The following is a 61,907-nucleotide window of genomic DNA, read 5'->3' as shown; positions in this document are numbered from 1 at the left end:
TAGGACACAGGTGAAGGTGATGATGAGTGGGTGGAGTTACACTCAAGATGGAGCTACAGAAGGCAAAACAAGTGGGGCAGGACGAGGCAGAGACTGAACAGGGAAATGGACAATATTTGATAATTAACAGTATTTAGAGTTTGTGCTTTTAGTAGCTGAGTTAACCCCTGTGTTATTACACTTGTCTATAACCTGAGGACAGCTCAGCCAGTTTGCACTGAAGTTCCTGTAGTTACTGAATAACTACTGAGATTTAAGGGGTTAAAAATGACTACAGTTCAAAATAATAACTCATTTAGATATGTATATTTTTAAATATAGGATTATAGTTTAAATACAGGATTATAGTCATGAAGACAGAATGTCTGATTGTAACTTTAACTTCACCCTCACATCACTGCTATGTATTTTTACCACTGCTACACTAAAACTGCTCTATGTCAGTTATTTTCTATGCTAAGATACCAGATATTATAATAATAAAATATAGTAATAGAATAAAAGGAGTTATGAAGCACAGCTGGAGCCCGATGTTGCAGTTGGTTTTGTGCGTCTTTGCTCTCTGAGCAAACAGTAATAATTTTATGATGAATTCTGAACAGTTAAATGAATTAATGTTTTGAGGCTCTAACAGTTTCACATACTCGTTTACTGATAATCAGCTCCTAATAAATCTAATAAATCCAGAACTCCATCTGCTCTGGCTGTGTGTGGGCCTGGAACACACTGCTTTATCTGTAACCATGGCAACCACACATGATGTCAGAGAAAATCACCCTTAATAGCCGTTCAGATCACATTTATTGGGCTGTTAGTCGTTTAACAGATTTACACTGAAAATGTTTACAGTGAGAAATCAGACACACAGTTACTGACTGTAATAGTTCATTAAGCCGCACTGAACTGTGAATAAGCCAGCGTCGATATGTACTGTAGACCGTATTTACCACCTCCACCCATATACACTTACACATACACATACACACACACATACAGTTCACTCTAAACTAAACACACTGACTCGTTCTTCTCTTTTCTTTTTAAACACATTTATATCCCAGTTCAGCCTCAGCAGTCTCAGATGGATCTCTGATGTCGTGGTTTCAGGAGTGAAGTATGTCATAACTTTACTGACCCATATGGAAAAAATATATATATGTATATATATATATATATATATATATATATATATATATATATATATATATATATACATATTTTTTCCATATGGGTGCTGTTTTCATACTATTTTCAATTGTATTTGATAAAAACATTTACGTACATTTCCTTTTGTCTATGTGTAATATTTCCCCATACATTTTAAAATAAATGTGTTTTAAAATATATTTGGTTAATATGGCAAAATATTGAAATACATTTTAGCATTTAGAATGTATTTCAGCATGGACTGCAGTGTGTTTGAAATGCGTTTCAAATATGTATAAATACATATTCATATATATATATATATATATATATATATATATATATATATATATATATATTCCATATGGGATCATGTTTTTGTTTAATTGTGTTGATTTATTTATGTTTGATGACAACACAGGCTAATGGAGAGCAGCAGGTCAGATGTGACGGAGTGGACGTGAGTGTCTGGGAAGGCTGATGATGTTCCTCAGACTCCACCATACTCGCACCGGGAGGTTCCTCTGGAAGCTCTGCACTACTTCTTCCCGAATCTCTGTGGAACAGCCATGCTCCAGATCTGCCCAGGGACCGTCTCCCAGTCTCGGGACTGTATCCTCTCCTCTGCAGGAGAGTCTCCTCGAGCACCACGACCAAACCTGCAGGACGGCGAGTAGACAGATGTTTACAGAAGATCAGAACCGAGCAGTGGTGGACAAAGTACACAAATCATGTACTTGACTTAAAGTAGAAATACCCAAGGTAAAATATTACTCCAGTAAAAGTAGAAGTCCTCCTTTAGACCTCCACTTGAGTAAAAGTACAAAAGTATTTGCCTTCAGATGTACTTAAGTATCAAAAGTGAAAGTACTAAAGATCAATTATGGCTCTAATGTCCTATTATCATTTTTGTAACAAGACTCTTGCTTTATCAACTAATTTTAGGTGAAAATACTCTAGTGTCACACTCAGAACACCAATATTTTAATAGAATGTCATTAATTAGTCTGACGCTGACATCTATTAAAATTATCATAAACACAAAACACTGAATGCAAACAGTTTCCATTAGGTAGAACCAAGTGGCTATGAAATAACTATTTGCAAACAAGCAAAGTTTCGGTTTAAGATTTATTTGCTACTTAGTTACAAGTTTACATTTAATAAAAACTTGCTTTAAACACAGGTTCACAAATGTGTTTTCCTTTACTATATTGCATCTGTAGGTCTATGTTCATAAACATAAACTAGCCAGAACAAATTTACTATAAAATGAAATAGTGTTTGTATAAATTTAGAAAAAAAGACACATGCCAGTCACAACTGCATACATGTACATATTTCTATATTGTGGTCTATTTACACACAGTTATGTTAGAGACAGGAGTTTGTGTAGGAATAGACACTCCCAAAATTTTACGCTACTGCACTGACGTTGAACCATATGCTTTCACTGGGTAGCTTTGTCCAACAGGTCAAAACAAGCTCAAAACAAAGTGCGCACTGTGCCCTGATTGGTGTTCTTGCTTCGCGCTTCTTTCGTTTTGACGTTATGTTTTTATGCACACATAAACCAAAAGGAACGACAGATTTCGCATTATGTAGTGGAGTGAAAAGTAAGATATTTGACTTGGAAATGTAGTAGGGTGAAAGTAAAAAGTCTCAAAAATGGAAATACTTCAGTAAAGTACAAATACACGAAAAAACTACTTAAGTACAGTAACGAATTACATTTACTTTGTTACTGTCCACCACTTGGACCAAGACATGGTTTCAGATCAGAGTCCTGACTGCACGTTTACATGCATTGGATTATTAATCTGTTAACAATCCAACTAATAGTTTAGTAGATTGAGGCCATTTGGAATACAGTTTCTATCTGATTGAACGAGGTGAGTAATCCTGTAAATAATTCGTTAAATAGAATAATAATAGTCGTGGAAACGCCTGGATCCGATCAATTGTTTGCAATTGTTTATGACTTGATATGGCCGTGTGGTTGGTGAGGCACAGAGAACCTGCTGATGTGATTGTTTTTCCTCCGGTTTTGTATTAGGCTTATTTCATTTATATCGTCTATTCAGTGGATCTTAACTTTATGTAGTAGTTATTTATTTACAATGATGGTTATTGCTTTGTAGGTAAATTATAGCATCCCTTAATCTGTGTAGATATTCATAATTGATTAACGTCAGCACCTTACACAAACCTGAAGTTAGCTTCTTATTTGCCAGCTTCTTCTTCGAATTGTCCCGTCCCACCTTAAATGGTGCAGCTTCAGGCACCAGAAAGTTACTGCTGCACTATTTAAGGTGGAACGGGAAAATTCGAAGAAGCAGCTGGCGAACAGGAAGCATTTAGCTTTGTCCTTCTTACTGTATTTTCTTTTTTCTGGTATTTTATTTTTATATGTATTAAGATTAGAAGTGATTCACACATTGATGGATTTGCTGATGTTTCTACCGGAGCTCGCGCTAAACTCGGTTTTTTATCGTCAGGTGCAGACTAAATACTTTTCTGCTGGTCTGGACAGCTAATTAGCACAATCAGTTATTAAAGAAATAAAAGCTACAGAGAATAGTTTGGTTTAGTTTATAATAGTTTATAAATGCTTAAACATTTTAAATGTAAAAGAATACAATCATTTCCTGAACACAGAACAACATAAAACATTTTAACACCGCTGTTATATTTTTAAGAGCTTTTAAACTCGAGTTATAGGAGTTTAAAAGGGCGCCTCATGTATGTTCATGACATCAGTGAGCGCGAACAGCCAATGAGCTGCTCCGCTCGCCAAACAATCACGCTCTAGCAGTAATGCCCGCCTTCTGCTGCCCAAAACCCGTTTACTGTGGAAAAAATGAAATATATTGGTGAGTTTTCTTTGGCGAGTGATTAGAAACTATTTTATTTTTTCTTTTTTTAGCCGTTGAGCGCCATTTACTCCCATTCATCGAGGACTCACTCGCGGGGGCCCTCTGCTGTTTAGCAGTCCTGTTTTTGATATAACGGGGGGAATAGGGAGTGGCCAGGCTCCTCATAAACCGGCTCTGGTCTTACTCTGACTAAGCTCACGTGATGCTAGTTGTCATGGTAACGTTTACCTTAAGCGGTTCTCTACGCATGCGTGTAATTTTGGATCAGCTTACTTGTAGTGCGCATGTAAACGAGATTTTCAATCAGATTGTTGAGTAGAGACATATGGAAAAAAGCATACATTCCAAACGTGTTTATCAGTTTATCAAATATATTTAAATATATTTTTGCAATGTATGAAAATTGTAAATGAATGTGTTTGTTATGTATACATACACACACATATATATATATATATACACACACATATAAAATGTATTTATTTGTTATTATATATATATATATATATATATATATATATATATATATATATATATATATATATATATACTTGTTATTATATGTGTTCAGCTGTGTGTAGTTGTAATAACTAAACGGTACTGACGTCCGTGATCTGCATTGTTCTTTACATGTACGTAAGCAGTAAGACACTCACACACAATGTATTTCAAATAAGCAAGATATCAAATCATAACTGCATATAAATTCATTTCAAAAGGTATCAAAGAGTAAAGTGCATTAGACAGGATTTTGGCTATTTTCATACATTTTTAAATGGACAGCAGGGTAAGCTATCCTCCATCCACTGTGCTAGCCGTTTTGTCAGCTACCCGCTAAAAAAAACAACAGAGAACATTTATAGTCTCTGCTGGTTTCTCATGGTGTCCTATAGTCTCTAATAGTGTTCTGTGTTTTCAGTGAGTCAGTGCACGCACAGGTACACACATACACATTCACACACTCCCGCGCACGCATGCGAACACACCCGCTAGCCCGCACGTGCACATGCACGCACGCACATACACGTGCAGGCACGCACGCACACATACACAAACCTCTGGGGCTGGTGGAGAACGGAGGGGTTCCTAGTTTGTCTCTGAGAACCCTGGAGCAGAGAACGCAGCACTGTGGTCAGCAGACGATCTTCAAGAACTCGACCCACCTCCTCCTCACTGACCTTCAGCAGACACCACAGATGAGACAGACGTGTTTATTAACGATTCATACAAACATAAACAATATTATAATAGTTATCACTGAGAGGGCGATTTAAAATGAATAAACTCAGTGTTTATGAATTTTAATGTCTGTTAACAAGATAAACAATCCAATTTCTGTGATCCTTAAAATCAGCTTCACTGCAAATGAAGCCAAAATTGTGTTGTTGGTGAAAATTGTCTTAAATTCAGTCTGAAATGAAATGCGTCTCATTATGAGATTGTTGTGAGAATATTTTAGGATGAAATGACTGACTTTAGACTTTTTTTTTTGTTTTAAGTTTGTTTACGTAGAGAAATTATCTGTTTGTTCTGACAGATTTGAATAAAGTTCTTAAAATGTAAATTTATCTGCTGAGAGAATCAGACACTTTCACAAGTTAAAATAACACAGATAAATTAGATCCTATAATATTCTCACAACAATCTTAAAATGAGAAATATTCAGACTAGATTTAAGATCATTTCACTTGTAAATTTGGGGACTGTCCAGGCTGAAGGTCAGTCCAGTGTAGATCTTACCAGGTTCTCAGCTACATTCTCCTCAGAGTCCACAGCCAGGCGCAGGTTGGGCTCTAGAACTTCTCCCTCCTGGATGGAGTGACCCATCCCAGTCACGGCCAGCAGCATGCTGACCAGAACGAACCACATGCTCGCTTCCATTCTGTTCATCACCTTCTACAAGAGACTGACCCTCAGATGGTAAATGGAATAGTACCGGACAGTCTGAGCTGAGGCGTGAGTGCTGTCTGGACAGTGGAGACGTCTGTATTTATACTCCTGCATCCCCCGAGTCCACAGCTCCACAGAAGGTCTACGGTGCTCCAGGGTTTATCTGAGAAGCACTTAGTGTTTGTGAGGAATCTCCTGAGGAACTGGATTACTGACCATACGAAGGGATAAAAGCATAAACACAGAGTTATTAAAGCTGTAAACTCCACTAATGGGCGAGCTGAGTGACTAAAGTCTCTGGAGTTTTGATAAAGTGAGAAGATGAGAAAGAAAAGGATTAGAAATGATTCATTAAACACCTGAATTTTCAGCGTCACTGTGACTCTCAGAAGTTAGCATCCCACCTGGGATCCCCACTCACATCAAACGTATCATTTTGTTTAGAAGAATAAAAAGAATGAATGCTTAATAAAATTTAATAAGAGACTAAATAAACTTGTAAACAAAACAAAGACGACTAAATCACCAGCAGGTTCACTTATATATATTCCAAAAAGAGATGGTGTGAGAAGCAAATAAAAACAGAAAGCAGTGATTGTAAAACTGTGTTTTAACAAAAAACACAACACTAAGATACTGAATGTTTTACCTTATTAACCTTGTAATTGATGGTTAAGGCTCACCACAAAAAAGTATTTGTGAATAATCCAGTAGTTTAAGAACAGCATTTCTCACTGAGTGACTGAACAATTTAGATATTTCACCCTCTACCGTGACTTATATCATCAAAAGATTCAGAGAATCCAGAAAAAATCTCTGTGCATAAAGGAACAAGCCAAAAACCATAACTGTCCTTTGACCCCTCAGACAGCACTGCATTAAAAACGAGTATGTTTCTGTGATGTCACTACGTGGTTTGGGGAAAACTTTAACAAACTGTTGCCAAAAAAAACACAGTTTGTTGCTGCATCCACAAATGCAGGTTAAGACTGTACTCTGTACAGTGGAAGTCACATATCAACAACAACCAGAAACGCTGCCGACTTCTCTGGGCTTGAGCTCATCTGATTTCAACTGATGCTCAATGGAAACGTGTACTGTGGTTTCATGAGTCGACTTTTCAGATTGTTTATGGCAATAATGTATGTTGTGTTCTTCGGACCAAAGGAGAAAAGGACCATCCAGATTATTACCAGCATAAAAATATTGTGTTTTTGTACTGTTTTGGACTTAACACAGGTCAAACTGAATTTACTAATCACTGTTTTTTTTCTGTTTTTTAATAGAGACAGATTTTTAGAGCTAGATAGATAGATAGATAGATAGATAGATCAATTCATAATATAGACACACCGAAAACATCAGCAGAGTGGAGAATACAGTGCCCGATCAGTGAAAGTAGTGAGAGCTGACATGTTTATCTCTCTGTGCTGCAGTGACGTTTATCCACAGGATCAGAATCTCCCGCCTTAACAACACAGTCAACATTCAATTAATCACCACAGCAACCAGTAGCATTAAGGATTTAAAAGCTTAGAACATTTCCAGGAAGAGAATAAATTCAGATACAGACCAGCAGTTCAGCTCAGATGTGTGAGAAGCTCAATAATGTGATTGTGATTAACTCAGTAACTGTAATGTGTTTATAATAATTCACACTCTAATGTGTTTCTTCATTACAGAAAAAGTAATTATGTTACTGTAACACATATAGCATCACTGTCAGCACCTTCAGGGAACACTGAAAATATCTGAGAGCTAGATGTGCTGACATTTACTCTTTTTCTCTTTTATTATAAATCAAAACCTCCAGTGGGGACAGATGAAGATGATCCATAAATCTGCAGCGATGGTGAATCCACACAGTGTAGTCTAACATCTCAGACTGACTTAACAGTAACATTCATGATAAATATATTTACATACATTTATGTTTGTCTGTGTGTAATATTTCCTCATACATTTTAAAATAACTGTATTTAAAACCTATTTGGTTAATTTGGTAATATATTCCCAAGTACATTTAAGTGTTTGGAATGTTTTTTAGCATGGACTGCAATGTGTTTATAATGTATTTCAAATATATATAATATTTGTCCATATAATTTTTTTCCATATGGGTTTTAAGTGAAGTTATGTGAGTTAAATCACAGAAAAAAGAAAGTTATGGAAAATAATTGATTTTCAGCACAACAGTTCATTCATTAAGTTTCTCTTGATGTATCTCACATGATACATCTGTTTATTTATTTACAGTTTACAGTAAAACAGTCAGTCAGTCAGAAATAAATACCTGATTGGTCAAAGAGGGAAAACGACCTACAGCCAGTTCCTTCATGCATCTAATGTCAGATTGTCCAGCAATGTCCATGCACACATCACCAATACATCAGTTTCCTCTGCATCGCCTGCGCAAAGGTTCTCCCAGATTAACATGATACTCACTCAATATTTCATTTCAGTGAATTTCGTTTATCCCCTTCATTCAGTTCAAACACAAATAACACGCATAAGACTGATGCTGTTACTGCGCGTGGATTCTGATAAAGACTTTATATTGTATTTTACAGAATTACATTAAACATGGTTCACAATCTCTCGTTATCATGAAGGACCTCCAGTTCAGACTGTTTGAAGGGGATCAAAAAAGTTCAATAATGTGAAATGAAATAAATCTGCAGTCAATAAAACAGATTTTTAGTGAATTCATCTGTTTTCTTACACTCAACATTAAAATAAGAAAATATCTGAAGGGTTCTGGGTTTGTTTCCAGTGCGAGTGCCGTGCTTCACACTTTTGCTCAGTTCTGAATCGTGCATCGATATCCTGGAGTTCATAACAAAACTGAAACTAACAACAAAAACGTCAGACTATAAAAAACAAACACAAATAAAAACCAGAGTGATGAAGATCAGCAGGTGAACTTTGTGTCTGCACAGTTTGAAAATGCTGATTATCCACCGATCAATAAGATTACAGAACAGCTCTCACTAATTAGTCTGAACTAACATTTTAATAGTTTTTATTTGAATGTTAAAGACTCTCTGAGGTCATTTAATCCCCTACAAACACAGCTAACCATCACAGGAACAATTCACCAAAAATCGAATCTATTATAATAGACATCTGTGTATTAGAATATAAATGTATGGATTATTGTAGAAGTCAATTTTTTATAGAATATAATTGTCTCTGCAAAATATGGCATTTGTCTGCTAATTTCAGTGCACAATTTCTATTTATTTTAAGTTTAATATGTTGGAAAAATAAAACAGAAAATATAAATGCCATAACTTTGCCATAACTTTTGCATATATTTTGTGTTTTATTTTTCTCCAATATTCAGTAAATAAACAGTAATTGTATATTAAAATGTGCAGAAGTGTGTTCACTGTAGAGGATAAGTTATTTATTTACTTTCAGAAAAAAATCAACAACATGCTAATTGACCAGGGGCACACAAACTTTTGCAAATGGCTGTACATCAGCCTCAAAGCACAAAATAGGAAACATTAAACAGCTCTGAGAACATGTGAATTCAATTTTTTGGTAAGCTGTTCCTGTAAGGCTGTAATAAGAATGTTAATGGTAATAATGATGATAATGATGTTGATGATGATGGTGGCGATAATGATGATGATGATGATGATGGGACTGTAGAAACTGTTGAAACAGTTATAAAATAATAAAAGCTTTTTAAACACTGTCACAGTTATCACAGTGTCAGCTCTACATTTACTTGCACGTTTAAAATGCCTTTTACTGGAAGCACTGGTTTCATTGGAGTGCTCACAGCTGGTCTGACAGAACCATTTAACAGGTTCTCTGTAAAACATTTCAGAGGTTCTGTCTGATGCAAAGCTTCTAAGTAATGAGCTTCCTTCAGTTCTGTTTCAGTTCTGTAATGAAGGCACTTCTATCAGAAACTTCAGCTTCAGTCTGTAAAGATGAAGCTGCTGTTCAGTCTTTATAGATTGAAACTGCTGTTCAGTCTTTACAGGTGAAGCTGCTGTTCAGTCTGTATAGAGTGAAGCTGCTGTTCAGTCTATACAGATGAAGCTGCTGTTCAGTCTTTATAGATTGAAGCTGCTGTTCAGTCTTTACAGGTGAGGCTGCTGTTCAGTCTGTATAGAGTGAAGCTGCTGTTCAGTCTGTACAGATGAAGCTGCTGTTCAGTCTGTAAAGCAAAGCTGCTGTTCAGTCTGTACAGAGTAAAGCTGCTGTTCAGTCTGTACAGAGTGAAGCTGCTCTGCGGTCTGTAAATATGAAGCTGCTGTTCAGTCTATAAAGATGAAGCTGCTGTTCAGTTTTTACAGATGAAGTTGCTGTTCAGTCTGTAAAGTAAAGCTGCTGTTCGGTCTTTAAAGATGAAGCTGCTGTTTACTCTGTATAGAATGAAGCTGCTGTTCAGTCTGTACAGATTAAGCTGCTGTTCAGTCTGTAAAGCGAAGCTGCTGTTCCATCTGTAAAGATGAAGCTGTTCTTCAGTCTGTAAAGTAAAGCTGACAGTATGTTCAGCATGTTTTCTTTGGTGAGTCGGTGTTTAAACTCTGTCAGTGTGTTTATGAGCTTATGATGTCATTAATATCTGTACATGTTAGTAATGATACTGAAGGCTATGAAATATGTTCGGCGTTAGTGTGCAGCGTCTCGAAGCTCGGCAGTTCTGTCTGCTCTCGGGACGGTGAGGGAGTCAAGTCTGCTGTGGTCAAAACAAGGGAGGAGAGAAGGAAAGTTCCAGAACATCAAGATGTTCCATCAGTCCAGTGGGTGGCCCACTCCTTCTTGTGTAATATGATGGACTTCTCGTCCTGAAACTGAGAACGTTCTTGCCGTGGGATCTTCACAGCGTGGTACTGAGGAACCTTGTCTTTATACTGAGCCCTCCGGAAGAACCCACACTGAGAGAGAGATGGAGAGAGTGAGAGAGAGAGAGAGAGAGATGCAGGCAGGTTAGATTGTTATGGGTGAAATAAAATGCTGCATATCAGGCTGTTATTGACACTCTGTGTTAAAGATAAGCATTTCAGTCAAATTTCACGTTCGAAAAATGGCTGAACGGTCACTAGGGGGCGGAAACGGCTACAGCTGCAAGCACATCAGACAGAACTGACTAAATGATGCTGATAGTTTTATTCCATTCAGTTTTCACATTCTGTTCAGTCTGTACAGTAGAGAGTGGAATAATGCTGAGTTTGTGTATCTGAGCTTTCCTCTGTGCTGAATCTCAGCTCTGTACATCTACAGCAGTGCAGAGCTTCTCGTCTGGCTGGATTAGTTCCTTTGACCAAAAACATTATACGCAGTCCTGCACTGCCCTCTGGTGGAGGACAGAGTTCAGACAGTTCATGGTTCTTCAATGTGAGGAAGCAAAATGTTAGAGAAAAGATAAATAGCTTTTCAAAAATGATCCCTAGTGAGAGTATTTAAAAATAAAAAATATGATAATCAGTAATTATCATAAGCTAGTATACTTTCTTCATTCAGTCATTTTTCAGAGACATGCTTTCACAATCATGCAGTTTCAGCCTCAGTTCACCGTCACACAGACACAACTGCACACTGTTAGCAGCTCAGACAGCACCACTGAACTCCGGACTGTTTTCTGCGTTCGACACTTTGAGGAAAAAGAGGAAGAAAAAACATTCTCTTAGTTGCACTCTCTGTATTTAAGCCACATCAGTCTGAATAAAACTGACTTAAAATAATTTTTTATCTCTTTTTGATATGACTGATTGAACTGACCGACCACAGTTCTCTCATCTGTAACAGATGAAAAAGATCCGTGTTAGACTGTTCAGAAAAAACTGTTTACACAGACGATTTACAGAAGTATGCAAAAATAAACCATAATCAGTCTCACAGAGAGTCCTTCAGTGTTTTGATTGAGGATAAATATTAATCAGACTGTCAGAGTGGAGTAAACTGTAAACATCTGTTTATGTGAATGTCTCATTAAGTAAACGATGCAAATCACTGCAAACAGAAGCAGATAAAACATCTTTAATATCACAGCAGGTTTTAATAAAAAACACACCAAAAAGTTCATCCTGACTGAAAATTCAGGAACATATTCACACCAACTACACACACACAGATTCATACTAAATACCTATTTCATGCTAAACTAACCCTAAAATGAGCGTATGCAGATTTCGCTGCTGCTCCATTCACCCCTGATTTTAACATATTAACACTCAGGACAGATGTTAATACAGGCGTTACTAACAGCTGTAATCTGGACCTGAGTTTACTTTTGTTTAATGAGTTCATCAAGTTAATCTTTGACCAAACAGAACAATCAAACCGAGTGATACTTTAACCTGAAAATACTTAAAAATTAAAATTAAAACCCGTATATCAATAATAATATCAGTTGTAACAAAAACAGAGAAAATATCAGTGATGATTTACTTAATATTATAATATAATTGCACAAATGAGATTCTTTGAAAAAGAGAAGATCAATTAACTTCAATACAATCAATATACATTATAAATAGTAAAAATGGATCTTCATTAGCTCATTAGTTGACTGAGAATAAATAAACACTTGAGGATCAGGAATGTGATTATGTGGAATTTAACAGAGCTGGAAGATCAACATGCTGAGTATTGCCAACTGGGTGGATTTGGAGAGCAGCCGAAGGCTCACGAGCTGCTGAATGATTTCCTTTTATTGCATCATAAATGCATTAATAGGAGATTTTTAATATTAATCATGCGTATATGAGAGTAAACGGGTAAAATTGCAGATGATACGTAAATGATGGTTCTTGTTGAAGATGTCTCTTTATGATCTTTTATAATCTCTGCAAGGATGAACCTTTGGCCTCATTTATCAAATGTGATCATTAAAGGTGTGAAATATGTTTGATTACATGGATTATAGTAACATCTAATAGTTATATATTCACTTTCTAATCAAATGTTTATGTTGACTGAGCTCACAGATTAAGGAACAGAGAACACAGAGAAAACAAAGAGCACAAAGTGGACAGTGAGGACAGAGAACACAGGGAGGCGTGCTAGACGTTAGGTTCTGTCTCAGTGCTGTTTACTACAGAGAACACAGAGAACACAGATGTTAGATTCTGTGTCTGAGCGCTGGTTACCGCTGTGGGGGGGTAGCAGGTGGTGAGACTCTACTGGAGCTCCTGTTTCTCAGCGTCAGACGGCTGAAGCTGCAGGTGAGCTCTGTAATATTCTGTCTCATACTGAGGACGGCGCTCTGTACGCTTAAAGAACCCACACTGACCCCAGCAGAGGAGAGAGGAGGAACAAACAGCATCAGAACACAGAGAGAGAGAGAGAGAGAGAGAGAGAGAGATACACAGGTAACTAAAAGCCTGTTTACACTTCACCGCTTCGTGCAGATTGTATCTATTGCATGTCCATCATACGTTTTATGGCTGATTCTGATTTACAGCCAAATTGATTGATTATTATTGTCTTCTTTTTTACCCTAAGTCTCTCACTGTGTGAGCTTAATGAACATCTGCTGAACTTTATCAGCCAAAGTCACACTATAAATAATATTGTTTACTCTTTAATGAGCCAAACTGAGGTTTGAGGTGTGAAATCAGTTTGAATGTTTAAATGAGGTGACAGTAATAAAGAGTGGCATGTACAGTCAGAGTCGACGGGCCATATATCACAATGAGGCATGTTTAACTATGCTGCATCATTCAGATCCAGCAGAGTGTGTGATCTTACCTGCCTCGCCTTATTTACCTCACACACACCTGCAGCACTAACCACACACAGTTGTTAGGACCGCCAGTTATAATATTCCTTTCATGAATTCTGTGCTGCCATTTTGCATTGTGTGCAGGTCTGTGATTGGCCACACAGGGGCGCCCTCACATTTAAAAGAGGTCACCAAGCCACCACCTAGCAGACTCTCTGATGTGACTTGGAAGAACACCTGACCAGCCCGGCACTCTAATTCTCATTTCCTGCACAATATGCAAATATGAAACAATGCCAGGCTCCACAGAAACGTTGTTCTTTGCAGTTATCTGCACTACACTGTCCAAAAGTATCTGGACTGAGTGAGTTCAGTTACATCCATTGCTGACACAGCTTGTATAATTTCTATACAAAAGCACTGACCAAATGAATGATCCTAAGGTCTCCATGCCCAATGCCAAGCATGGACTAGAGGGGTATAAAGCCAGAAAGAAAGAAACCAGCTCTGAGAAGCTGTAGGAAACTTAACTGACAGTAACCGGACAGATTTTGAGTGCAGTTTTAGACCAAGATCTTCTCAAAACTATCATAAAACAATGTCTCAGTCATCAGGCAGTGAATTCATGTCCATTTCATGTAATAACTTTCTGTGAGGGAGCTTTTAGAGGTGAACGTCTGGGTTCTTTCACCACCACTGTGAACAGTTCTGACTCAGTAAGTTTCTCTAGAACAGAGTGTTTCACACCAAACCACACTGAACGACTCTCTTAACAACTTAATTATAGAGAAGTTTTGAAAAAATCTAAATTCCACTAAGATTACATAAGCATCATAAATAATCAGATCGTCTCAGATGTCTGTTAATCTTCCTGAGGGGTTGGCTGATCAGATAGTGACCCATCTGCGGTCTCAGCTAACCGATCAGGACGCATGAAGCGGGTCAGTGTAAACAGGGTCAGACAGGCAGAGCAAGAATAAGAAAGACTTTAGAATCTGGAAGAACAGAAATGAGAAGGTGAACGAAAGATGAATAAAAATAAAAACAAGCAGCAGATCTCGCTGGAGTGGAAGGAAAGTTATCAGAGACGTCTGAGGAACCTGTTTGGATTTTTTATCGGATTAGACTATTTAAAATGTTTAACATATTAAAATATCAGAACTGCTGGTTATCAGAAATTAGAGTCGTACCTTCCAGAGGATGCAGACCAGCAGTGCTAAGACCAGAACTCCAGCCAGGATAGCGATGAGGATGATCCACCAGGGGATCCAGTACTGGTCTGAGATCCCGTGTTCAGGGTAGATCATCACTGGAACCTGAGGAGAGACGAGTGAACATACGTCAAAGATGGAGTCTGAGTGTGAGAACGTTTACACCTTAAATTATACGTTTATCAGGTCAAACAGTGAAAGAAAATCTTCTTAAACGAGCATTTTTATCAACTACACACTTAACATAAAGACTGAGATGAATTGTTGATCTTCAAAAACACTTAGGAATCTCCTGCCTTTCTTTCCAAACTTTTAAGAAAACTGTAAGAACATCTGGTTTATGAGAAAAAAATATTTTCTTAATGTTACAACAGTCTCACACTTGTCTTAGATTTTTAAAAAGATGGTTCTTCAAGGGTTCTTTAGTAAAGACAATGGTTCTATATAGAAACATGAACTGCATGCTTAAATGGTTCATTATATGGTGAATGACGGAGAATGTGATGTATATGGTTCTATGTAGCATCAAGAAGGGTTCTGCTATTGCTACAAGCTTGACATCATAACAATAGAAGAACCTTTTTTGTTGATATATAGAACCATTGGGCCTCATTTCTCTTGTCTCAAGAACAAATTTAAGAAGAAACTTAAGAAGGTTTTGGTAAATTGTTTTTTTTATTGAAGAATCTTGAAGAACCATGTTTTTAGGAGAGCAGCCTGTTAGAGCTGCAAGGTAAACCTCTAAGGAGATAAAAATATAACTGTTAAAAATAAACAGAGGAGGACTTTCTAAATCTTTAAACATTTCTTCATGTTGTCCTCAGCAGTGGCGTGATCACACTGAATAACCGATTGCTGGTGATATGGTGTCATTTATGTAATCTTTGAAATGCAACATAAAACTGATATGGCAAACAGCCCTCAGCCTCTGTTTAATAACGGAGAAAACTTTTAAAATGAAATAATTAAGACATTCTTAATAAGATTATTAATTATTATCCTTAATAAGATTATTCTTAGCAGAGCTTTTGTGAATCCGGCGCCAGCTGAGCTTCCTAAAATTAAAAGATCAAAACACATCAGTCATTGCAGTCATGGCACCTGAGCAGCAGCATCTCTCAGCACCAGGTGTTTAATGCTGGACTTTACTGTGATGTTGGCTCTGACCAGCAGCTCCAGAGCACTGACTGAGGAGAACTCCTACAGAGACAGAGAGAGAGAGAGAGAGAGAGAGAGAGAGAGAGAAAGAGGGGGGGGGATAGAGAGAGAGAGAGAGAGAGAGAGAGAGAAAGAGGGGGGGAGATAGAGAGAGAGAGTGAGAGAGAAGTAGGTAGAGAAAGAGAGAGGGGAGAGAGAGAGAGAGAGAAAGAGAAAGAGAGGGGGAGAGAGAGAGGGAGGGGGAGAGGTAGAGAGAGAGGGAGAGAGAGGGGGGAGTGAGAAAGATAAGAAGAACAGAGAAGAACATTGTAAATCCGAAAAAAAACAGAGAACATCAAAAATCACATGAGAACACAGAACAGAGAAAGATAAAGAAGATCAGAGAAGAACACAGAAGAACACAGAAGATCAGAGAGTATGCATCCGCGGTACCTCTATGAAGGTGCTGTTCCACAAGCGTCCTCTGATCTTGAACAGTGCGGTTCCTGAGAAGCTGTGCAGTGGACACTGAAAGAGCACACAGCGGGCAGAACCCAGCAGACAGTCCTGCACAAACACCAGCACTCAGTACAGACAGTTTAGACTCAATCACAGAGTAAAAACATCTCTGTTCTTTATTTAATGTTCTAATCACACATTTATATGAACTGTGATGATGTTTTACTTTTTGTCATTTTTAATTTTATAATTGTAATTTTAACCAAATAATCTGTAACAAACACAAAACAAACTCATGGGATCTGTCAAGCTGTCAAAATGTTCTAGTGGTTAGAATGTTCCAGCCATTAAGACATTCTTCATCTACACCAAATTATTTAGTTAAATTTTAGTTTGATGAAGGATTAAAACAATCATAAAATGTGATATTTAAGTTAGAACTCAAGTTAAGGCAGAACGTCACTCTGTGACCTGCTGATTCTCAAAGAACTCCTCAGTAATGGATCAAACCACAGAAAAACCAGCTGTTCTGCAGTTTAACGTAACTGTAGTAATGTGTGTTTACCAGTTTGAGCGACTTCCTCCTCTCAGACGCCGCCACAGCTGGAGTGCTGTTGAGCGGACCGCCCTTCGTCACGGCCTCCCCCTCCTCCTCTGGATGAGAGCGCGTCTTTCTCCTCGTCTGAGAAACAGAAACACCATCAGTGACCTGCTGTGTGGTCCAGCTGCTGGATTTTACTGATTCAGCAGTTTATTTATATACAGCTTCAACCTCACCAGCTTTTAATTTCAATTCTCAGTTCCACCTTAAATGGTGCAGCTCTTACATTCTGGCACCTCTGATATTAATTTAGTTAGAACTTCATTCTGTTATTAATTTAATTAGAACTTCATTTTGACAGTGTGTGCCATTTTCACAGAGATTTTCATACAAGAATGTTACTGTAGAGCTAATAATGTTTAAGGTCTGACCACCACTGTCCCAAAGCAGTGATGTCCAGTTTGAGCAAAACTGTAATGCAGGGTTGCTCAGCTCCGGTTCTGGAGGGCTGGTGTCCAGCACAGTTCTGTGGTTCCCACCTCAAACAGTTCCACAAAACCTGGACATTAACAGGTGACTTCTGCAGTTCTGTAATGTTGTGATAAAATGCTGCTTGATTAACAGGAAACAAATAAAAAAAAAAATTGATCACAAAAAAAACAGGTGACTTGAATCAGGTGTGTTTGAGCAGAAGAATCACCAAACTCTGGACACCAGCCCTGCTGCACCCCTACTGCACTCCTGCTGCACCCCTACTGCATCCCTGCTGCACCCCTACTGTAACCCTGCTGTACCCCTGCTACACCCCTACTGTACCTCTACTGCACCCCTGACCCCTACTGCACCCCTACTGTACCCCTACTGTACCCCTGCTGTACACTTACTGCACCCCTGCTGTACCCCTGCTACACCCCTATTGTACCCTCACTGTACCCCTACTGCACCCTTGCTGCACCTCTACTGCAACCCTGTTGCACCCCTGCTGTACCTCTACTACACCCCTACTGTACCCCTGCTGTACCTCTACGGCATCCCTGCTGCAACCTTACTGCACCCCTCCTGTACCCCTACTGTACCCCTGCTGTACCCCTGCTGCACCCTTGCTGTACACCTACTGTACTCCTACTGCATCCCTGCTGTACCCCTACTGCATCTCTGCTGCAACCCTACTGCACCCCTCCTTTATCCCTACTGCACCCCTACTGTACTCCTGCTGTAAGGTATTAAGAGCTCTTGCGTGAGGTTCTCTCATCAGAGCTTTGATGAGGTGAAGTCTGAGCACCTTTAGATGATGTGCATGTGGCTCAGTGGAGCTCAGTCCTCGTGGGTTGAGAGCTGAAAGGTGAGTGCAGTGGGAGTGCGGGTGACCCTCGATCTTCAGGCTGGAGGGATACAGCAGCCACTTCCCGTTCGCCAGCTCATGAGGCCACATGATGTTCAGGAACGCAGAGCCGACAGTCTGGACAGACTGACCGGTGTTGGTGACCTGTTTAGAAATGATACGTTTATTCTTAATCTGACTCTAAAATCAGCATCACACCAGTGATCCTCATTTTCTACTCAAACATGTGATCTCACCATGAACTCATACTCCACTTCACTGCCCACGTCATCCAGAGTCTTCATGGCGCTCTCTCCTCTGACCGTCCCGCTGAAGAACAGCTGATGAGGACGAGCCAGCCTGAGAACCACACCACCAACATTACCAACACTTAGCAACTCTTTAGAACCCCAAATAAATATGGATTACCAGTAAAGTACAGTATATTCTATTTATATTCTGGGAAATATTGATAACATTTAACAATAAAAATAACAATATATTTTATTGTCATAAAAGAATATTACTGTGGAACTGAGAGTTTATAAAGAGAGAAGAAAACGTACCCACTGACCGCCAGGGGGAGCTCTATCACCACTCGAGCGAACGCTGTGACTGTGCTCAGACCAGGCTGCTCACTGATCCTGACACACACATAAATATCTACTGTATTTACTTTCCCTTTTAAATAAACACTGATTTTAACTTCAGCATGTATGGGTGGGGCTAAACTGCTGTAGGCTGAATGGGTGGGGCTAAACTGCTGTAGGCTGAATAATGGGGCTAAACAACTGTAGGCTAAATGGGTGGGGCTAAACTGCTGTAGGCTAAACGGATGGGGCTAAACTGCTGTAGGCTGAATGGACGGGGCTAAACTGCTGTAGACTGAATGGACGGGGCTAAACTGCTGTAGGCTGAATGGTGGGGCTAAACTGCTGTAGGCTGAATGGGTGGGGCTAAGCTGGTACAGGCTGAATGAGTGGGGCTTAACTGCTGTAGGCTGAATGCTGTAGCTTAAGCCTGTTCATGGGATAAAGATTGTTGACAGTAAGAGTGACATGACTTACGTTGACATCAGCAGGTCTACTGATAAAGATGTGGTTTCGATGGTGATGTCTGAGGTGCTCAGGATGATGTAGAACTTCAGCTGAAAGATAATGAGAGCATGAGAGTTACAAAGAAAAATCATGCAATGAACACAAGTCTCCTGAAACAGTGAGTTTAGAGAGTCAAAGAACCTGAATCTGAAAATCCTCCACTTAGATATGCTAACACTGTGTGTGTGTGTGTGTGTGTGTGTGTGTGTGTGTGTGTGTGTGTATGTGTGTGTGTGTGTGTGTGTCTGTGTGTGTGTGTGGGTGAGTGTGTGTTACCATGGCATCTCGTCTGACGGGGTTGCCCAACTCACACTCTGCCTGAGAACCGTTCTGATTGGCTTGACACACAACCTGTAGAACAGACAGAGAGAGACAGACGGAGAGAGAGTGAATAAATGTAGGTATTGTTATATAAACTAAGTCTGTTCTACAGTTTCTCATTAGGTTGAATGAATAACTGGCTCTAAATGTAGGTATTGGATATAAACTGAGGATATAAACTGAGTTTGTTCTACAGGTTCTCATTAGGCTGAGTGGCTCCTCTAAAGGACATCGTCCTCCGTGTCCGTACCTGCTGTCCTCTGACGCCAGAGTAGGACAGCGTGCTGGGCAGAGTGACCAGCATCTGAGCAGCGTGGGCATCATCACCGTCCTCCTGCGGGTTCTCAGGGTCGGAGGGCATGTTGGTGACCGTGACTTCCAGCACCACTGACCTCTGATCAGACAAAGAGAACACGGGCACTCCGTCCTCGTCTCTGACCAGACAGAGCAGATACAGAGAGTCAGAGAGATCAGGGAGTACTGACCCAACACACACTCACATACAGAGCTGCAGCAGAGCTTCTACATCTTCTGTTTTTATGTCTGTTATTGATCATTATTGATAAACTGGTGAGTGTACAGATGATCTTACTGCACAGGCAGATGATTTTGAATGCTTTAAAAATAATATTTGAAGAAAATTATGTACCACTGCAGTGCAGGTCATTTCACTTAAAAATTACAGAAAATAATGTGAATGTGTAGAAATAGGCTGAATCATCTGATCAGAGAGAGAGAGAGAGAGAGACTTACAGTGGTAAAGGGGTGAATAGGTCTGAAATGGGGGCTCTGGTGCCAAACTGATAGCTGAGCTTCAGGTTACTCTGACAGATCTTATCTTCACCACAGCCTTCTCTCAGGAAGTTCACCTGGAAACACAAAGTTTAAACCTGAACACTGACAGCAGAACAGACACATTCACACCTCTCATTTCTCACGTCATAACCAGGAATCACCCCAACGGCAAACTAACAGACACATCATCACTGTTTCACTAAAACCAAAATGTTTAGAAAGCCTCCAAAAGTCATTTTATCACAGACTTTATTCTAAGGAAGTTTGGGGCATTTCTATGGGTCTATTCATCATAAATTTTTACAGTGTAAAGCATAGCTTCTGCTTTCAAATTATATCGGAAAATGTAAAAATGCAGATAGAAGGTTTTGTTCTGACAGCGATAATATGGAAATATTTAGTGAAGTTTATAAGTGAAGAACTAAAGCTCCCATTTACAGAATCAGTTTCATACATGAGTCTACAGAATATAAACTCAGACCTCAGAGTAGTAGGTGTTGGAGGTGCTGATGCCCAGGACTGGATTCAGCCGGCCCAGGTGTTTATCACCGATGTGTCCGTGATGACGGGTCTTCTTTATTGTGTGTGTGATTGCGAGAGAGATGGGACGGAGCTTATCCCTGATGTTCTCCTGCAGGACAAGAGTTTATATGAAAGAAAATCATACAGACATTTTATTATATTCACAGACAATTCTATTCAAAATAATTCATCTGGTAATAATTGGTTTGGTGATAATGGATCTGTTAATGCTGAAACTGGTAATAATGGATCTAATGATGCTGCTTCTGGCGATAATAGATCTGGTAATAATGAAGCTGGTCATGCTGGATCTGATGATAATGGATCTATTAATATTGGATCTGGTAGTAATGGATCTAGTGATACTGGATCTGGTAATGTTGGATCTGGTAATAATAGATCTGGAAATTCTGAAACTGGTGATAATGGATTTGGTAATAATGGATCTGGTAATGCTGCATCTGGTGATAATGTATCTGGTAATGCTGGATCTGTTAAAAATGGTTCTGGTGATAATTGATCTGGTAATGCTGGATCTGTTAATAAAGGATCTGATAATGCTGCATCTGGTGATGTTGAATCTGGTAATAATGGATCTGGTGATAACGGATCTGGTGTTGTTGGATCTGGTAATAATGGATCTGGTAATAATGAATCTTGTGATGCTGGATCTGGTAATAATAGACCTGGTAATCCTGCATCTGATGATGCTGAATCTGGTAATAATGGATCTGCTAATGCTGGATGTGGTAATAATGGATCTGATGATGCTGGATCTGGTGATGGTGGTAAAGTTAGAGTATGAAGGATTTCACACACAGTTCTGGTTCTGTACCTGTAGCACAAAGGTGGCTGTCTGACAGGCTGGATGGTTCTGACCCCTCAGCTCCACCTCCTCAGAGTGAACGTACTCTGGCTCAGACGCTGTTCGACCCAGGAAGTGAACTCTGTGGGGCAGGCCCAACTTCCTGCGCTCTGTGTCTGCTTCAAAATGTACAGCAAGTGCTGGAACAAAACAGAGACACGAATGAGGACAGAGTAAAAACTGAGACTCCAGCTGATCTCAGTATGAATCTCAGTGTTAATGAGTTAATGACTGTAGACTCACTTATGTGCGGTGAAAAGGATTCTGGGTGAGCAGTGTAGGTGTAACACGCCTCAATCTCCACACTGACAAACACAGACCACAGGAGGAATTAATTAACGCTACAAAAGCTAATTAGAAGCAAAATTAAGGCACTATTTCTGTGGCACGTCAGAAATAAACCAGAAAAACTCAAACAAAGCTTCATTTAAAGCAAATGAAAAAGAAATGAAGAACATTTGCAGTTTGAGATCTTCTACATGTTCTATACCAATTCTATCTTTTTTCTAGAATCCAAGCCAAAATCCATTTAGAAACCTTCACTTTTGAAAGTGTTCTTATATAAGTGTTCTTGACCAAATCAGGTTATCAGGACCGAAACTCCTAGTAACAGTACAGTAACTTGGTAACACTTTCTTTTACAGTTCCGAACATTCTAAGCATTAATCAGGTTAAGTGTGAGGTACAAACTCCAATGTACTAGATAATTAGTTTAAGTAACATGATAGTAAGTACCATGGCAGTCTAACTGAATTACACTGTAATAGGAAACAGCTTCTGGGTATAAACTGGGTGAGTATGTGGAGCTCCACAGTTCTGTGTGATTATTTTGGTAGTTATATGATATATGAAGATTGTAGGTGAATAAAGTACAGAGTTTGATACAGAATTTTTCTGTAAAAGAAAGCAATGGTTCTTACTGTGGTTCTGCCGGGTTCTTAACATTTACTTCACAAACTATCTTGCTGTTATTTTCTCTTTTTTATATTCTTATGGTTGTTTTTTTATATATTATGTTTTCCTGGCAGTGGACAGTCATATAAACATTTCGCTGCAGGTTATACTGTGAATGACTGTGTGACCAATAAAGCTCTATTAGAATCGATTTCTGATTTACTTTCTGCTTAAATGTGCGACATTACAGTGAAATTTAGAAGATGTTTGTGTTTACAGCATTATTACTCCAAATATTTATGAAATATTTTATTTGATAGTTTACTTTATTATTTATTATTAATATCTAGAACCTGTTAGTGATTTCAGTGTAATAATAATAATAAGTACTATAATAATTCTAATTATTTATATAGCACCTTTCATACATCAGGATTGCAGCTCAAAGTGCTTCATAATACAAAGCAAAAACAACAGAAGTAAAAGAAAAACAAGGACAAACAATAAAAATGCAACATATAAAAGCAATACCAAAAAATAGGATATATTAATAATAATCAAAATTAAATTGCACAAAACAAAAATATAATTGTAAACACAATAAAAAGCCAATAACAAGAAAGTAAAGTAATATTCCAGTAAAAACAGGGAAGCGATATAAGAAGGTTTATTAGCTAAACAGGAGTCAGGATTTTTATCAGTAATGTGTTCCCGATCTTTGGTGAATAAAAACAGAACCTCTCTGTTCTGTTTAAGCTGCATGTGTGGAATATGGAGAAGCAGCACTGGGTGATCTTGTGGAAACTCAATGTGGAACATCATCTATCAGCACTCTGAGACATATGAAGGTGTTAAAGCATTAAGAGCAGTAAAGTTTTATAATCGATTTCAATTATTAACAGGCAGCCAGTGCAGTGAAGCAAAAACTGCTCCAATATGATCCTGTTTTCTAGTTTGAGTTGATTTTCTCTCTGCTGTATTTTGCACAAAATTACAGTAATTTAGTTCCACCAGGTTACCCAAAATAATGATCTAGTACTTTGGAGTTTGTACCTCAGTCTAACTGGGTTAAGACCACACTTGGAGAGAAGATTACTCAGAGAACTCTGAGGAACACGCCTGCTGGATGTAACAGATCTCTCACTATTCCACTAATGACACTCAGAACTGAGTGAAACAGATGTTTCAGTAATGATGTTCTCCAAAAACATAATTGTAAATAAGCAGATTTGAATATTGGAGTAATCTGAAAATTAAACCCACCACACGCCTTCCCTCCCTTTGCAGTTCTGCTGAGCCAGATCGATCTGCTGAGGCTTCAGGGAAATGTCTCTGCTCACGTGGACCACTGGACGTGACCTGGAGGTCAATCAGTCAACAAGGTCAGATCGTTAATCACGTGAAACCGATCACTGATTCTTAAAGTCTTCGCTGATTAATGTTCCACTTTAAATTATAAAAATATGTAATATCTCACAGACAATATAATATGTAATAAATAAAATAAACTTTTAAATAAAATTAGTATTTTATGTGCCTAAGAAAATGTTAAATATGGCAAAATCTTCACTCTCATTAAGAATGTGAAGATTAATAAATGAATGAATGTTTATATTAGATGGTAACCCATTATAAATTATTTTACAGCTGTATATACTATTTATTCATTTCTTTTGATATATTCCTTCACCGTGTGTTCATACATTCATTTAATTATTACTTTTTTAGCATAAAATGAAAGAGCAGAAGTGACCTGATATGTGGTGATGTGTGAACAATCTAACTAGATGTTATTAATAATGTATAAATATATCACTGCTGTCGGAACAAAATATCATATCTCCAAAAACATAACTGCACAGAACAAGGAAGAACGTTCTTAACTTTTAATGGTAGTTAATGGAGATGTAATGTTTTCCAAGTAATTTTGGACCCTTTCAGTTGGTCTGTTCATCATGAAATTTTGATACAACCATACAAACATTTTTTGTACCGACAACAAAGATATATGCTTTAAATATGCTCAGGATTTAGAGATGTTCCTCCAGACACGGCACACTGATGAAATACACCAGTAGAACATGATTTACCTGTAAAGAACCACCTGGTCACTGAGGGATCCCACTGCTAGATCAGGGTAAAGATTCCCATCAATGTCTAGACCTCCTGATATTGAATATCCAAAGCGTTTTACACCTGCATTCAGTCCATCGAGAACCTGCAGAGAACATCAGTGAGAACAATCAGTGAAAACAGACCAAAGACAGAACTGGAGATCTTCATGATGTTCTGGTATTTTTCCATATTTAGTTCCTGTACGTGGTTCTGGATCATGTTTACCAGCAGAAATGTGGAGTGTGTGAAACAGCTGCTCATTGTTCATACACTGCTCTCCAGAAAGCTCAGCAGCACTGCAGTGTGAACTGTTACTGATCCTGTGTTCTCTGTTCTCAGGGCTTCTGAGTCACGGACAGAGCATCACCGTTTATTCACAGGGTTTTCTGTTTTTTGGAATGAATATGTTTTGGTGGGATTTTGGGTTCAGACAGTTTTAGATGAGCATAGACATGGAGAGTTGCAGGTTTAATTAGTTATGGTGAGCATTCTGGAGTCAAAAACAAGCATCCATTTGAAAGAACAGCAAACAATTTGGATGCTGAAATAAAAGAACTTCAGACTCAGTTGAATTTAAATCAACACTTTAGCCAAATCAACAAATGTTTTTGTTGGTTCTAGGTTGGTGAATGAAGCCCCATCTTACAGACTTGTTAGTGTTTGTCTTAAGAACCTTCAATATAAGTGAATAAGTTAAAAAAATTAACAGTGACGTTTATTTTTAAAAGCAGTCTTTCTAACTACTGAAAGCTACAATAAGAGACGAGAACTTTTCTCCTCCTTTAAAGTTTCTGTTTTGGATGAACAGAGTGAAGGGAGGTGCTGAAGAGAAGTGCCACCAACCTGAGAGGGTTTGGTGTCGATGCCAGTCGCAGAGCCTCTGAAGATAAACACTTTTCCATCTCCATCAAACGGAGCTCCGACAGCAACATCTGATCACAACACACAGCAGAACATTAACTATGGCCAACAGAACACAATCTAGAGCCATAAATTATAAATCAGAAGAACGGTTCTCATCACCTCCATAACCGTCCTGGTCCAAATCTCCCACGCTGCTGACTGTCATGCCAAACATGGAGTCATAGGTTCCATTGAGGCGGATGGGTCGAGCTTTCTCCCAGTGACTTGCCGGGTTTAAGAACACGTACACGGCTCCTCCGATCTCGGCTTTACGATCAAAGAAGTTTGGAGCTCCCACAATTAAATCAGTCCAGCTGTGAGAGAGAGAGTTCTGTTAGACCTGCTCTCCATCTCCATCTGCAGACACTGGTGGCTACAACAGCAGAGACAGTTACAGTGCAGAGAACAAATGTAATAAACCAGACATTGATAATCTAAGGAATTCTGTAGAGCAGGCATGTCAGGCTGGGCTACTTTTGGGTCGTAACTCTGCAGAGTTCAGAGTTTTCCGTCTTTTAACAGAGTGAATTCAATTAAAACGACATCATATCCTACAGCAGGAATAGGTTACACATGTTCCTGTTCCACCACCACTCACATGAATAAGCTCTGCTCATCATGTGTCACTTCTCATGGAATCACCAATCAGAAAAGGGGGTGGGGAAAACTGTACATAGGGGTGTATGACTCAACAGATTTCTGATTTAAAAATGTTTAGCTTCTTACATTTAAACAACCATCCTCTGCATTACTGTCACTGATAAAAGATTTCCTGCATTAGATGTGTTGAGTAGGTTAGCTTTAGCATTAGCTCATCTTAAGCAGCAGCTTCCATTTCCTCCTACTTACTAGACATGAAAACCCACAAACATTAGCAGTGAAAAGGTTTCCCTGGTTTGATTATCAATCAATCAATTAACCTTTATTTAGCAAAAATCAAAAATATTTGCACTCTTTTTGCTCGTCTTTACATCCTTACCAGGAGTGCTAATATAGATTTTTTGGGAGGTTAAAAGCAACATCCAGTACAAGTTCATTGGTCAGTGGTTGCTGTTGTTGTGTTCAGTGGTAACTGTATATCTCACCCGTCCTTATTGAGGTCAGTGGTGGTCACAGAGTAGCCAAAGGATGAGGCGAGCTCCTCCCCCCACAGAATAAACTCAGGAACCAGCCGGTACACGTTATCCTTCTTCAGCAGGACCACCGCTCCGGTGTGATTGGCTCTCGGTGCTCCAGCTACGAAGGTCAGCTCCCCCCGGCTCATTATTCCTTTAGCTGAATCCACAGAAAAGCCTACACCGGAATTAGGGTGGGGGGGTCAGGGGTCAGGAGTTAATGTCTACCAAAGCTTTTCATTTCCATACTAATTTAATGAGTGTTTATGTGTAATTGTATTGTCTTCATTTTCCAAAATGGGAGAAGTAGGGGGGCTGATTCTCCACAGACTGATTTATCTAAGAGTGAATCTTCTGCAGTGCCCTCTAGTGTTTTTTACTCATGTTTTTGACGTAATTAGAGAAATATGAAGTGGCCAGACTCCAATTAAACTGGCTTTGATGTGCGCATCTACCAACTACGGTTACAGTTACCCATAAACCCCTTCTCTGTGTCGTGATGCAGATATGTTTACATCTCCACAGAAATAAATCAGCCCCCAGAGTTGAGCACATTCAAAGTAACAGGTAAGTGTAAAGTGAAAAGAGTGAAGAGATTGAAAAGGGTGAAGAGAGTGAGGGACTCGTTTAGTTTCACCACTTCATACATTCAATAATGATTTGTGGAGTCTGAGGAAAACCTGTGGAGAGTCAGTGGAGAATCTGGTGAGTCTGTGGAGAATCTGTGGAGTGTCTGGTGAGTCTGTGGAGAGTCTGTGGAGAGTCTGTAGAGTCTGTAGAGTCTGTGGAGATTCTGTGGAGAGTCTGTAGATTCTGGTGAATCTGTAGACTATGTGGTGAGTCTGTGGTGAGTCCGTGGAGAGTCTGGTGAGTCAGTGGAGAGTGTAAAGAGTCTGTAGAGTCTGTGGAGATTCTGTGGAGAGTCTGTAGATTCTGGTGAATCTGTAGAGTCTGTAGTAAGTCTGTGGTGAATCTATGGAGAGTCTGTAGGAACTGGTTTTTATAATAGTGATACAATTGTAGTGTTTAGATAAAAAATAGAATAATTACAGCACAACAACAAGAAACACAAAACACAGACACTGAAACATCACTGAACCACAACAATAACACAGTTCGTCAAACAGGTTAATTCATGCAGACTGACGGGAATCTGTTAGTTTAGGTTCCTCTGAGAGACGGAGAGGAGCTCAGGCAGGTGGAGAGGTTCCAGGGTGGCAGGAGAGCAGATGTGTCAGCACATGCACATGCTGGCTACATATTTAGAAATAATATGGACATATTTATTTAAATTAAATGATATTACTTCTGAATTTTGCATACTGGGGATGGAAATTTGTGTGGACAGATTTTCAAGTTCTTTATATATGCCAAACTGGAGTTTTATCTACTCATGCTTCAGCAGATTACTGTTTTATGAACATGCTGAATGTGATTATGTTAGTTATGGTGAAGTATGAGAGAATAATGTTGTTTCTCTTTTTATATATCGTATTCTTGCTTCTCGCACATGAGGACACTTAACGAACACCTTTCAATGCACTGCAATAAAAGCAGAGCTGCTTCAAACTTCATTTCTGACCGTAGTGACATTTATTACACTGGGCTGGAGCTGAAAAGTTATAATAGCATTAGTTATGACTCAGAACTTTCTGAGTAAACTGCCACAGCACTGAAATCTAATGTTAGCAGGTAGAACGTCAGTGCTCTAGCTTATGATCTGATCTGTTATCATAACCCATCACTGCCGGTTTAGATGTACAGATAACAGAAGACCCTCCTTCACAGTGCTCCGCTGGACCTCAAACACCAGCCTTGACTTCCTTCTGCCACTCACTGATCGTTCTAGCTCAGTCACACAGCACTGTTATATTAGAGATTATTCTAATATTCACCTCTTTCAAAAAGACACTTTCCTTAAAATGACTTATCAGATATTTGTTGTTGGGCTGAATGTATCAGCTCAGAGTGACAGTGGCTGTTAGATTAGTGATGAAATTAGAATCAATAATGTACAGTTTGACAAAACAGGTTACTGTTGAAAATGTCCACTGCATAATCTTTTCCATTCTTAATCTTGTTTAAGATTGTAAAAACCTGATTTAACATTTGAATAACTGAAATATCATAAACAACAATGTGAATGAGTCGGAGTTTCCATCAACTCTGTACACAGAATTAAACTCTCTACTGCACGCTTATAAAACACTACTGAGAAACACTGACATGATAAAACGACTCAAGATCTGCTGCAGGACTTTATATCTCTGTACCATCTAAAGTCACTATCATGTTTTCTTTTTTTGTAAGATAAAGTATATTTATCTTTGTTGTACCTACTGCCTTCCCTCCTGTTTCCTAGCAACAGCTGAATGAAAAATCATCACCTGATCAGTAATATGACTTTATTTTCATATACGTTACTTAGCAGCTTTCATCATAATCTATCGCATTTCTTTTTTATCGGCCAAAACTTGATCCACATCAAGTGAGTGTACAAACTTTTATGTGAAGTTTGGAGATCCTAATTGTTCACTGTTTCCATCAAGTCATTTTTCATCAATTTGTCAAAATATGCATATCAATGTATGGATGTCAACTCAGCTAGTGTTAGTTACAAACCCTTTAAACCACCACTGAGAAAACAGTTTCACAGCAAATCACATGCAGAGAGTAGACTACACTCTCACCACACACTACACTACACACTACATACTAAACACTACACTCTCACCACACTACACACTACATACTACACAACACACTACACACTACACTGCACCCTACACACTACCCACTACACTCTCACTACACACTGCACACATTCAACTACACTACACTCAAATGCTACTCAACACACTACAATCACACTACATACTACACACTACACTCATTTACTATACGCCACACTCAGACACCACACACAGACACTAAACACTACATTTATTCACTACACACTACATAGCACACTACACTGACACTACACACTACACAATACAGCAGCACCTGAGCTCACCCACTGTTGCTTCTCCAAGTATAGAGAGACATTCAAAACAACTACAATAATTATAGACTCAGATTTCTGAGTTTTAATTTATATTTTACTGTTAAATATTACAGTTTATAAACTGTAAAGCCACAGTTTATTTGAGGATTAATCAGTGTAACAGTGACTTTATAGCTTTTTGGATGAAGACATTATCACCAGATTGGAAACAGTTAGTGAAATTCACAGCATCACATCATAGAAATTATTTAAGAATTTTATCTCTTGGTGGTTCTGAATGTCCAGCTATTCCTGTCGGGCAGTTCTGAGCTCAGTGAACAACAAAACTCGCAGACTCTCTGGTGAAAGCTTGCTCAGTTAGCGTAGTGCATTCAACTCAAAGATTAAGATCATGTAAAATGTTAGATTAGTATATTTTTAAAAAGATCTATCAATGTTTCTCCAGAATGATTACTGTCCGTCTCTATCTCAGGGTGTTAGTTGTCCCTCTACAAAGGAGAAGTTTGACTATAAAAGTTTGTAAAATCTACACAAACACAAGAAAAACTACAGGTCAGGGAGAAAGTGAGCACTACAGCACAGCAGAAATGCACGTCTGTCTGAAACAACGCTGTCTTTGGCCTACAAACCTAGGTAGCTATTCTGAGCTACATCCTCAAACACGGGCCGCTGGGAGGGTTCCAGAGTTTTGTACACCAATGCATCCTCAATGGGACTGGCCATGAACAAGAGCCCTAAAGCCCGGTGCAGGAATGGAGGGGGTGGGGGGGGGGTGGCAGGGTGACAGAGAGAAAAAGAAAACAAAAAGGTGCAGGTGTGAGAAAGACTGTGCTCTTAAAGTGTTTTGGATTGACCAGCAGCAGGCAGGTGTCCACAACATCTGCCGCTGTTCGCCAGAAGGACGACATGACACCACCGGAGACTGAACCGTCACGGCCTGCGCTGAACACATGGCTGACTTCACTTCCTGAGTCAACATTTTATGGGCAGTGCGTGCTTGACATCAAACAACTGACTGAAATTGAGGACTGAAGAACACACTGTATGTCCAAAAGTATCCAGACAGCCCTTCTAATGAGTGCATTCAGCTACACTAAGCTGCACCCAGCATTGGGCTGTGGTGCAGTGGAACTGTGTTCTATGGAGTGATGGAGGTCCATCCAGTACCTTTGGGATGAGTTGGAGTGATCCAGATCTGACCATCCAACGTCAGTACCCAGGGGTGATTTAATGGATGGACTTATCTGGGCCAAAGCCCATTCAGGACTCCGTTTTTGTTTTGTTTTTTTTAATTTGATTTATATATTCCCAGACTGATAACAAGCCCACTCAATCAAATTTATTAAGATGATATTTTAAGATAGTGAAGTTTGATTTGTTTTCTGTTACTGAATTATGGCCAATCACATTATTACGCTGTCCGCCAAGCACTGCCTTTCTTTTCTCAGCTCTCCAACCACTGCACAGCAACCGTTGCTATCTGCCACCACCTAGAGCTCGGATTGTTATCAGCGTGTGTGTTTGAATCTGCAGCTCCAGATTTGGTTAAAAGATGTAACTGAGTATGTGTAAAAGTGAGATTCCGTCCCGTAGATTGGTATTTACGATGGTAAATGGTACGATGGTATGATAAATTTGGTGTTTACGATGATCTTTTACTACAAAGGCTGATATGAGCTTTGTGAAAATGTCAAAGCAAACATCTAACATTACTTCAGTGCATCAAAGGTAAGACATGAAAGGACCATAAACATGTTTCATGCCCGCTGTGGCAGTATTCTTTACCTACAATTATTAGGTTAAGGTTTTTAAATTTGCTGTGTTGCTTTTTGTCTGATTTTATCTTTCACATCGTCCTTGTTGGGTGCGTGCCTTTGGAAATTGTGTCTACCAAATTGGCCCACCCACTTTTTTACAAGTCTAGCCAAAAATTGCTTTCTGCCGACACCGGTGGATCAAACAGTAAACTGTAGCTTATTGAAGATTATAGCTTTCTTGGTGATATGGATGGTTTTACCAGGTAAACTGTACCACACGTTGCTGGAGAAGCACCGTGACAGACTGCACATATGAGCTCAAGTAGAAGTTGATCTCTAGTTCACTGGAAATTTCAGACTTTGCCCAACTGTGGCTTTTAGTGGTTCAGTTCAGAGTTTAAGTTTGGTGAGGCTGGTAAGGCGTTGTATTTGCAAGCTTCTTCGAATCCGTTCCACCTTAAATGGTGCTATATTTGCATTCTGGCGCCTGCAACTGCTGTACCATTTAAGTCAGCTTCAGCTTGGTTTAGTTTGTGCAGTAATAGAGAGATGATGAGTGGCAGTGCTGGTAGTGGCTGACAACACTTTCATTAAAAACAATGGTTTTGAGTATTTGGACGCTAGGTGTAATTAGACCCCAGACTCTAGAGCCCACAACCACACACAGGTTAAAGCACCCCATCAGTGCCTGACCTTACTAATGCTCTCATGGCTGAATGCAGTTTTCAGAAGAAACGCTGTCTACAGACTCTCGGACTGTATTGTGCTGTACAGTGTCTTCACCGTAATGAGGCTTGCTTAAATGAAGAGCTGAGAGTTTGGAGAGAGTGTAGATGACGTGTGATGCAGGTTTGAATGAGCGGTTCAGTCAGTGGCTCCTGTGGTCCTCTCCCTGTGCCCACTACAGAAGGGTGGGCTCAGGTGGGTCGTACCCAGTAAGCTGTGGTATGGCACAGGAATCAACGTAGCGTTTTGCTGTTTTTCATCAGCAATCTCGTAGGGGCCGTCGTCATAGAAACCCAAGTCCACCAGTGATTGGTTGAGGTGCTGGACTCGCATCTCTCCTGGGAGGAACGGAGGTGAGGACCAAACACAAAACACACACACACACACACACACACACACATACAAACACACACACACACTCTACCTGCACACTTTACAGGTACTATAGGCTTTATCCTCAGAAGACAAACCCTCAAAGAAACTTTTAACTTACAGTTCTGGATGTTGTGATCAGCTGAGACGTGTTTGGAGTCTACTGTAGTTTAGTGCTGGATCTACAAGGCTAACGTTGCCTTCAGCAGCGCTGGCAGGGCATGTAAAGATCCAGCACTCAGCACAGTTCAGTGTTCTTTTGGATATCACTTTTGGATATCACCCCCCATTTTTTTACTAAAGTGTAAAATGTGCAGTTGCTACTTTTTTATTTACTGTAAAGATTTGCACATTAACTAAATATGCAGTGATTCAACAATGTCTTATAAACAAAAGCACAAAAAACAAGAGAAGAGTGAAACAGTGTTAGTTAAAAAAAGGAAACTGAAATGTTTTTCTCAATAATGCCAATCTTAAAGTCCTCCGCACATTTTCTCTCTCAACATCAACCAGCTCTTCTACACGTCTGCTGTATAATGTTTTGCTAACACTATTGTAGTTTTTATATGCTTTAAAATGTTGAATGACATTCAGTAAGACACTTTAAATAATAAAACAACTTTAAATATAAAAGCTCACACTAAAACACAGCAGTATATCAGAGTAATTTTAAAGTGGCCTGAGGAACATCATTAGAGGTCTGCAGCACGAGCCAAGCACAACGGGCCCCAAGAAATATCAGGTAAACGCTTTCGCACAGGCTACAACACTAAGATCCGGACTTGTTTTCAAATGAGTGATTTTTATGTAGGCTGGTAGATTACAGAACTCTCTCTCTCTTGTTATTTCTCTCTCTCCAAGGTTCAGGGCTGGTTAAAAAATATTCAGGGCTTTAGTCCTGGAATCCCAGGCCAGGTGGCACCTCTGGTTGCCTCAAATAATGGACAACAAACAAGTCTCAGCTGATCGACTACAACTGAACTTTTCCTTTAATTGCACAATAGATTAATTTATTTCTTATTTTATTTTATTTATTATTCCTTCTAATTCTTTCTCACTGACTCTGCCCCCATTTCCATACACTATATTCAAAAATGGTACTATATAGTAATATATAGTACCAAAAATGTTTTTTTTTGGCTTGTAACAGTATTGGAAGCCTTTTTGGTGCTTCTATATAGAACCATCTACAACACATTCTCCATCAAGCTGAAGAAACATTTCACCAGTTAATAATGAAAATGGTTCTTTGAGTGTTTATGGTTCTATAGAGAACCATTTTATTTACTAAAGAACCCTTACAAAACCTCCTTTTTTAAGAGTGTATACTGCTTCTCAAAACATTATTTTAAAATCAACACACATTAAAATCTGCAGAGGTTTTACAAATATTATCCTTACAGACTAAGACCTGTTTATTTCTGAGAGGGTCATGTAAAAATAAATTCTGACTGTTTTTGCTACTTAAACTCACACAAATGTTATAAGCGACCCTCAGGAGTAAAACACAATATAAGAACAATAGAATAAGGGCGGTTAAAGCAAATCCAAAAGGTTTAATTCAGACAAAATTAACAGCATCCATTTCTGATTGATCAGGTTTATGTTCTCCATAATGACTTATTTCTGCAGCTCCTCACCTTTAAGACTGACCTCTGACACAATAGTACAATCAGAGTTTGGCCCAAAACTCCCAGTTCCGGTTTAAATTGTCATACCTTTCCAGTTGTAGGTCCCGGGAGCCCCGAACAGGACATAGTTGTTGTCGGGAGTGAAGCTGGCGGCCAGGCCCTGCTGACAGAAGCCGAACTGCTCGTGACCCTGAGGACGTCCCTCACAGAACTTCCACTCCCCTCCGTCCAGATCGTCCCTCTCGGTCAGGTCCTCACTCAGCATGTAGCAGCGTCCAATCGGGTCTCGGGTTTCGGACGGCTGATTGACCCGCTGCCTCAGTTCGTACAGGTGAGCACACGTCTGCAGGACCGGTCAGAACTTCATTTGATAAACTGTGTAAACTGTGCTTTATCATTTGTAGCTACAGTGATATTGCAAAAGTCACAGACCCCTTTTATTTACTTAATTTTAAGCTCAGGAATACAGCAGAAAACACATTTAACAGAAAATTACCCAGAATCCTCACCAGCTAAATCTAATATTAGCTGTTTGAGTGTTCAGCGTGTCACTCTTTACCTTTATTCCAGCTTCCATTCTTTTCAGGAGACTCACTTTCAGTTTCTCAAAGAAATCTGCAGACACACCTCCAAAGTTCAGTCTTAGGAGTCGGTTGAACATTTTCTGAAGTAATCCAAACACATTCAGTGATGTTGAGGTCTGGATGAGTGGTCTTCTCACAGTGGAAGGATGGACAGAAACACCTGTAGATGTTTTCAGATCTGAAGCAGCTTGATTTTCTCATCTCTCTCAAAGATGAAAGCTTTAAGTGCTGTTTATCTGTTGGGGACAGTTTTGGTGTCTATCAGGTCTTCCAGGAGGTTGTTAGGAGTCACTTTTTCTCAGTTTTCTCTCCAGTTTTGGTACCTCATATTTTTTCACCTTGAATTTCTCCTTTATTATGGAAGTGGACTATCTTATATCTAATCTCCTCACAAATCTCTCCTGAAAAATGAATAACTTGCTCTTTATAGGTGTTTTGACTGGAAATGAAATAAATGAAGCCGGGGTCTCTGACATTTGCACAGCACTGTATCAGATAAGTGCATTTACAGGATAGCAGTTAGAGTCAGAATACACGGTGTGAATCACAAACAGCAGACAGACTCCATGGAGACGATGCAGTGTGTAAAGCATGCACAGCATGGAGACTCACCACCACTTTCCCTCCGATCCCCTGACTCTTCACCGTGACCCCCAACCACTGGTTATCTTTATTCTCCCTCTCCAGACTCACTGCAGAAAAACAGAATAGCATCAGCACTTTAACCAGAGCAGTAGCAAACTCTCTGTACTCTCTTCTGTGAACTTAAGTACTGTTTTAACAGATCAGTGTTTGCTGATCATTTTGTTTCTACTGATGTTTATCAGTAAATAAAGTGATCTACTGTTTCTTTACCTCCATTTTATTCATTAACATTTGGTTTATAATTCTCTTTTTTTAGGCTCTAGGGTCGTATTACAGAACCATCCTAACTCTGAAATCTGACCTGACTGAATTTAGGACAGTCACTATTACAGAATACCAGTTCCTAACTTCATAATCTTATCATTAACTCCAGATAAGAGAACAGTATTACACAAACATCCTAACTAGACTAAATCTCATAAATACTGTCCTAACTTTAGGATAAACCCCAACAGTGTCCTGATTTCTGTTTAAGCGTCTGTTTCTATCATTTTTAGGCAGCATAGTTCACTACTAACATAATGATGCTACATTTACTTATACTGTAAAATGCTGCTTTCACTTGTGAGATGTTTTTCTTTTCTAACTCTGCGTTTTAAAATCTCTGACACTGCAGACACGATCTCCACCGTCCCCTCTTATTACCTTCATTTGTTAATGTTGATAATAAAATATTACAGAGATGGTGGTGAATAATGAGGAGACAAAGTTGAACGTATTTATTTATTAGGAGGAATAACGTTAGCGCACTCGGCTGAAGCATTTGGGAAATGGAGACTGAAACTGGGGCGCTCTTACAGTATTCACAACTTTCTGTTTTGTTTGTTTGTTTTTACATCAGTACAGCAGCTGTAACTCAAATTTTCAACATTATTTTGATGAAGTGAAGATAAGATTACATTCCTAAACTAAGATTTGCTTCAGTAATCTTATCTTGACTTGTGAGATCCTAACTTAGGACTAAAAGGACAAAGTTTCTGTAATACGACACCTGGTCTGCTTTTCTGTCACTTACTCTTCTCACCCTGGAGCTTTAGTGTTTTATTTTAGACCAAAAAGTGAAGAACAGAACAGAATTCAGTTTCTATATGACTTCTTATTCAGATGTTCAGTTCCACCTTAAGCAGTGCAGCTGGCACATTCTGGAATGCACATTCAGAATATACCAGCTGCACCATTTAAGGTGGAACAGAACAGTTTGAGTAAGAAGGCAGTTTCAGCATTCATAGTTCTTCGTCTGGATCTTCTAAGAAGTTCCACTGCAGCACTATAAGTTATTCAGTACTTAAGTAGTCTTTTTAGCTGTAGGCTGTTTAGTGATGCCCCCTAGTGGTAGAAATGACTACTTAAAAGGCATCAATCAGAATCAGGACACATCTCTCTGCACTGTGTCTTATGGATGTAGGATGTGAAGCAGAGTCTGAGTATGTTTGTGTGTTGTGTATAATGTGGATAATGTCTGTTTTCAGTTGATCAGAAATCTGTCTCAGCTGTAAATAATCAATATAATTAACATAATAGATCAGCTCTTAAGCACAGTGATGGATGAGTGTCACTCTCACCGTCTCCGTCAATGTCCACTCTCTCACAGTCGTACTCCTCCGCTGTGATTGGACAGCGATATAAAGCTCCAGGGTGACTGTTCCTCAGAGTGCCAAGGCCTCTGGCCCGAGGAGCCCCAACCAGCAGCCTGAAAGAACACAAAGAACCAGAGAGAGTTCTGCTTATTCGCAATAAGGATAAATCCGCTAACATCGCTACTAACAGTCAGTGTAAACCAATGAGAATTTGTTAGCACGTTACTAGAAATGATAGCTCAGATAGTCTTTATAATAAGGGTTCTATGAGAAACCTTTAACTGGTGTAGAACTGTGGAAGTTATTTGAACGGAAGAAGGTTCTTCATGCTTGTATGTCACCAAAATTGAACACGTTAATTGCATCACATCTTTGAAAAGTTGTTCAGCAGTTTTCTTTGAAGCGTTTAGCAGTTAGTGAGTGAAATTCATGTTTGCTGCCAAATGTTGTCAAAAGTGTATTACTGCACCTGTTGTTTGTACCGTGTAACAACATTTACACCAAATATACTACATTTCTGCCAAATATTTTAAGATTACTTCATGGTCAGACCCTCCACCAGAGGACCATCTCCCATAACTCAAACCCTGATTCTGAAGATGTGAAATTATACCAATCCACAGTATTAATACCTTCCTTACCAGATCATTAATCAGAGAGGATTAAAGTGATTCTGCATTAATCATTAATACGTAGTGATGCACATGACTTGTACATGTTTGTCATTTTATGACAATTTTTCTCACATTGTAAACAAAATTAAATTTAAAACCAGTGTTGATGACAAAACAGGCAGTTCTGATGCTCTGAGTTTAACCTGAACTTAAACCTGCTCACTTTTAAAGCCCTGTTGTTTTTGTCTTGTCAGCCATTTCAAACAGCTGCGTTCGGTGCAGTCAGTCATTTTATTAAACCAAGTGTGAGACTGTTACTTATGGTAAATATGGTAATGATGGAACTCCACTGTAGTTTCTGTAATATTAAAAGCCTGCCTGCTGTTTTAATAATAAATCTCAGAAAGATTACACATTATTAAATTTGTAATAAAGGCCTGTTGCTGATCCTCTCGCTGCACTCTGTGTGCTTCCCTCCAATTCTTTATAGCACAGAGCGTGGGGGGAAAAGGGGTATTTTTACATTTCATGGCATGGCTGCTGATATTTTTGGGTGGAGGCGCTGCTCCCTGCCATATTTGGGCTGGCTGGTCCTGGAGAGCTATTTTAAAGTCCCACTGTTGAGCAACAATTCTGGTTACGGCACTTTCTGGGGTTCGAGGAGAGAACAGAGTAACAGTGGAGAGATGGAGAGGAAGAGAAGTGGTAAAGGAAACTTGCACTGAGAGAGAGTTACATGTCTGTACAGTATCTGAGAGCGCAGGAGGAATGAGAACCGAACCTGCTGCTGTTAGAACACCACTCAGCTCCTCGGTTCTATCAGATCACACATGAGCCAGAGCTCGACTCCAACTAAAGCTAAATTTAAAAAGTGAGTGAGTAACAGGTCAGTCAGGCTCCCTCAGCGAGAGCGGAGAGGGAGGTGTGATGTGATGTTGACAGTGTTGGAATAGTCCTGTCTCACCCTCAGCTATTATTACTGTGTGATAAACAGCTGTTTAAAGGGAGACAGACAGACAGACAGACAGCAGAGAGAGGAAGTTATCTGTTATCACTCTAACATGCATTCCTGTTAGACCTGCAGTGTTAGTGAGGTCACACATTCAGTGTAGACATGATTCAATGTACAGTACAGTTATGTATAATATAGTGTAAAATGTAAGGTATAACATATTGTATATATACAATATATAATATAATGTACAATATCATGTATTATATAATACAATGTATACTATTGTGTAACATAAATATAACCCCAAGTAAAAATGTGATTTTTTTGTTATTAATAACTATTATTAGTATTATCTAGAAAAGCCTTTCGTAAAGAAAATACAGAGACTGTGCAGTTTAAGCAGGTGCTAAAGGGTCACTAGGGGGCTGTTTAATATGGTATTTTAGGTGGTTGCTAGGTGTTGCCAGGCAGTTGCTATGGTATCTGTGATGGTTGCTAGGGTGTTGCTAGGTCACTGCTCTGATATCCCACATGGTTAATAGGGTGCTGCTAGTGGACTTAGTAACATCCTTATTTAAGCTGGGTGCCTCTTATTCATTCCACTGGGGAAAAAGTGTTTTTTTTAACAAAGATTGTATAAAAATGGTTCATCCAATCAAAAAGCTATCCATTCCTGATCAGAGTGAACAATCCAGAGTTTGAACAGTGTTGATATCTTGACCATGAGACAAGTGAGTGGACAGAAATCCAGCAGAAGAAGAAGAATATATGACGAATAACAACAGTGTTACGCTTTGCTTTGCCATGTGAAATCACTAACTGATATTAAGTCAGATATTAATGGGTACCTTTAGTTAGAGAGCATAACTGTGCTACATTCTTTTGCATTTTTTTAATTGTGACTTTCTATGCATTCTCTATTCAGTCTTTTTTTAATTTTTCTATTTTAAAAAGTTAAGATTTTCTGGTTTAAAGACTAAACCCCCTTCTGATGGTGGGAGGAACTTTTGGAAAACTGTGTTGTGGTAGATTTTTGCTGACAGGCTGTTTGAAATGTGTTAGTGTTAACTGGTGAACACTGAAGGAAAGCGAATAGATAGCATTACTGCTAGGAAACATTAACAAAAAGCTAAAAGCTAAAGTTAGCAAGTTAGCTACCCTGCTATCTCATCTCCGTTTGGCTCCTTTTCTCTGACTGAAACAGTAAAAACTCATTTCACCATTTTGTGCTGAATAAAGATGGAATCGATGTTTCCTCTAGGAATTAGTTTGACCAAGGTAAGAATTACACTAGTGCTAGCTTGGTTGTATTTATAACCCTGTAGCTCAGTGGTTAGGCTAGCAGTCAGGATTAGGTGACATCACAGGGATTCCTAATGGTTGTATACTATATTTGCTGGGTATGGTGTAGTGTTAGAACATGAAAATGGTAGAAAATAGTAATTCTCTCAAAATAATGAGGTGGAGGGATACAATGCTGCACTAAAGAATATACAGAATAACACAACAAATAACATTAAACTGCAATTTTAGGTTCTATCTTTTAATGACAGTTCTGTATGATCTACGGTACATTTACACTGTTCTAGCCTGTACAGAACCTTTTTTCTCAAACTAAAGCAGAACATATTTCACAGCTCTGTTCACTCGGCTGCTCCTCGGTTCAGTAGTCAGTCTGTATACCACAGAGTTCTGTGGTCACTCTCTGCTGCTCTGGTCACTGTGAGGTTCCTCAGTGTCTGCGTATCTCTGCAGGGTTCTGCTCCCACTGACCTTCCAGCAGCTGCTGTTGTGACTGTATTGTTTCAGTTCTGTTCTGACTCAGTGAACAGACACGCGGCAGTGAAGGAGACAACTGCACGACCTTCATGACCTCCTCCTCACTTATTCACATTTTTACTTCTGCTGCTCTCCTTTTCTCAGCTTCTGTCTCTCTTTGCCCCTAAAGATACCACCCACATCTTCACCCACATCTTCACCCACACTACGCATCTGGGTTTTTTTTTCTTTTTGAATAAAGCCCCCCATCACTCTCTCTGTGTATCTAATGCTGGTCTCTCGTTCCTCTGTCTGTGTGCAGTCATGTGTGCATCAGTGATTGGTGTGTTGAAAGTACAGAGTTGTGGAATCTGTCCTCCAGAACTACAGAACAGCCTGCAGCAGAACATCCAGCAAACCCAGCAAACCAGTAAACTTAGCAAACCCAGCACACTCAGGAAACCCAGCAAACCCAGAACACCCAGCAAAACAGTAAACCTAGCAAACCCAGAACACTCAGGAAACCCAGCAAACCCAGAACACCCAGCAAAACAGTAAACCTAGCAAACCCAGAACACTCAGGAAACCTAGCAAACCCAGAACACCCAGCAAAACAGTAAACCCAGCAAACCCAGAACACCCAGCAAAACAGTAAACCTAGCAAACCCAGAACACTCAGGAAAACCAGCAAATGCAGAACACCCAGCAAAACAGTAAACCCAGCAAACCCAGAACACCCAGCAAAACAGCAAACCCAGTAAACCCATGACACCCAGTAAACCCAGCAAACCAAGAACACCCAGCAAACCCAGAACACCCAGCAAACCAAGAAAACCCAGAACACTCTGAACACCCAGATCACCCAGAACACCCAGCAAACCAAGAAAACCCAGAACACTCTGAACACCCAGAACACCCAGTACACCCAGTAAACCCAGAACAAACAGTAAAGCCAGAACATCCAGCAAACCCAGAACATCCAGCAAACCCAGAACACTCAGAACACTCTGAACACCCAGAACACCCAGTACACCCAGCAAACCCAGAACACGCAGAACACCTAGTAAACCCAGCAAACCCAGAACACCCAGAACAGCCAGCAAACCTAGAACATCCAGTAAAACCAGAAAACCCAGAACACCCAACAAACCCAGCAAACCCAGAACACCCAGTAAACCCAGTAAGCACAATAACACACTAAGACAGTAGGAAGCGCTCTCTGTGTTTATATCAGGGCAGACTGGATACGGTTTAACACAATTTGGCTCAATCATTTTAAACAACTCTGATTAATAATGATTTCATAATGAGGTGCATTAATATAGCCATGTTAATCACAGTGTGGTCTAATTTTGATCATTGATACATCACAAGTATTCAATAATCAGCCCCTTCCCCTGTTGCTGAAGACACTGTAAAACACTCATATGCTAAAAAAATTTAGTTTAAAGGTATAGAAACTGTCTTCAGGGTGAATGTGGAGGAATGTCAGTCTGACTGCTGTAAATTTGTACAGATGACGTTTCTCTGGAACACGGGGAAACACTTTACTGGAACCTGTTTAACTATGTCAAAGAGCCCCAACTGAGGAGCTCTGATTTAGCTTTAGAGTGACGCTTCACTCTGTGTGTGTGTTTATACAGGTGTGTTTGGGCAGGTGTGGCAGGGGGAACCAGTTTCCTGTAAGTGGAGGGGTCGTTGTTTTAGAGGTTTAGGAGCCCACAGCATGTTCAGCCACCTGTTCAGGTGAGTTCTGGATAACAACAGAGATCAGCTCCACAGTAAACACCCACATTGCGGGTTTTGGGAATGTGTGAGTCAGTTTGTGGGGGGTGAGGGGGTGAGGGGGTGTAGTGTGTTGGGGGTGCTGTACCGAAATGACTCACAGACACATCCAATTTCACTGATGGAGGTGGGTGTGGCTTAAAGCTGAAACTGATATGAACTATTAATCTATATTTCAGTCAGCAGAGACCTGAGGAGGAAGAGAGAGCAGAGAACATAGGAAGATCTGAGACACTGAGGAAGGTCTTAGACCCTGAGGAAGATCTTGATTAGTGTCTGTATCTCAGCTCTGTACTGAACACAACCTGCCAGTTTCATTTGTTGAATGTCGGTTCTTCACACGTTCTCCGCAAGATCAACACCCCACTACACTGACCCCTCCTCCACCGAATCCCCACCACACACTCCTTTTGTCCAAGTCCCCTCCCCCCGCTCACACTCAGCCATGGCCTTCAGCTCCTCCCTCCGTCTTCTCTCCTTCCTCTCTCTGCAGCCCCTCCACTCTCACTCCCCTTCACTCTGCCTAATAAAGCTTTAATGTCCGGTTCTGGTTCTGGATCCATGTTATCAGATCAGTCTGCAGTGATACAATACTGAGGTGCTGTGGAGGTTATTGTGGAGTGGTGAGACCACACATCTTATCAGCCTGTCAGGCGGCATTAAATCAGGTCTTTCAGATCGAGTGTAGAAATGACATCTGTCTCTGCTTCACTGAACACGTTTAATTTCCATTCATAATGTTATTCCTCAGTTCTGTTATCACATTTATTCATCATGTAAGGAAAATAATTCAACTGATCAAAGCTGAACATTCATCAATTTATTGTGTTACAAATGATCATTTTAAATCTGCACATACATAAACTGAAAGAAGCATCATTACTGAGTGAGAAGAATAAAAACAGGCTAAAATATGGTAAAGGTGCACTGCTGAGTTAAGTTTTTCACACCATGTCGTTTGTCTGTATGTATTAACGTCGCACACACAGACTCAAAATGAAGGTCTGGCTCGATGTTTAGGCCTCAAATGATCTCAAAATCAGCATCATACTGATAAAGATTTGATGACTATAGTAGACAATTTACTCATATCAGAAGATGAGTTCTCTTTGAATTTTCTTTCAATCGTCAGATTTATCCTCTCAGGGAAGAAGCACAATCCACACCACAGAACAATCTGTGTACAGTTACACATTTCCACCAGAGAGGGCTCCAAATCCCCAAATCTTACACAGTGCAGCTTTAAAGGAGCAGACACGTGAATACAAATAAACTTTATTGATGTTCTGATCTAACAGATCAATAATAAGCATCATTAAGCAGAGGTGGAAAATACTTGAGCAGTTGTAATTTGTTACTGCACTTCAGTGTAAATTTGTAAAGACTTTACTGGAGTGTTATTGGGAATGAAAACGTTCATTCACTAAATGAAATTTCCATGAGAAAAAGTACATGCTTTTCACTGAAAATCACATTTCCATTTAGTTCAGGACTGCCCACAGTGCAGCCCAGGGGGATGTTTAATTTTCAGCCCTCAGCTCACCCCAAACCGCTCTACCACCAAGATAAAATTGTTGGTTTAGACTTTTACAGTTTACTTGTAACAAATCTCTAATTCTAGGAGGTTTTTCCTTTTTCTCATTAGTGAGGCTGTGCATTTTTAAGTTGTCAATAATAAAGTTATCAGCAAAAATCACCTGGAGCCCCAGCGTTCCAAAAAGGACTTCAAAGAAAATCAAAATTGACATATATTTTACCATCATTTAATAATCTTCCCAGTTAAAATAAAAGGCTGCAGCATTACAGATCTGTCTGATCAGACACTGTAACTACTAAATCTGCACTTCATTCACATTCACATTAAAAACAACAGCAACAAACTGACTAAGTAAAAAAAAATCAACAGATAAAATAAAAAAATAAACTGAATAATAAACAGACTAAATAAAAAATAAACTGACTAAATAAAAGAAAAAAATAAACTGACTAAATTAAAAAATTAAAAACAAATTGACTAAATACACAGACTAAATAAAAAGTGAAAAATTAAGTAACTTAATTAAAACTAATAATCTGACTTTACTCTAACAGCTTTATTTATTCATGGACGAGGAAACAGCTGAGCTACATCCAACAACTATTCACACCAAAACTGTACTGGAATGCAGAGAGAGAGAGAGAGAGAGAGAGAGAGAGAGAGAGAGAGAGAGAGAGAGAGAGAGAGAGAGAGAGAGAGTGGGCAAGTGGAAAAAGAATGAGAAATGAACAGAGGAGTTAGACAGACAGAGACAGCTGACACACATTACAGAGTGAATCAGTCATCCAGAGTGAATTCTCACAGGAGAAACTGAGAACATCCACACATTAGGAGTCACTGAGGAACTGAGGAACTGAGGATCTAAAAAACTGAGGAATTGAGGATCTGAGGAGCTGAACGACAGTCTGACTGAACACTACAACTGAACACTAACTACTACAAATAAACTGTACTGATTAAGTTTTCTGTTACTTTCTGATTTTTTAGTCTTCTGACTCTCTCCACAGAGTTCAATGGGTGGAGTCACTCAACGTGGCCAAGAACCAATAACCAATAACTAATAACCAATAACTAATAACCAGTAACCAATAGTTTTTAGAGTTTTTTTATACAGCACTTTTTACAGCAGCCGTTTTTATAAAGCAGCTTTACAGAAATCACCAAGGGCAACAGTGGCAAGAAAAACTCGAGAGAACCGAGAACCGAGACACCAAAAGGGGAACACATCCTCCTCTGGTCCACACAGGACAGCAGAACAAAAACACAACTGTCTACTTCAAAAGGAATGACAGTCAACAATTTTGTTGGTTCATCTAAATTAATATGGATTTTTTATTTGGAGTTCTGAGGGGGTGTTCTTCCAGAACGTAAGATAATGTTTGGGGTTAAAGTACCTGTGAAGGGGTCTACTTTTCTGCAGGGGGGCTTGAAAATGTAGAGCTGAACCAAAACTATTGGTGGTGTTGAGGTTTCCAGGGAGATGCCACTGTCAATCACTGTGCCCTCCGACACACCCACACAGCTCACAGAGTTTTTGGAGCATTTATCTTCCATACACTGTAATAATTTATATTTATTTATTTATTTATATCTAGTTTATTTATACAGAACCTTTCATATACAGTAGTGATTCAAATTAGACAAACAGAAAAATAACAGCATTAGATAATAATACAGCTTCTAACACTCCTGAGATCCAGCACCTCATAAGAAGAGCATAAGAAGTAAGGAATGCAGTAGTGATTATACTTGAGTCCAGCTCCCTGAGTGAGGAAGAGCGCCAAAATGTACCGCTTTCACTGCTAAACAGCAGTCGTAACCGAACAACACCGGGAGTAATTCTAACCTCTAAACTGAACATCAGCACTTGGCATAGCAAACTTTTAGACCCTCCAAAAAGCTGATAAAACTTAAAAGAACATTTAGATGTTAAAGAAAAAGATAAAAGATATATAATGAAATACCAAATAAAATAAAATAAGGGACAAAAAGAAATAAAAATGGTGATTAAGACACAGTGCAGAGCTAAACAACAGGCAATAGAAAACAAGAACATTTTCAATCTGGACTTAAAGATGGCCAACTCCAGCAGTTCCAGCAGTTGGCAGCATAGTGACTGATTGCTGCCTCACCCTGTTCGGTTCTTATTGTGGGTTCTGCTAACTGACCAGTCCCGAGTGATCGGAGAGGCCTGTGTACTTCCAGTAGATCAGATATGTTTACTATCAAAAACAAAAAAATAAACATTTGAAACCATGTTTGCTGGTTTTAATTTAGCAACCTGGCGTAACATATACTACACATTCACCATCATCTGTGGATGAAGTAAGTGTTTATATATGTGTGTACATGTGTGTGTGTCGAGGGGTCGTTTGGGGGAGTCAGTGTGGAACATACCACTCAGTGCACTCTTTACAGACTATTTCTGTAACCTGACGTGTGTGTGTGTGTGTGTGTCTGAGAGCAAATGCAGTTCAGCCTGTTTAATGTAAATACACACTCAGATATATAATAACTGATACACACAGATGCTTCATATTCAGCCTGATATGTGCTTAAATACCTGCAGTGGGAGTGAATTCTGTACTTCAGTAAATCTGATGTGAGGAGAATTTAAATTAGCACATACCCCCCGTCCCCCACTCTCTCTCTCTCTCTCTCTCTCTCTCTCTCTCCTGCTCTCTCTCTGTTTCTCTCAGTTCACACTGGGACCTTATATAAAGAAAATACTACAGTGAGAGGGTGAGAGAAAGCGAGATAAAATGAGTGAGTGAGAGAGCAAGAGACTGAGTGAGAGAGTGAGTGAGTAAAAGAATGAGAGAATGCACACAGTGAGGGAGAAGAAATAATGAGTTGGTCGGGGGGCATCGGGGGGCATCGGGGGTCTGGCAGGGTTACAGTCATTGTCAGCTTTTTTGTGAGATTTCTTGTGTGATTTTGATGTAAATGAGCTCTCCCTGTGTTTGAGTCTGTATTCAGACTGAACTCCACAGCTCACTGAACTCTAACACACAACTAATGACCCTGAATCCACCGAGAGACGCTCCACACGACATTCACACAACTTTAATCTGATTAAACTGATTAAAAAATATAAATATTCATTTTTAATCTTCACTATGAACGGCATATCAAATCACTCCTGGCAGAGCAGCTACAGAGCAGCTGGATTCATCAAAGACACAGAGTGTCCATTAGCATTTTCTTCTTACGTCAACACTGTCACAGCTTCTTTTCTTCTGTTACCCCTTAAATTGTGTAGCATTACACTCCACTTGTACAGTAATAACAAGATGTAATGTAACTGCTGCAACTTTTAAGGTGGAACAAAAATTTAAAGAAGCTGGAAAAAAAAGAAACTAACTGCAGCTTCATGATGTGAAAGCTGGTACAGTATGTAAACAAAACAGGAGCTGTATTGATCGGACTGCACAGCTCGTACATCAGGAGATGAAGCAGCTAGTGTGCGATCTATGGATCAATATTAATAATACATTGAAAGTAATATCAGTCTGTAAATGTCATGCTCTGATTCTCCATCCTGATTTTGCAGAACTTCAGGAGAGATTTAATTAAAACACACAAAAAATGATTTGAACAACCTCATAATTCAGAGGGTGCATAGACATTTGGGGGGAAAATGGACACAAGACAAAACAATTATTTACACTACAGTAGCTTATCAAACCTCTTCACTGTGTTAAAGTAACTCCTTTGAACAGAACGATTATTTACACTACAGTAACTTATCTAACCTCCTCGCTGTGTTACAGTAACTCCTCTGAACAGAATGATTATTTACACTACAGTAACTTATCAAACCTCCTAGCTGTATTACAGTAACTCCTCTGAACAGAACGATTATTTACACTACAGTAACTTATCAAACCTCCTAGCTGTATTACAGTAACTCCTCTGGACAGAACGATTATTTACAGTACAGTAACTTATCTAACCTCCTCGCTGTGTTACAGTAACTCTTCTGAACAGAACGATTACTTATGCTACAGTAACTTATCAAACCTCCTCGTTGTATTACAGTAACTTCTCCGGAACAGAACGATTAGTTACACAGCTGTACAGATGTTTATATCCGTCTATAATATTCTGTATATATAAAAGGTTTTATAGTATCTACTCAGACCTGTATGTAATAATGTTCACACTTCTCTTCAGCTCCTTCACATCTCTTTATTATTCTTTATTCTATTTATTGTATTGCTCTGTTATTCTTCTCTTAGCTTAATCCTTGTTATACGTCTGTGTTCTTGTCTGGTCTGTTCAGGGTGTCAATGTCATTCATATTTGACTCACCAAGACTGATTACTTGTGCGTGTAACATACTTGGTGAAATAAACTGGGTCTGACTCTGATATATACAAAATAAAATCCTTGAATTTACAACAGTGTAAGATTTACGTGAGACAATATTTTATACTAAACAGCTACTGACTTTAATAAACCTCTGGTGGACAGATATGCAGCTGTAAGGAGCCCCTCTTTGATCAGGCTGGAACATCAGCTCTCTTTCGTACAGCACTGTACAGAAATTCAGAATAGCAGCTCTGACATTATTATAAACACACCCACACGCACCCACACACACACACACACACACACACACACACACTACAAGACCTTGTATAGTACAGCTCAATCAATACAGTCCAACCTGCTCCTCTAACGTCCAGACCTTCAGCTTCAGAGAAGCCTCTTTAAGTAACCCTCACCCTCACATTCACCGATCACCAGAGAGCAAAAACAGGAGCGGGGAGCAGAATAACAGAAACACTATATGACATACTCACTGGCCATTTTATCAGAAACATCCATGATAGTACCACGCAAAAAAGCAGCCTGCACCACTTCATTTATTTAATATCCAGTCAAAACAGCCATTAAGCACAAGTTACTAACTGATCAGGAGAGATAAAATATAATTTATTCCACATCAGCTTCTTTCCAAGAAAATTACCCTTAGAGCGGTTCACTTAGTTTTTGTGTCATGTTATGAATTGATATGGTCACATGCCGCGTCCCGAACCACACACTTCTGTACTTCACCTGCTACACTAATGAGTGCGCTTCTAATGGGATATGCTCTATTTTTACACACTATTTAGTGAGCTAGTGTGTGGTTTGGGACGGGTCACTTGTAACACAGTGGGAAATCTCCGTTCAGCCGTTTAGATTTCAGCTTTCATTTTTTATCACTACAGCAACAAATCAAATAAAATCAGGACAATACAATCAAATATATCAGTAAATATGGTCTAAAAATTAGATTTAAAAAAGTGTTTAAAAGTGCATTTTACTGCCTTTGCTGGATTAGTTATCGCTTTATCTCATTACACACAGACACTGCACTGCTGAGTGAACCTGAAGTTGCTACCAAAATGGTGGCAGCGTGACTGTAACGTTATCTGAATACTATCTATTCAGCCACTCTGGGGCTCAGAACTGACCTGACTGCACACACTTTAACTCTCTGCTCCTCAACCTGTGTGTGTTTTAGTATCACATCCCAAAGTGACCATCAGGGGATGAGTGAGGTGATAGCCTTACAGCGCTAACTTAAACAACAGAACTACTGTAAATGTATACATAAAACACAAAAATATGAACTCCACCTACAAAGAACACACACAGGTATTTGCTATGTTCAAATGAATTTAAAGTTAAGATATTTTTAAAATTATTTTCAGCAGTTACAGTTAAAACAATTGGGGAGTGCTGTGGCCCCCTCGCCCCCCCATCCTGACCCGCACCCATTTCCCACGTCCCTGCCTCCGGTGTGTATGTTTGAGAGAGACGGAGCTGAACGCAGCTCTAATGCAGATCTCTGCAGGAATGCTGATCTAAAAGCGTCTCTCGTTGCCGCTGCAGGACGAGTTCATGGTTTATTTTTGATCACTTCAGGCTGGAAGTGAACCTGTTTTCAGTCCTAAATTTCCAGGTCACATTCCTGTGGGTCTGTTTACAGTATTAAACCCCCAGAGAGGGAGAGAGAGAGAGAGAGAGAGAGAGAGAGAGAGAGAACACCAAAGCTGTGGGCTACTGTAACCCGGCGCCTTCATAAAGAGGAGCGAACAGAGGAGTCAGACAGATCAGTGAGCTCCTCTCGCTCCAGGCTACACACTCACAGTTCACCGTCAGGAAGCAGAGCAGCGGCCGACACTGAGGGGTTTGTGTGAATCAGTTCTTCAGTTACACTTCTTTAAGGTTCTCTCTCTTTAATGTGACGCTGAGATTAGATATCAGTGAGGTTACGGTTAGTGTGGCCTGATTCCTGCAGTGGCACCTCTGAGGAGCTCCAGAGGTCATTACCAACGAAAATGAGTCATTTTTATCTTACCAATCACATTGTAGCTCAGGCATGAGTCAAAACATGACACACAACAGATGGACTTCAGAAGTAGAGTGTCGGTCAGATCACTTTACATCCACAACAGTTTTAATGTACAGCCACTAAAAGACAACGTGACTCATCTCTGAAGTCATCAGAGCCCATTAGTGAATTAAACACCTCTTTACCATTGCAGCACTTCAGCAGGAGGAGCTTCAGAGCGTCTTCACAGAAACACACAACACTTCAGATCAAATATTCACAACCTTAGATCAGATCAGTATTTACAGTTACCGTCCAATACCTGCTTTATCTGATCAATATTAATAACGTTAAATCAGGTGATGGAATTTAATCAACTCATGTGGTGCTGGAGAGCAGAGAAAAGATCAGGGACCAAAACTGTGATCTTCTAACTGTGATCTAAGTGAAGTCTTCTAACTGTGATCTAACTAAGATCTTCTAACTGTGATCTGTGATCTTCTATGATCTTCTGTGATCTTCTATGATCTTCTATGATCTTCTGTGATCTGTGATCTAACTGTGTTCTTCTGTGATCTTCTAACTGTGTTCTTCTAACTGCGATCTTCTGTGACCTTACTGTGATCTTCCTACTGTGATCAAACTGTGATCTTCTAACTGTGATCTTCTGTGATGTTCTAACCTCTATATTCATAACTTTAATTAAAAACTGCACATTCTGACTACTGATTACTGTGTTTATGTTTATTTTTGTTTCATCTAATGTGACGATACAGAGTTTTTACTGTATTTATGTTTATTCTAGTGTTATATAGCTGTTTTACTGTATTATGTTTATTTGTTTTTAATTTAATGTTATTCGATGGTTTTACTGTATTTATGTTTGTTCTAATGTTCTAATCATTAAAATAATGTTTACAGTTTTCATTCATGGCTGCTGAAGACTTTTGCCCAGTACTGTATATGTAACGACCTACTGTGTGTATATATATGTATGATACAGTATAGTACAGTATAGTACAGTACGACACACTGCATTACAGTTTGATATGATATGAAACACTGTGATGTGTGTCATTTGTTTTATTGTTTGTTTGTAGTAAACTGTAAGTGAATGTAAAGTGTAACTGTGGTGTTCCTGTGGTCAGTCCGAGTGGGGTCAGTCTGAGCGGTCAGTCTGAGTGGGGTCAGTCTGAGTGGTCAGGCTGAGTGGCCATGTCTCTGTGTGATTATGTTTAACTGTAATGATCTGTTCTTCTCTAATACATCATCAATATTGTAGTTATTAATCGTTTATTATCTGTTACTCCTGTGAGTGGGTTTAGTGCAGATGATCGTTCAGAGAAATCAGAGGCTCTGATTGATCAGGCAGATGGTGAGAGACGAGGAGCTGAGCTAATTCTGACATCATCATTTATTCATGATCTGAACTACCAGTCCTTACAGGAACTGATCAATATCAGCCTAGTGACACCATACACACATACACACATACACACATACACACACACATACATACATCTCTCTGATCTCTGTCTCACAGCCTATATATATATTATATATATATATATATATATATATATATATATATATATATATGTATGTATGTATATATATATGTGTGTATATATATATATATATATATATATATATATATATATATACACACTCACATACATACACATACAGTGCTGTGAAAAAGTATTAAAGTATTTACCCCTCCACAATTTCTTCTATTTTTTTTTTCATATCTGTCACACGTGAATGTTTCAGATCATCAAACTATTTTTAATATCAGACAGTGACAACCCAACTAAACACAAAATGCTGTTTTTAAAGGATGATTTCATTTATTGAAGGAAAATGCTGTTCAGCCCTACCTGACCCTGTGTAAAAAAGTAATTGCCCCCTTAGCTACTAAATCAACCAGTTAACCATATTCAACTGACTATTAGGTTTAATTTTACTGCCACACCCAGCTATGATCACTGCCAGACCTGCTAAATCTAAACATCACTTAAAAAGAACCTGTGTGGCAATGTGAAGCAGCTAGAAGGTCTCAAAAACAGCACATGATGCCACGTTCTAAAGAGATTCAAATACAGATGTGAAACAAAGTCATTGAAATGTACCAGTGGAAAGGGTTACAAAGCCATTGTTAAGGTTCTGGGACTCCAGAGAACCACAAAGAGACCTGTTATCCACAAATGGAGAAAACCTGGAACAGTGGTGAACCTTCCCAGGAGGGACCGTCCTACCAGAATTTCACGAAGGGCGAATTGATGACTCCTCCAGGAGGTCATAAAAAATCCTAGATGACCTAAAGAACTGCAGGCCTCACTCATCTCAGTTAAGGTCAATGTACATAATTCCACAACAAGACAGACGCTGGGTAAAAATGGCATCCATGGGAGAGCTGCAAGGCACAAACTACTGCTGACCAAAAAGAACACGAAGACTTGTCTCACATTTGTCCAAAAATATTTGGATGACCCCCAAACGTTTGGGATAATATTCTGTGGACTATTGAGACAAAGGTGGAATTTTTGAAAGACATGGGTCCCATTACATCTGGTGTAAAGCTAACACTGCATTCCACCATAAGAACATCACACCAACAGTGAAACATGGTGGTGGTAGTATGATGGTCTTTTGCAGGACCGGGATGACTTGTCATAATTGATGGAATCATGAATTCTGCTCTCTTTCAGAAAATCCTGAAGGAGAACATTCACCCACCAGCTCAAGTGCAGTTGGGTTGTTCAGCAGGACAATAAACCAAAGCACACAAGCAAGTCCACCCTGAATGGCTCAGAAGAAACTAAATGACTAAATGACTAAAGGTTTTGCAGTGGCTGAGTCAAAGTCCTGACTTGAATCCTATTGAGATGCTATGGTGAGACCTTAAATGGGCAGTTCACGCTCGAAAACCCTCCAATGTAACAATTCTGCAAAGAAGAGTGGGCCAGGATTCCTCCACAGTGATGTAAAAGACTCATTACAAGTTATTGCAAATGTTTAATTGCAGTTGTTACTGTCATATGTATATATACACACACAAAAACATTTCTTGTATATATCTTTCTTTCTCTCTCTCTCTCTCTCTCTGTATAATTGGTATTTATGTGGTGAGTGCAGGTGTTCAGTGTTGTAGAAGTGCTGATTATCAGTCACTGAGAAAAGATTATCAAGACAGAATTTATCACAATAACAATCACGACTTGATATCGTTCAGCTCTGACAGAATTAAACTAGCAGCAGCAGCTGTTTATCATCCACTCTGTGTCCTGAGTGACTCTACAGCACTGCAGCCAATCAGAGCTCTGGATCAGTCTGAAGTGCAGTTTAGTCAGAAATGCTCCCTCACTGTTACCTCCCCACACACACACCCCCCGCTGATTCAGCGCCGCACTTTCACCCTCAGTAAATCACTGCGTACTGGAGTGCACACACGTGCAGACAGAGTGCATAACTGTAATGAAATGCCTTCATCCAGAGCACTTCACTCAGTCACCCAGTCACTCAGAGAAGGAGACGCAGCAGCTCTGACATCCGCCTGAGATCCTCACCATCAAAACCGAATCACATCTCCAAAATCAGACTTTACAGGAGGAGGAAAAACATCATTAACTCACAATGGAAGTTATTTTTTTCTAATTTCTATTTTTTTCTATTTTTTCTAACTGACCAATTTTGTCAGTTTGTTTATCATTAAAATTTTAACTGAATGTAAAGAGAAACTGGAGCTTAGGATTCATGCAAAAAAGAAAAATTCTGAAAATGGAGACACAAGGCTGAGCAACAGTGATAACATGCAGCACATTAAAGGGACACTTTTTCAGCCTAAACGCTGCTTTTCTGCCAGACTGCATATTTGATCACCACAGAATGATTGATGCAGAATGTGCTGTATTAATTATATATCGCTATTGTCAGAACAAAACCTCATATCTCCAAAATGGTAACTTTACAGGAGAAGGAAAAAACTTACTTCACATTTAATGTAAGTCAATGGAACCAGACTTATTTCCAAGTGATTTTGGGTCACTTTTTTAGTCTATTCATCATGAAATTGAAAGACAATGCAAAGTGTAACAAGTATTTTCAAATTATGGCAAAAACTGCAAAATGCCAAAAATGGAGAAATGAGGTTTTGAGTTCTTTTTAAAAACTGTAACAATGTTTAGGCCCCATGATACGGGCCCTTCAACCATTTAGATAGATAGATAGATAGATAAATAGACATATATCAATATACAATATATATATATATATATATATATATATATATATACACATACAAGTGTAATGTGTTTACTCACCAGCTCTTTGGCTGTGGTGAGAGCTGCTGATGAAGAGCTAGAGAGAATCCGAAGAAGCTGCCCGGCTCTCCCTCCTTGTTCAGAGTGTCTGTGGTGTCCAGATTAAAAGCTGAGATCGGCACAGAGAAGACCACCAGCAGCAGGCCGATCAGTCCTGCCCAGCGGCCCACCATGCTGCTCCGGCACTCCAGATCCATAACACAGTCCACACACTGATGTAGATGTTCCAGAGCAGATACGGGTTCCCTGAAGGACTACCAGAAGAGCAAGTACTCTAATAGAGCAAACCGAAGCGACATGAGCGGCTCTCTCAGCCCTGCTCTCTCTCTCTCTCTGCTGACACTCGGTGTGGTGTGTGAGCGTGACCGTGGTGGGCTAATGTGTGTTAGTGTGTGGGGGGGGTGAGAGTCTGCAGCGTCCCCCCGTGTGTCCCCCCTCGCTCTGAGACACACACATAGAGGACAAGTGCTTTGAATAGCCTGCTCCTCCCCCCTTTCTCTCCCTCTCTCTCTCTCTCTCTCTCTCTCTCTCAGCTGACACCAACACTCAGGGGACGACTGCCAAAATACCAGGCAAGGTTGTTGGGATACTTGGACACAACTGAATAGAAAAAAGAAAAAAGAAATGCAAACCAAAGGGTGCAGGATTTATACCTGTTAAAGGGCCTGTATGACACATTCTCATGTACTGGTTCCATGTTTGTGAGGTTTTTATGAATCAAAAACAGTAATACTGAATTCGTAAATTACTATTTTCCAGGCTCCCTTTATTCCTTCCAGTTGAGGGCTTTAAATCCAGACTGTGAATCCAGTGTCCGGTCCTGGATTTCATGGTCACTGGCAGTTAACTGAACTGCTGCTGTGAATGACTGGCCGTCTGCTGTCATATCTTCCAGCAACTGCAAAATCCAGGACTGGAAAACTGGACTCAAAGCACAAATGCAAAAGAAACCCTGCACTCAGAGTTAAACAGCTTTATTACTGTGCCTCTTAGATGCAAATAACCTCACACTGGCTGTCCTGAGTTGTTCACAAAACATAAAATGTGAATGGTTGGGGCTAAACAGGCAGACAGACAGACAGACAGAAAGATAGACAGACCAACAAACAGCCAGACACATAGACTCTATATATATATATATATATATATATACATATATATATATATATACACTTTGCTGCATGGTGTTGCCTTATGGCAACAATCAATTTATCTGAATTTTACTAAATAGAAAATTACTGTTAATTGTGGGAAAAGAGTCTTTTACTTTAAAGGAACAAATACATGATGACACCACATGCCCAGGAAATCTTGTTTGTACTCTTTTTTCCCATGGACACTTGACACTAAGAAGGCCATGACCTGAGGGCTCCCAAAATTGACTAATTGTTCAATATTTAGGTAAAATTCCTTAAAAAATGAAATACTGTATGCAACAGTATGCAAATATGGTAGTGATCTGTGTGCATTCAGTCTATTGGTCTTAAACAGCACTAAGCTACTCTGAGACTACATTTACAGCTTTTGATTACATTTAAAAGGAAAAGACATTTTTATTTATATTTTGTAATTTCAGACATTTTTGAACTGTAATGTGTTATCTGGGTTATGAATTGCACCTCTGGAAATCATGGTTTTAACAGAAGGAAGTGTGATATCCCACCCAAATTATATGTTGGTCCACTTTTGTGTACATTTCTAGCCAATAAAAACATCTAGATGATGACTAAAGTAAAGGTACAGTGAATGAGAATAATTCAATACAATTACACAAGAAATAAATAATAGGAAGGTGGATGTCTCTGTGTCTTATTACAGGTGTATGTAACTTGTGTATCTTATTACAGTGTTATTACTACATTGCAAATAACAATTTTCAATTGTATTAATCTTTGTATATATTGGGTTATACACTTCACTAAGTGTATGTTATATTTGTTTAGTCTTGTTTTCAATATAACAATGCTTTTAAAGAACATTAGATTTTATGGTCCTGAACGCTTTAGTATAATTGTATTAAGTAACACAATGGATGCACCTCTGAGATCGTTGCACATATTCTGCACATTTTGCATATAAGTATACAGACTGGCTATGCACCAATAAACTGTCTAGTTTATTCTGTATTTATTGTGTATTTGTTTTATTTGTATTTATTGTGTGTACTCACTTTATCAGGAACACAGAAAAGCTGTGGTCACTCAAATAACCCCTCTGTACGATTGTGCTGAACAGAAAAGCACCTCAGAATGCACATCAAACTTTGAGGTGGATGGGCTACAACAGCAGAAGATTATGTCAGGTTCCACTTCTGTCAGCAGAGAACAGAAAGCTGAAGCTGAAACTGGACATTTGAAAACCAAAAAAACGTGATGAATCTGGATTTCTGCTGAGTCATACAGAACAGGGTCAGAATTTGGCACCAACAGCATGAATCAATGGACCCAACCTGTATTGTGTGAACAGTCCAGGTTGGTGGAGGTGGTGTAATGGGGAATGTTTCACTGGCCTGCTAATACTGATCAATCATCACTTGAATACCACAGCCTGTTTGAGTATTGTTGCTGACCACATGAATCCATGACCACAATTTACCATCTTCTAACAGTACAGTCGACCCAAACTCATGAACATGACAGTACATAAACCTGAATGTATCACACATATTCCTCAACTACTTTAAGTTAATGGTACTTTTTAATGATTTTGAACATCAGAATTTGAGTTGAATCAACTTGTTGCAGTTTAGTCTGTTGCCATGGCAACTTTAATACAGCCACATTTAAAAATGAAACACCACTAGCGTTGGTTTTAATCGATTCTCTCTTCATTTTCTGTCTGCTGCTGGGCTGGTCAGACAACATTCAGCCGTTAAAAATAATCTAAATGAGACTTTAGATTTGCTAAAAGAGTAAGAATTGATGATTTGCAGAAACATGCATTTATCTAACACACAAAATCTTAGTAATTCAAACTTAATTTAATGATTCATTTCTACTCTTTTAAAATGTATTGCTTTAATCATGCTTTAATTTGCATTTGTTACTTTTTGTATTTTAATTTTTTATTTGAATTTTATATTTGTATTTTTTGTATTCTTTGTATTTCCTCATTTGTAAAGCATTTTAAATGGCCGTAGTGTACGAAAGGTGCTGTATAAATAAACTTGCCTAACATGCTGTATTTAGTATTTTAAGTACATTGAACTTAAAATCGCTGGTTTGTTTGCCAGTGCTTAACTTGTACCTCATTTTTTTCAAGTTATGTTAACTTATTGGAGCTTACAGTACAGGAGCAGAACAGCAGCCGAGTCACAACAAAGAGAAACAGACATAATCGAGAAAATTACACTCCCACCTAAACAATAGAGTGAACACAACAGGAGCCCACAAGGGGAGAATCGAACTCAGACTGCAGATCGGAGCTATGGCAGCGTTAAAAAAAAAAACTCCTGCACTCGTCACACCCGCCTGACTGCCATCAGAGGAAAACATTCATACAGTAAGAACCTACCGAAGGTTCCCAAAGCTTTAAACTGCTATAGACGTATTCACACTGTGTGGAGGTTCTTAAAAACACTCGCACATCTACAGCCTTAAAAGGTTTTTGAAGGTTCTTTCACAAGGCAGTGGTGACATATAGAATCATCACAACTTAAATAAAACATTTTAACTCTTTAACTGGTTCTTTCCATGAGTGAATGGTTCTTGTCAATAATGGAGAACATGTTTTTATGGAACTGGAAAAAAATAGGGTCTTTGAAGAGCGTATAAAAAGGTTTAAAAAAAAAAACATTTTTGGTACTGTACAAAATTTTTTGTTAAGAGTGTAAATAGTGGACTCTCAAAGAAGGTTCTTTAAGAAAGCAAAAGTGGTTCTTCAAAGTCATCACTCATAAGAACCTAAACTGACGCCTGTTTTTGAGAGTTTTGTTTCTGCGCTGCTCTGTGTTGTGAATATTTGTGTCCACGGAGGAGACGCTTGACCACAGCTGTTCAGGCTGGACCATCTCACCCTCTCCTCCTTATGCAGCTGTCAATCAGAGCCTCCAAAGACCACCATGTTCCTCCAGCAGGATGGAATGAATGGTTTTCTTCCCACATTTGCTGAAAACAAGACAATGAGTGTTTGATAAGAATGTACTCTCTAGTGTAACGTAAATAGATAAAACCATGCACACAATGACTCGCTCCAGCCCACACACTGATCTGAGGCTTTTACTGCAGATCCTCATTTGTTTTAATGAGAAAGACTTTCTGGTGGGACTCATTCTTGGTGGTACCCTGCCCCACTCCACGGTGGTTCATGTGCCGTGATTAATAAAAAAACAATTTCAATTCTTGCGTAGAATGCCTGCTTGTCTGCCTTAGAGTTACAGCTGTGTTTAAGTGTAACATGTCCCAGTACGCCACCTAGGGGACAAAAAGAGAGATGTTTCTATCTAGCTGTTTGAAAGCTGCGTGTGTATATCCAAAAGTCAGAGATCACATTGAATATGTGAGTTTGTTTTCATTTAATCCTGAAAATAAACAAAGTAATATTTTGGAATCTTAAAAAAATTTAAATTATGTTGATTGATACAAAAATGTCTGACTGTTTTTTTTCTGATCTCTTCCAGTGAAGCTCGTGTTCAGACACTCAGCTCTGGATGATCTGCTGATTTCTGCTGATCTCTCTCTATCTCATATTATACACCGATCAGGCATAACATTATGACCACCTCCTTGTTTCTACGCTCATTGTCCATTTTATCAGCTCCAAATACAATCATAGACTGTAGTCCATCTGTTTTTCTGCATACTTTGTTAGCCCCCTTTTACCCTGTTCTTCAGTGGTCAGGACCCCCATGGACCCTCACAGAGCAGGGACTATTTGGGTGGTGGAGTTTTTAAACACCTCAGTGTCACTGCTGGACTGAGAATAGTCCACCAACCAAAATTATCCAGCCAACAGCGTCCTGTGGGCAGCGTCCTGTGACCACTGATGACTAGAGGATGACCGACACAAACTGTACAGCAGCAGATGAGCTATTGTCTCTGACTTTACATCTACAAGGTGGACTGACAAGGTAGGAGTGTCTAAAGAGTGGACAGTGAGTGGACACAGTGTTTAAAAACTCCAGCAGCACTGCTGCGTCTGATCCACTCGTACCAGCACAACACACACTAACACACCACCACCATGTCAGTGTTACTGCAGTGCCGAAAACGATCCGCCACCCAAATAGTACCTGCTCTGTGATGGTTCATGGGGGTCCTGACCACTGAAGAACAGGATAAAAGGGGGCTAACAAAGTATGCAGAGAAACAGATGGACTACAGTCTGTAATTGTAGAACTACAAAGTGCACCTATATAGTAAGTGGAGCTGATAAAATGGACAATGAGCGTAGAAATGAAGAGGTGGTCATAATGTTACGCCTTATCGGTGTGTGTATATATATGTATATATATATACACACACACACATTGAATAATTCAGTTAAGTTATTCAGGTTTTACCAAGAATGGACATAGAGTATTATGGTAAACTGGGAGTGTTTGTGCTGTCATCCTGCTGCTCTCACATGCTCACTCAGGTTTGTTGACGGTGGAGCGCAGGAGTGCTGACATCTCAGGGAGCCCTCATGTCTATGTTACCCTCTGGCTTTCCCTTTTAGTTAGGCTGTAGTAACTACACCTACCAGAGTCTCTGATGTACTCTGTTAACACTGTATACTGTAATCAGTCTGTATTAAACAAATCTCACAGTCTGTGTGTTTATTTGCCGAGTTGAACCCATCCTGCGCGGCCCGATGCTGTTGTTCATCAGTCTTGATCGGGTGCCCACTGCTCGCCCGCCTTCTGGACCGGTTTGACCACCATGAAGCTTCTCGCCGTACAACGATGTGCAAGCCTCACCTGCATGAACTGACCCTTGTGATGATACTACTGCTGCTGCTGTACAGACTCAAACTCTCTAATTATAACCATTGCTTCACCTGTTTTTCCCCATTTCTGTATTTTAATAGCTTATAATAACGTTGTTTGCTATTCGTTGTCGACGAGAGGAGGATGGGTTCCCCTTATGAGTCTTGGTTCCTCTCAAGGTTTTTTCCTCTTGCTTTTAGGGAGTTTTTCCAGCCACTGTCGCCATTGGTGACGCTCATGGGGGCTTGGACCCAGATTTTTCTGTAAAGCTCCATTGTGACAATGCCTGTTGTAAAAATCGCTGCATAAATAAATTCAAAGTTTCAAAGTCAAAGTTTAGTCATAATTAAGTTGTGAGAGTACATTCTCTTATTCCAACAGAAAAAATACACCAATCAGGCATGACATTATGATCACCTCGTTTCTACACTCATTGTCCATTTTATCAGCTCCACTTACTATATAGGTGCACTTTGTAGTTCTACAATTACAGACTGTAGTCCATCTGTTTCTCTGCATACTTTGTTAGCCCCCTTTTACCCTGTTCTTCAGTGGTCAGGACCCCCATGGACCCTCACAGAGCAGGTACTATTTGGGTGGTGGATCATTCTCAGCACTGCAGTAACACTGACGTGGTGGTGGTGTGCTAGCGTGTGTTGTGCTGGTACGAGTGGATCAGACGCAGCAGTGCTGCTGGAGTTTTTATCCATTCACTGTCCACTAACACACCACCACATCAGTGTTACTGCAGTGCTGAGAATGATCCACCACACAAATAGTATCTGCTCTGTGAGGGTCCATGAGGGTTCCTGACCACTGAAGAACAGGGTAAAAGGGGGCTAACAAAGTATGCAGAGAAACAGATGGACTACAGTCTGTAATTGTAGAACTACAAAGTGCACCTATATAGTAAGTGGAGCTGATAAAATGGACAATGAGTGTAGAAACAAGGTGGTGGTTATAATGTTATGACTGATCGGTGTAGTTTTAAAAAGTAAATGCTTTTTATTACAGACAGTCTTAGCAGTCTGATTAACTTGGTGCTCACAGAACTTTATTAGGATACTTACTGTAGGAATGGAGACATATAGCTATACATAAGGTACAGGACGGCTGTCAGGACAAAACCTTCTTTTGTTTTTCTCCATTTTTTTATATATGATCTGAAAACACTAGCTTTACATTATATTGGGTCAAACCTTCATGATGAATGGACCAACACAAATGATGCAGAATTAGTTGGGGGAAAAAAGTTATTGTTTTAGATCTACAAGGTATTGTCCCAACAGCAACATTATATACACTTAAAAAAACAGTAATACAGATTGTTTTTTACAATCCCCACATAATTCAGTGTGTGAGATGTAAACAAAGTGATTCAGACTGGTTTGGTGTGAAATGGTTCAGATTTCTTTACAGTGGATAGGAACCAGGGGTCACCATGACTACAACACAAGTATCGACATTTTATTTACTATCCAAAACCAGTGAACCTACACCTGT

The 61,907-nt window shown here is 39.4% G+C and overlaps 2 protein-coding genes across 2 annotated transcripts; both read right to left on the bottom strand.

Annotated features, from left to right (window-relative positions):
* Positions 1–1,513: 1,513 nt before the first annotated feature.
* Positions 1,514–5,962, bottom strand: npffl (neuropeptide FF-amide peptide precursor like). The gene is made up of 3 exons (XM_036559759.1): positions 5,763–5,962; positions 5,079–5,200; positions 1,514–1,805 (listed from the first exon to the last, which is right to left on the bottom strand). The coding sequence occupies exons 1-3, from the start codon at positions 5,910–5,912 to the stop codon at positions 1,685–1,687; spliced, it is 393 nt and encodes a 130-aa protein (XP_036415652.1). The 5' UTR covers positions 5,913–5,962; the 3' UTR covers positions 1,514–1,684.
* A 3,330-nt stretch (positions 5,963–9,292) lies between these two features.
* itga7 (integrin, alpha 7) lies at positions 9,293–54,964 on the bottom strand. Its single transcript, XM_036559458.1, has 26 exons — positions 54,497–54,964; positions 37,183–37,310; positions 35,588–35,667; positions 34,479–34,734; positions 30,535–30,639; positions 26,869–27,076; positions 25,904–26,097; positions 25,724–25,812; positions 24,856–24,983; positions 24,029–24,124; positions 22,115–22,176; positions 21,842–22,011; positions 20,966–21,115; positions 20,443–20,558; positions 19,940–20,123; positions 19,645–19,719; positions 19,339–19,418; positions 18,838–18,915; positions 18,529–18,631; positions 18,233–18,436; positions 16,975–17,091; positions 16,404–16,517; positions 15,915–16,013; positions 14,793–14,918; positions 13,028–13,165; positions 9,293–10,813 (listed from the first exon to the last, which is right to left on the bottom strand). The coding sequence occupies exons 1-25, from the start codon at positions 54,691–54,693 to the stop codon at positions 13,058–13,060; spliced, it is 3,267 nt and encodes a 1,088-aa protein (XP_036415351.1). The 5' UTR covers positions 54,694–54,964; the 3' UTR covers positions 9,293–10,813; positions 13,028–13,057.
* Positions 54,965–61,907: the final 6,943 nt, after the last annotated feature.

This window comes from Colossoma macropomum, unplaced genomic scaffold (genome assembly GCF_904425465.1).
Source record: "Colossoma macropomum unplaced genomic scaffold, Colossoma_macropomum, whole genome shotgun sequence".
NCBI lineage: Eukaryota > Metazoa > Chordata > Actinopteri > Characiformes > Serrasalmidae > Colossoma > Colossoma macropomum.
This window is presented reverse-complemented; position numbering and strand designations above follow the sequence as displayed.

Excerpts from the sequence above, each read along its gene's own strand:
- itga7 (XM_036559458.1), bottom strand. The coding sequence starts at position 54,693 with ATGGATCTGGAGTGCCGGAGCAGCATGGTGGGCCGCTGGGCAGGACTG. Across the intron at positions 24,125-24,855 it reads GACCAGGTGGTTCTTTACAG|GTCACGTCCAGTGGTCCACG; the intron begins GTAAATCATGTT and ends ATTGACCTCCAG. Across the intron at positions 18,916-19,338 it reads GTAGACCTGCTGATGTCAAC|GATCAGTGAGCAGCCTGGTC; the intron begins GTAAGTCATGTC and ends TGTGTGTGTCAG.
- npffl (XM_036559759.1), bottom strand. The coding sequence starts at position 5,912 with ATGAACAGAATGGAAGCGAGCATGTGGTTCGTTCTGGTCAGCATGCTG. Across the intron at positions 5,201-5,762 it reads AGAATGTAGCTGAGAACCTG|GTCAGTGAGGAGGAGGTGGG; the intron begins GTAAGATCTACA and ends TGTCTGCTGAAG. Across the intron at positions 1,806-5,078 it reads GTTCTCCACCAGCCCCAGAG|GTTTGGTCGTGGTGCTCGAG; the intron begins GTTTGTGTATGT and ends GCCGTCCTGCAG.